The sequence below is a fragment of the Schistocerca nitens genome, chromosome 3 (assembly GCF_023898315.1).
Source record: "Schistocerca nitens isolate TAMUIC-IGC-003100 chromosome 3, iqSchNite1.1, whole genome shotgun sequence".
In the NCBI taxonomy this organism is placed as follows: Eukaryota; Metazoa; Arthropoda; class Insecta; order Orthoptera; family Acrididae; genus Schistocerca; species Schistocerca nitens.
This window is the reverse complement of record NC_064616.1, coordinates 701,357,257-701,429,345: the sequence shown is the minus strand read 5'-3', so window position 1 is coordinate 701,429,345 and position 72,089 is coordinate 701,357,257.

The window sequence follows — 72,089 nt, the reverse complement described above, 5'->3', positions numbered from 1 at the left end:
AGTCCGCAACATAGCACCACACTACATTCAATTGTGGAATATCGCAGATGTCCATCACTAATAGGACCAGAGAGAAAAATCCTGCTAGCCACAGGATCACTATTACTGTCGCTACTGGTGATACACTGCGACCATTCTGTCGGCGAAGTTGGCTGCAAGGTGGGGTGAGGAGGTATACAGCATGGTGCACTACACTTGCGAGGATGTCGGCAGTGAGGTGGAGCCTCCTGACCCAATAAGCTAGCCCAGAACGACCATCGAACCTGTGGAGATGGCTGTCATACGGAGCGTATGGGGGGATGAGAATGTCATTAACTCCCAGTCATGATCCAGTTGACAGCAGTGTCCTAATGGCTCGAGGGATGGAAGCCCATGGCTGCCAGAACCCAGAACAATGGTGCGTGAGAGGCAGTGGCGATTGTAGTGACTGCCTGTGTAGCAACGAGCCTCGGTCCTAGGGGTGAAGCGCACCTAACAAGGACACACTGCGATGTTGCCTTCGTTGGTCGCAGCACCCGCACCACTGTGTACTGCAGCAATGGTGGTGGGGATGGGGGTGGTGGAGTAGCTCCAACTAGACGCAGTTGACTCAAGGACTGCAGAGTAAGAATAACGAAAAAGTAAGTACATCGCTCAGACATTGACTAAACTCGCCTGCTGCAGAGGAAGAACGCTGATTATATACACCACAAAAAAAAAAAAAAAAACAATCAGGTTGAGTATATAAAATACTGATATTGCTTTGCCTCCACAATGAAGCTATATCCCTGATGTCATCAGGAATTGCCTCCACCCACTCCAGCATCTCCAACTCTAAATTCTCGGATTCACTGAGCTGCAGCTCCTACCCCGTCCCCTCCAGACACTCCACCACTCTGTGTTAGAGTCAGTATGGAGCCATTCGTCCACCTCTCAGCAGTCACCTACTGATGCCGTATCAACATATTGATTTGCAATTTGACGGGAGTACATACTTATACGACAGCTGCGATGGTAAATCAGTGCCACACACAGACTCGTTGGCTTGCTGCCTTTCCGCCTCCAGCTGCTGGTCCAACTCCTCCAGCATTTGAGGTATTTATGCAGCAACAACAGTAACAACAAAAGTATCAACAACAATCAGAATTGTTGAATGCTACTAACACACATTCAGTACTATGAAACTGACAAAAACATATATTACAATAATTTTTAATATGTATTTACACGCAAATTCCTCCAAGCAGCCAGAGTCGTGGGGATGCTTGACACTTACACTGGCGCTGCTGCTGTTCGCTGCTGCTGCTGCTGAGTGCTTCATCTTTATTGAACTAGAGATGAGGCTGGTGCACTTACAACAGATGTGGCCTCAGACTAGAATAGGATGGGAGAGAGTGTGTAAGGGCTTGGGTTTAAAATGTTCAAATGTGTGTGAATTCATAAGGGACCAAACTGTTAAGGTCATCAGTCCCTAGTCTTACACACTACTTAAACTAACTTATGCTAAGAACAACACACACGCCCATGCCCGAGAGAGGACACGAACCTCCGACCAGAGGGGCCATGCAGTCTGTGACATGGCGCCTCAAACTGCGCGGCCACTCTGTATGGCGCTTGGGTTTATATATACTCAAGATCTACCCACTAATTTGGCAGGAACGAATAGGGACGCTGTAGCCTGGGGAAAACCCAGGCATACAGGCTCAGACATGTTTCAACATGTCATTCGACCTTTCTGGAAACACATCTTCAGGAGTTCTTCCAGGAGCCCCTTCATGCTTTGTTGGCATCTTTCAAGTGTGCCGTTGTTCCAGAAATCACTGTTCTTTGTCAGTGTCTTTCAAGTGTGCATATGGTTATCTTCCTTCCAGGAATCCCTTTACTCTTTGTCAGTGTCTTTCAAGTGTGCAGGTGTTCCAGGAATTACTTTGTTCTTTGTTGGCATCTTTAATTGTGTGTGGATGTTGCAGGAATCACGTCGCTCTTTTTTGGTGTCTATCATGTGTGCAGGTATTAAATGAATCACAAGCCCTATAGGGGCTGCACAAAGCAAGCTGTTAATGACTTGCAGATGCTCAAACAGGAAGTGCCACAGTGTTTCGCATCAGTTCTGGATGTCGATGGCATTTTAGTGTGCATGTGTTTCAGGAATTCCTTTGCTCCTTGTTGGTGTCTTTCAAGTGCGCCGGTATTCCAGGAATCCCTTCACTCTTTGTTGGTGCTTGAGCTGGCACTTAAGAGGGAATTATGAGCAGCCAGTCAACAAAGCTAGCTGCAGACAAAGTCAGGCCTGGGGAAAACCCAGCTCTGCAGGCTCTGATGCATTTAGTATATGGGCAGGTCTGCATGCAGGTATTTTGCTATTGTTCACATCTTTAGCACCACATACACAGAATGCTTAAAGATTTGACAGGAAGTGCTTCGGTGTTACCCACCAGTTTTGGAGATCGTCGCTGGTTACAAAGCCAGTTGCCACCAGCGCATGTCTCCTATGGTTTATACAGCCCATACCAGGCAATAGACCACTTGCCTCAGCAGGTAGACAGCCCAAGTCCCCAGGGACTATTTTATGGTACTTATAAAGCTGGCAGGGTATGTCTCCTGAGAGAGGGGCTCTCAGCACAAAGGCACCAGTTGACTTGGCAGCCTCTAGATGGCTCAGGCATTCAGTCTCAGCTGGACCACTGTGGTGAGAGATGGCCGCATGATACACTATCAGCACACCCGTGCCCCACACAGCGCTGCGGCCTCATTCAGCCACTGGCTGAGGCAGTGAGTGGATGGGAGGGCTGTGTACTCTGCTCTGTTGTCTCCCACAGAAGGTGCAATTATTACTATGATGCGCGATCTTTATACTCCATTTGCAGTAGGTAGGAGTGTCTAGACGAGAGCTGCGTTGTGACTCCGTTTTTTTTTTTTTTTCAATATGTTTAATACCCTGTATCGCATCTGCATCTGTAGCTGTGTGTATACAAGATGGGGCAAATAAAAGTTGTCCGGACAAGTGGATATGGCTGGATGTGAATTTATGCATATAACCACATCCTATGATGTGCAAATCACTTGTATGTCCACCATCTGATCCACACCGGTTCAGAATGTAGTGTGGGCTGCATCAGTGTGAATGGAGCAGCAGGTGTTCATTGTGGAAAGTTACATGACAACAGGGTCGTGAAAACAGTGTGGTCAATTGTTTGCTAAGAAGTTAAATGGTGTCAAAGTGCCAACAAAGAGTGCCACGCAATGCTTAGTCCGAAAATGTTATCAGACAGGTTCTGTTTTGAACAAGTCAAAAAACATTCCAAAATGTGCCAGCACACCAGAAAATGTGGCTGCAGTTCGCCAGAAAATGCTTAAGAGTCCTACCAAATGAACATGATACATCTACATCTACGTTTATACTCCGCAAGCCACCCAACGGTGTGTGGCGGAGGGCACTTTATGTGCCACTGTCATTACCTCCATTTCCTGTTCCAGTCGCCTATGGTTCACGGGAAGAACGACTGCCGGAAAGCCTCCATGCGCTGTTGCAGGAGACCAACATATCACATCGATCATGCAGACAAATACTCCCCCTGGACCTGGACATGCATCGCTACCAAGTGTGTTAAATTCAGCAGATCCTCCCCAGCGCCTGCAGTTTTGTGAGTGGCTGTTCAATGAGATAATAATGAATGGCTTGGACAAGGATCTGTTCTTTATGTCTGATGAAGCCTGGTTTCACCTGAATGGTTATGTCAACTGACAGAATCAAATGTTCTGGGCAGTAGAGAATCTGCATAACTTCCATGAAACATCATTGCATGATCAGATGGTTGGGGCTTAGTGCGCAGTGTCTGCACCCCGCATTATTGGTCCCATGTTATTTCATTAGATACTGACTTGGGCACATTACATTGCGAACGTTTCGAAGCCATTTGTGGCAGCATTAACGGGGGAGAAAAAGACCATTTACTTCCAGCAGGATTGAGCAACTGCCCATACAGCGAGCTGTACCTTGGAGCACATTTACACAACTTTCGTGCCTGATAGAGTTGTTAGCAGAGGTCAGTCTGTTTGTGGCCCTAGCTGGCCACGCAGGTCACCTGGTCTGGCAGTGTGTGATTACATTTTGTAAGGAGCCCTCAGGTCTAAGATGTATCACAACAACCCTCATTGTTTTCAAGAAATGTAAGAGAACACTTCAGATGAGATTGCAGCAATTACAGCAGTCCAGCTTCGATCCATCTTCAGCAACTTGCTGACCAGGGCCCAAAAGTATGAAGAGATGAATGGTGGCCACTTTAACATCTACTATAGTCATGTTAGTACTGTATTTCCTTTGCTGTGCGGTGTTTCTTTGTATTTTAGAAGTCTGTTATTTGCCTCATCCCATAGATGTTTATGATTTTTTAAATGGGTTCCTATTGATAATCTGCATAGTGTAATTACGTAATTAGAGCATGTAGTTGTTGATTCTCCATAAGGGTAATACTTTCACCTTCCAAAAATGATGAAATGAAGAGAGTGTCCTATATCCTTCCCCATCAACATATATGCAAATTGAAGTTTTAGAAATAAGGACTATGTTTTCATTATTGTTACAGCCTCCACAATGTAACTGACAGTTGAATTTACTATAAAAATTTGAATTTGTCACGAAAATTTGAATTTCCCGCCAAAATCTGAATTTTCTTCCAATTGGGGAAGGGTAAGGGTGAGGAGAGTGGTGTGGAGAGGGTGGGGTGGAGAGAGGGAGGGGTGATTTCCCAGGAGGGAGAGGAGATTTCATAGGAGTGGGAGGGTGGATTTATTGATCAATTTAATTAATTAGTCAATTATTTTGATATCAGTTTGATATCAAAATGGCACCAACATCTGCTTTACCCTACTACTGTTTACCTGGTCATGGTTGGTAAATGTAGCTTTATCACTAAAAGAGATAGATGGTGCATCTGGAGTGTGCTGTATTAATATCTGTATTCAGAAGTGAACACGATTCTCATAATGGTTCCCATGCAACTCTTAATCGAGAGAGATGAGATAGAGATGGAACCTAAGTCGATGGAGGACGTGTAGAACACTTGTGTGACTCATGCCACTTCCTTGTGAATTACAAGAGAACTATTGTGTGGGTCCACTGCAACAGCAGCAGGAACATTAATTTCCTTCTTTTCTATTGTCACTTGTTTCCTTCCGTTACCCTGTCTAGGTGTTGCACTGTCATGTAACTAGTGAAGAGGTTGATAAATAGCTGTCGAGATGGTTGGCCTCTATTAGGATATCTTGCCATATATACCGTACAAGAACGAACTGTATTTTTGCTACACTCTTCATACACCATAAGCATGTCAGCTTTTTTTGCGTTGGTAAACCCCATTGTCCACTCACAACCTGCTGCTTGAACCATCACACAGCAACTGACTAGTAAGTTGCAGTGCACTCAAGTGACACACAAGCTTACTATAAGCAAAATTAACATGATACCTAGCAACTACGCAGGTTGAACGGCACAAACAAGTGTCAGTGTGGAAACTTTTCAAAATGTGAGAACTCGTAGCCGACTCGCACCAGAATCCTGCAACAAACACCACAGACACTCTAATTAACCCTACTTATAGTTTGTTAATTCCAATAGGCATTATTGCATTTAAAAAACCGTATGTCTGCACAAAAAATACACTTTCTAAGTATTACTATACTCTGTTTATTGGCTAACAATACGAGCCCCTAACTGCCGGTCAGTTCATTTACTACCGCACATGAATAGCACTTTCTATTTCCGCAATATTTGCGATGCAAGTTTTAGCTGATCCATCCTGTATACCCAGCTATATGTAAGAGTTTACAAAGTTTAAGCGCCACATGTGTGTCAATTAGTTCTCTATATCACTTCCTGCATCCTGTTGTAAACGAATAGTTACCATCATGACTGAATAGTTGTAATGACCTCACTACAAGGTTCTTGTAGTAAGCAACTGGTCCTGCAATGATGATGCTGGAAACTGGAAGAAGAAGAAGAATGGATCACTACTTCCAGATAACATACATACTTTGATTATTGGCCCTTCATGTTGTGGGAAGACTAATCTTGTTCTATCACTGTTAACACATTCTGAGATAATCTACTTCATGCATGCATATATTTTTTCGACAACCCTGTTTCAGCCAAACTATGAGCTATTGCAGGAGATTTGGCATGGCACTGAGGGAGTAACATACAAGATGTTCAGCGAAAGCAGCAATATTCCATTACCAGTGAAGTAAAGGCAAACAGCGTATTCATATTTGCGACGTCACAGTGGAGAATCAGGATGACATCTAGAGATATTTCCGCTTTGGCCACCACATGCAATTCAGTACATTCTATTTAAGCCAAACATACTTGAGGATCCTGAAACAGATGGTACAGGATGATGTGAATCTTATTATCGCTTTCAAACAGGACAGTATAAACATAAAGTGTGTTTACCTATTAAATGTGGGAACCGAGATGTTATTCAATGAATTCGTTACCGTATGTGAGGTTTTCTAAAATAACTCACAGTATGGCTTTCTTTTTAAAGGTAGAACTAGGAAAACTAATGAGGGCCGATATACATAAAACTTCGATGAGATTCCGCATAAAAGGCAGTGTACTGAAACGTAACTGTATCAGTATACTGTAGACTATGGACAAATTTGCACATGTGTAGCACATGTACTTGGAGGGCGCAAAGCACATGCATCTATACATTAAAAAAAATTGAGGCAATCAACACTAAATTAATGAAGCTGGGAAGTCTTATCGAGGCTGAGGCTAGAAATGATGTGGTGTCGAATGCTAGACTATAGCAATGCGAACAATATGTCAATGGAAAAAGTCAGCTCAAAACTAAGGGTATGCAGTGATTTATTTATTTAATCGTATGGCTAGAGACCCCCGTCGGGCAGATTGTTCGCCAGGTGCCGGTCTTTCAATTTGACGCCACTTCGGCGATCTGTAGTCGCTGAGAATGATGGGATGATGATGTGGACAGCACAACACCCAGTCCCTGGGAGGAGAAAATTCCCCGATCCCAGCCGGGAATCGAACCAGGGCCCAGAGGATTGACAATCCGTCACGCTGACCATTCAACTACCTCGGGCCAAATATGCAGGGAAACATCAAGGCGATAGGTAAGGCACTTCAATCCCATCATCACCAGAAGTCTCAGAATATATACATAAGTTGCATGTTGTCTCAAAAACAGCTTAGTATACAGCAGCATGTTGTCGACAAAGTGAGTCATAGAAGGCTGTCGACTGAAATTACGAGTGTTAAAGATAGGGCAGTTAGAACGAGATCAGTCTCAGAATTTTTGAGCCAGTAATTGATAGTTTGGAAGCACCCAATACTTTTAACTGAGAATCCAGTTCGAGTTTGGGTATAGCATTTGAAAGAGCACTCGTTTTATTACAGCGAATATTCTTAAATCCTCCGAATATCAAAAAGTATATCCCAAAAGAGATAAAATATTCTTAAAACCGTCGAAAATCAAAAAGCATATTCCAAAAGAGTTAAAAGTGTATGGTGAACTGTTACACATGACTAATGTGCATAGGAAGTGAAACACCTAAAAAGGGTGAAAAAAGCCTCAAATAATGACAAATGCAAGAATATAATTAAACTAGCGTTTGCAGTTAACCATAGCGCAGGAAAGGGGATTGAAGTTCAGCATAAAAGACTGAACAATCTACCTCTGTAGTGCATATATTATGATGACCCAAATGAAATCATAGACTGTTTACAACTATTTACAGCATCAGCTGCCACAGGGAATACAGGTCACATGAACAAAATCGTACCAGTCACATGAGACCTTCGAGAAATACGCATCACTGGGTAATTGTGGAGTGCTTGTTCATGAGCTTCACTGGCCAGCACACTGAACATTCCTGTACAGACATGTGACAATGTGGACTGGATGATTTACTGCAGACTGCTATTGTAGATACACTGATGAACCAAAACATTATAGCCACCTTGTTTAATAGCTTGTTTGTCTAGCTTTGCAACGAAATACATCATTGATTATGCGTATCAGGAATACGACAGTTTTCTAGTAGGTTTGTGGAGGTACGTGACATTAGATTTCTGTGCACAGGCCATGTAATTCGCGCAAATAACGGGCTGCTGATTTGTGTATGCTGTGACGACACCTGATAACGACCCAGATGAGTTCCATAGGATTTAAATCAGGTGAATTTGCTCGCCGAGACATCAACGTAAGTTCAATATAATGCTCCTCAATCCACTGTAACGCGCTTCTGGCTCCGAGATATGGACAGTTATAGTACTGAAAGATGACATCGCTGTTGGGGAAGACATCAAGCATGAAGGGATCCAGGTGGTCTGCAGCTGCCAGCTCGTCATCGATTACTATCACAGGTCCAATGCAAGCACATGAGAACATTTCCCACAGCATAACACTGCTCCCACCAGCCTGCATCCATGGCGTGCTGCACGTTTCAAGCCACCATTCACCTCAATAACTGCTATTATGGAGACGATCATCGACCTAGTGTAGCAAAAATGTGATTCACCTGAAGAGCTAACACGTTTCCATTGATCTATGGTGGAATTCTGATGGTCCCAAGCCCATTTAAATCATGATTGACGATGTCATTGGGTCAACATGTGAACTTGTAAAGGTGGTCTGGCCCAGAGCCCCATGTTCGAGAATGTACAATGAACGGTGTGCTCCAAAACATTTGTGTGTACATCAGCATTCTGCTCTTTCAGCAGAGATGCCACAGATCACCGTCTATCCTACTTCATAGACAAGCCTCCAAACCCCACGTTATGTGAAGACTCGTGGACGCCCAACCATTTAACGCCTAGTGGTAGTTTCACTGTCCTTATACCTCTTTCTGTAGATGCTCACGACAGTAGCACGTGAACATTCGACAAGTTTCGCTGTTTTCGAGATACTCACACAGCCTCTGTGGAATAATAACCTCCCCTTTGTCAAAGCCACTTATCTCAATGGATTTGCCCATTTGCAGCCAAAATTTTCGCTAGGGTGAGCTCCCTTTCATGTTTGCTATGTTTACATACTTTTGTTATAGTATTACGTGCCCACAACGCCACCACGCGGCATCTAACGACACGGTGGGCAGTGGTCATAATGTTTTGTCTTATCAGTGTATATAAGAATATTCAATAATATTACAAATTCTCTTGGGCACTACCTGTAAGTGTAAAGACAGAGAAGGAGGTAACAGAGGTTTTTGAACAACTGCTGCAGACTGGAATGTACTACTGTTGTGAGAATCTTCAAACCGACCATGGAGGAGAATTTCACAATAGGCATTCAAAGTGGTAATGGAACGATATGGGATAAACTACTACTCAATATTCTCCCATTTGAAAACTAGATGATCAGAAACATGGTGTGGAAGCAATTAAATCTTCAAGGGTTGTACAGAAGGCTAAACTTTCTACCGCAAATAATTGATGAGTGTAGTCTCACTATTCATCAAACAGTTTAAGAAGAGATCTGTAGATGTATGTGATAATGGGCTTCTAAATCCAGTATACAGTCGTATTAATATGGTGCATCCACACAAGGAGAAGTTCAACGTAGAGGGTTTGATATATATTTTGGAACACAAAACTACAATTGAAAAGTATTACCTACTGATCTGGTCCATGGAGATATTTACAGCTTCCAAACTGCAGCATACAAACCTGTAAACTTGCATCTTAAAGAAAGTGATGATAAAGAAATTGCAGGGAGTCTTTATGCAGAGGAATTACAGAAAAGCTCTGAACAAGACGTGTTCCTCATAGATCAGCTCGTAAGACATCAAGGGAGCATGGCGTTAGTGAAATGGCTCAGCTTCTCTTCAAAGCTCAACAGCTGGGCGAACGCTCGCAATTCACTACATAACAGGACATACAAGCCTCAAATTGCGCAGTAACATGACATGAGTGATAGCAATCGAATTAACAGAGGTGGGTTGGTATCTTTCAGAACCTACCAGTCGAACTCCATATCCCTGAATACAATTTTTGTGGATCTTGAACAAAGTTGAAAAAGCGCCTCGTTCACGGTGATAAGGGAACTGAAATCCTGGGTAAAGCATGCAAGGAGCATGATACCGCTTAGTCTACAAATAGAGTTGCACTGCAGACCAAATATTAACTAGTAAAGCTAGACAAATAGGATAAAGAAACGACATTGCTACAGGACAATGCATTGCCATATTTGTGGTTAATAAGTCAATGCCTGCCAAGCTGAAATTGGATGCTGGAATAACTTTCAAGCAAATTATGAATACAGCTCGTCACACACTACAGAAGAAGAAAAAAGCTATAGAATGTTTAAAAATAGCCTCCAATCAATAGTGACAGCGGCGAAAGTTGCTTTGACGCAGGAAGGAGGAAGAAAAAAACGCGTTTAAATGTCCAGAGGTCTGCCACTACCTAAGACAAGCGGTGCAATAATTCCGTTTCTGATCCCTGCATTTGCTGGGCATTGGTTTGTTAGCCAGGGGAGCCGCTGTCATAACTCAAGCTGTAAAGAATGGATAGAGAAACAACTACAGGAGGCTAAAAGACATAATATAGCAATTGAAGTTATCGTCATCAGTGAAGGACTGTATTAAAAACTATACAATAAAGGGCTTAGGCTATTCATAAGGGAAAAGACTCATAGTGATACTACCAGACAAACCACTTACAAAACAACTCTTCTTAAATTCGTCAGAAGTCTCAAAATCCCAGGATTTTGTGGTGTGTTTTTGTGGGGCACATTGCCACAGATGATTTGGAAATCCAAAGACTGTGGGACTGTCAGTTTAGACGTTGTGGGGAGACATGCAACTCACTGGGTTGAACATGTTAAAAAAAAAAGAAAAAAAAACAGAAGATCATCTACTACTTTGATTTATACATTTGTATTGTGATGGGTCTTGATCATCTTCTGTAGACCATTTTACATTCTCAAGGATGCACCTGCTGGGTAAACCACGATTTTGAAAATTTCAGTCAACCATTAATAAGATTTTAAAACCTCTGACATGAAGTAAAAGATGCCTTGAGTGCCAAGGAAACGTTCCTGGTTTTATTTGTCGATTTTAGAGGAGCCTATGATAATACGCTCTAAGACAAAAAACCACGAACCATGAAAGAATTATCGAAATTGAATGGAAATAGATAGATGAGATGGACATGTACAGATAAACAAATGATTACAGTTTCAGAAAAATTGGATGATTTATTCAAGGCAAAGAGCTTCACAACTTGAGCAAGTTAATAACGCATTGGTCTACGCCTCGTCCTTATCCAAACAGTTATTTGGTTTGTCACTGATTGACAGAGTTCTTGAACGTCCTCCTGAGGGATATTGTGCCACATTTTGTCCGATTGGTACGTTATATCGCCAGAATCCCTAAATGGTTGGAGGACATTGCTCATAACGCACCAGAAATTCTCAACTGTGGAGAGATCTGGCGATCTTGCTGGCCACGATAGGGTTTGGTAGGCATGAAGACAAGCAGTAGAAATTCTCGCCACGTGAGAGGGGCATTATCTTGCTGTTATGTAAGCCTAGGATGGCTTGCCATGAACGGCATCAAAACGGGGCGTAGAATGCCGTCGGCATGCTGTTGTGCTGCAAGACTGCCGCTGATGACAACCAAAGGATTCCTGCTATGAAAAGAAATGGCAACCTGATCATCACTACTGGTTGTCAGGCCGTATGGCAAGTGACAGCCTGGATGGTATACCAGGGGCTTCTCCAGACACGCCATCACCCTGGAATCTCACTGACTGGACTAAAATTGTCCCACTACGAACTGAGCCCCGATGACCAGCGAAGACGTATCTGGAGACACCCTGGACAGCAGTGGGATACTAACCTGGCTGTCTCCTGCTATACATCCCAACCACCAGGAGTGGTGGTCTGTTTATTCATGCTTGTCATTCGCTGCACCCTTATAGCACAGCGGTATGTCGACTATATTATATGCCCCATTATGTTGCCCCTCATGGTAAGCCACCATGGGCTAACATTTCAGCAAAATAATGACCGCCTGCACACGGCAAGAGTTTCGAAAATGCCAACTAGACATAATTTGGTACGGTATCCCTCAAGAGGGCATCCATCAACCTTGTCAGTCAATTACAAGCCGAATATAGCTGCTTGCACAAGGACCAGAGGTGGGCCAGTGACTTGCTCAATTTATGAAGCTCTTTCTCTTGAATAAATCACACTATTTTTCTGAAATTGTAATCAATTGTTTGGCTGCCGATTTCTGTCGCATTCGCATAATTCCTTCGTGGTGCGTCTTTTTTTTTTAATCTTAAACTGTACTCAGAATAAAATTGCTATAAAAACTAAGAAACTTAAGCATTACTGAGAACATTCATTACAGAGTCATAGTAGATTCATGTAACAATAATAGTTGTCAGCTGAAAACACAAACTGGCTTCCACCAAAAAGCAGAAGACAGAACATCACAATATCAACTTCCGAAAGTTGAAGCTGAAAAATTTATTTTCCCCCTTTTTCCAATTCTGCTTCTGCAGCTGCAATACCAGCTAGGCATAATGGATAATTATGAAAAAGTTGAATGGATAAATTTTTTAAGAGAGCTACAGCATTCGAAGCAATAAGTCTGAGAGTCCCTTAAAATTAGTCGCTCCACATCTACACAGACCGTTCATTAATGAAAAACAAAGGAAACTCTGGCATAGGAATTTACAGAAAAATTTTCACTTTCTATCAGACTTTAGGACCACATACTCAAATTCTGAAGGTGAAACTGAAGCCATCAGAACTGAAACAAGTCAGCTAAGCAACTATTTGCACACATTCGACAAAGCTGTTATATTTTGTGATTCCAGGGCATCAATATCGGCAGTTATTAACGCGGAAGATACGAATATCGTCCAAGTTTTAGAAGCACAAGAAATTATTAAATTTCTACAATAAGACAACTGCAGTCCAGTGGATATCATCTCGCTGTGGCTTATATAGTAATGAAAAAGCAGATTTTCTGGCCAAAAAGGCACAAAAATTGAACAGACTGGAAAAACTCATACGTCGTATTTTGCAGTGAAACACGTTTTTAACAACATATTTGAAGAAGAATTAAAACAAGGTGATAAAATTTCATGTGAGGAAAAGATCTCCTGGTATTGCCTGATGGACCAAGAACATAAGCAGTTACCATATTGTGCTTGACCACAGCTGGTGACTGGCTGCCCATCTGCATAAGATCTCCATCCTGCCATTTCCGGAATGTGTTCTGTGTCACAAGATTGGTTCAGTCATGGACAAAGAACATTTAAAAGAGTGTATAAAATTGACTGCAATTCAGATTTAACAACATTGTGCTGACAAGCAAGAAAGTTAATGACAGTAAGTCCAGTGTCAGAAAAATAAAACAATCATAACTGTATTTTGATGCATATGGCGATCTGAGACCGCCTGAAGAATTGTATCATTGCTTTGACCAGGTTTTCTGCAATATTCGAAGCTACCAAGACTTTAGTTCTTATCTCTGTGGATATTTCGGTCTAATGTTCTTCCTCAAAATTGCATAAAAACTGCGTCATTTGAGGTCTACATGAAATGTCGTATACTATGACGTTAAAAGAGGTTTCGTCTGCATTGAAAGCTAACTACTTTCAAGTTGGATGATCGTATCATTTCAGTTGTAAGAAATTTCATCATATGTCAAAGATAATCCTGCAAGATGGTTGATCTCTGAGCTCGAAACACTTGTTTGGAATGTTGATGGATTTATAGCAAAACCATGGTACCTTATACAAGCAGGCAGTTAAATGTTATATTTGTGGGCTGACGTCGGATAGAAAAGTGGAAACTCCACATAGACGCCACTGTCATTTAACGCTCACAACACACGCTACTTGGAAGTACAAACTGCCATGACACGTACACGTCTTCTTCGATGATGTTCGCCTTCTCGTTGAGCCCTTGCAGGATTTCTGGTCGGAGAATGGTAATGTCAATATCATACCTGACACTGTGGAAAAATTCATTTCATTTTCCAAGCAAATCACGCAAAGAATAGCGCTCCACTTCCTGGATTCGCTACGATTAATGTAGGCACCTCTTCAGAAGCTCGCTGTGACAATGCATCTACATCTACATATATGGCAGCAAGAGAGGGGAAGAAAACCAATGTGCACTCCGTGTGCATACCGGGGGGAGTCATTCCAGATGTGGAAAGGGTCCTTCCGGATGCCATGAAGGGTACAGGGTGCACCCATCTGCAGGTGGTCGCTCATGTCGGCACCAATGATGTGTGTCGCTATGGATCGGAGGAAATCCTCTCTGGCTTCCGGCGGCTATCTGATTTGGTGAAGACTGCCAGTCTCGCTAGCGGGATGAAAGCAGAGCTCACCATCTGCAGCATCGTCGGCAGGACTGACTGCGGACCTTCGGTACAGAGCCGAGTGGAGGGTCTGAATCAGAGGCTGAGACGGTTCTGTGACCGTGTGGGCTGCAGATTCCTCGACTTGCGCCATAGGGTGGTCGGGTTTCGGGTTCCGCTGGATAGGCCAGGAGTCCACTACACGCAGCAAGCGGCTACACGGGTAGCAGGGGTTGTGTGGCGTGGACTGGGCGGTTTTTTAGGTTAGATGGCCTCGGGCAAGTACAGAAAGGGCAACAGCCTCAAAGGGTGCGGGGCAAAGTCAGGACATGCGGGGACCAAGCAGCAATCGGTATTGTAACTGTTAACTGTCGAAGCTGCATTGGTAAAGTACCGGAACTTCAAGCGCTGATAGAAAGCACCGAAGCTGAAATCGTTATAGGTACAGAAAGCTGGCTGAAGCCAGAGATAAATTCAGCCGAAATTTTTACAAAGGCACAGACGGTGTTTAGAAAGGGTAGATTGCATGCAACCGGTGGTGGCGTGTTTGTCGCTGTTAGTAGTAGTTTATCCTGTAGTGTAGTAGAAGTGGATAGTTCCTGTGAAATATTATGGGTGAAGGTTACACTCAACAACCGATCTAGGTTAATAATTGGCTCCTTTTACCGACCTACCGACTCAGCAGCATTAGTTGCAGAACAACTGAGAGAAAATTTGGAATACATTGCACATAAATTTTCTCAGCATATTATAGTCTTAGGTGGAGATTTCAATTTACCAGATGTAGACTGGGGCACTCAGATGTTTAGGACGGGTGGTAGGGACAGAGCATCGAGTGACATTATACTGAGTGCATTATCCGAAAATTACCTCGAGCAATTAAACAGAGAACCGACTCGTGGAGATAACATCTTGGACCTACTGATAACAAACAGACCTGAACTTTTCGACTCTGTAAGCGCAGAACAGGGAATCAGTGATCATAAGGCCGTTGCAGCATCCCTGAATATGGAAGTTAATAGGAATATAAAAAAAGGGAGGAAGGTTTATCTGTTTAGCAAGAGTAATATTAGGCAGATTTCAGACCACCTAACAGATCAAAACGAAAATTTCTGTTCCGACACTGGCAATGTTGAGTGTTTATGGAAAAAGTTTAAGGCAATTGTAAAATGCGTTTTATACAGGTACGTGCCGAGTAAAACTGTGAGGGACGGGAAAAAGCCACCGTGGTCCAACAACAAAGTTAGGAAGCTACTGCGAAAGCAAAGAGAGCTTCACTCCAAGTTTAAACGCAGCCAGAACCTCTCAGACAAACAGAACCTAAACGATGTCAAAGTTAGCGTAAGGAGGGCTATGCGTGAAGCGTTCAGTGAATTCGAAAGTAAAATTCTATGTACCGACTTAACAGAAAATCCTAGGAAGTTCTGGTCTTACGTTAAATCAGTAAGTGGCTCGAAACAGCATATCCAGACACTCCGGGATGATGATGGCATTGAAACAGAGGATGACTCGCGTAAAGCTGAAATACTAAACACCTTTTTCCAAAGCTGTTTCACAGAGGAAGACCGCACTGCAGTTCCTTCTCTAAATCCTCGCACAAACGAAAAAATGGCTGGCATCGAAGTAAGTGTCCAAGGAATAGAAAAGCAACTGGAATCACTCAACAGAGGAAAGTCCACTGGACCTAACGGGATACCAATTCGTTTCTACACAGAGTACGCGAAAGAACTTGCCCCCCTTCTGACAGCCGTGTACCGCAAGTCTCTAGAGGAACGGAAGGTTCCAAATGATTGGAAAAGAGCACGGGTAGTCCCAGTCTTCAAGGAGGGTCGTCGAGCAGATGCGCAAAACTATAGACCTATATCTCTGACGTCGATCTGTTGTAGAATTTTAGAACATGTTTTTTGCTCGAGTATCATGTCGTTTTTGGAAACCCAGAATCTACTCTGTAGGAATCAACATGGATTCCGTAAACAGCGATCGTGTGAGACCCAACTCGCTTTATTTGTTCATGAGACCCAGAAAATATTAGATACAGGCTCCCAGGTAGATGCTATTTTCCTTGACTTCCGCCGGCCGAAGTGGCCGCGCGGTTCTGGCGCTGCAGTCTGGAACCGCGAGACCGCTACGGTCGCAGGTTCGAATCCTGCCTCGGGCATGGATGTGTGTGATGTCCTTAGGTTAGTTAGGTTTAACTAGTTCTAAGTTCTAGGGGACTAATGACCTCAGCAGTTGAGTCCCATAGTGCTCAGAGCCATTTGAACCATTTGAACCTTGACTTCCGGAAGGCGTTCGATACAGTTCCGCACTGTCGCCTGATAAACAAAGTAAGAGCCTACGGAATATCAGACCAGCTGTGTGGCTGGATTGAAGAGTTTTTAGCAAACAGAACACAGCATGTTGTTATCAATGGAGAGACGTCTACAGACGTTAAAGTAACCTCTGGCGTGCCACAGGGGAGTGTTATGGGACCATTGCTTTTCACAATATATATAAATGACCTAGTAGATAGTGTCGGAAGTTCCATGCGGCTTTTCGCGGATGATGCTGTAGTATACAGAGAAGTTGCAGCATTAGAAAATTGTAGCGAAATGCAGGAAGATTTGCAGCGGATAGGTACTTGGTGCAGGGAGTGGCAACTGACCCTTAACATAGACAAATGTAGTGTATTGCGAATACATAGAAAGAAGGATCCTTTATTGTATGATTATATGATAGCGGAACAAACACTGGTAGCAGTTACTTCTGTAAAATAACTGGGAGTATGCGTGCGGAACGATTTGAAGTGGAATGATCATATAAAATTAATTCTTGGTAAGGCGGGTACCAGGTTGAGATTCATTGGGAGAGTCCTTAGAAAATGTAGTCCATCAACAAACGAGATGGCTTACAAAACACTCGTTCGACCTATACTTGAGTATTGCTCAACAGTGTGGGATCCGTACCAGATCGGGTTGACGGAGGAGATAGAGAAGTCCAAAGAAGAGCGGCGCGTTTCGTCACAGGGTTATTTGGTAACCGTGATAGCGTTACGGAGATGTTTAGCAAACTCAAGTGGCAGACTCTGCAAGAGAGGCGGTCTGCATCGCGGTGTAGGTTGCTGTCCAGGTTTCGAGAGGGTGCGTTTCTGGATGAGGTATCGAATATATTGCTTCCCCCTACTTATACCTCCTGAGGAGATCACGAATGTAAAATTAGAGAGATTCGAGTGCGCACGGAGGCTTTCAGACAGTCGTTCTTCCCACGAACCATACGCGACTGGAACAGAAAAGGGAGGTATTGACAGTGGCACGTAAAGTGCCCTCCGCCACACACCGTTGGGTGGCTTGCGGAGTATAAATGTAGATGTAGATGTAGATGTACATATGTACTCCGAGCCACCAAGCGGTGTGTGGCGGAGGGCACAATTCGCGTCAAAGTCATATCCCCCCCCACTGTTCCACTCGCAGATCGCGCGAGGGAAAAACGACTGTCTGAACGCCTCAGTACGAACTGTAATTTCCCTTAACTTTGAATGGTGATCATTTCGCGATTTGAAAGTTAGTGGCAATAATATATGCTCCACATCCTCTGCGAAGATCAGATTTCGGAATTTAGTGAGTAGCCCCTTCCGTTTAGCGCGTCGTCTGTCTGCAAGTGTATCCCACTTCAAACTTCATATATATATATATATATATATATATATATATATATATATATATATATATATATATATAGTGTAGAGTTTTGTTGTTTGGGAAAGCAAATAAAAGTGTAATTAATGAATATCTTCATAGTCTGCTCCAAGCATTCACCGCGGGACACAAAGGTATTGAGCATCTTTGGTTGGAATTTAAAGGTATTGTTCACCACGTGCTAGAGATGTGTGTGCGTAGCAAAAATATAGGGGAGGGAAAGGGTCCACCTTTGGACAACAAACATATTAGGAAGCTGCTGAGAAAGCAGATAATTTTGCACAGTCGTTTTAAACGTAGTCACTGCCCCGCTGACAAATTGAAATTATGCGAAATAAAAGCAGCTGTCAAAATGTCAATGAGAGCTTCTTTTAACGAATTTGAAAGCAATATTTTATCTGCAGATTCTAAAAAAAAATTTTTTTGGTCGTACGTAAAATCTATGAACGCTACAAATGATTCAAAATATCTTCTCTTGCTGACAGTACAGGTAATGTAAAGGATGGTGATAAACAGAAGGCCGAAACAGTTTTCATTCTGCATGTGTGAAAGTTTTACAGTGTGTAGATACAGCCTACCCGCTTGTTTTCAAACTTAGTTCAACCTGTCCCATGAGTGGCGCCGTCACAGCATGTCTTCAAAATGGCTGCTGCACTTGACGTTCGTCAGAAGCAACGTGCTGTCATAGAATTCCTGTGCTGCAAATACGAGACAGTGGGAAACATTCACAAGAGTCTGAAAAAGGTGTATGGAGGTGCTGCTGTCGATCGCAGTATAGTTACTCGGTGGGCAAGCAGGTTACGTGATGAAAGTGGGCACGGCAATATTGACGATTGTACTCGCAGCGGCAGGCCTCGTACTGCACACACTCCAGACAATGTGCAGAGAGTTAACGTATTGGTGACTGCTGACAGACGCATTACAGTGAACGAATTGTCACGCTACGTTGGGATAGGGGAAGGAAGTGTTTGCAGAATACTGAAAGTGTTGGCTTAAAAAAGGTTTGTGCCAGGTGGGTTCCCAGGATGTTGACAGTGGCTCACAAAGAAACAAGAAAAACGGTATTCAGCCAACTTTTGGAACAGTACGAGAATGGTGGAAATGAATTTCTTGGAAGAATTGTGACAGGTGATGAAACATGGCTCCATCATTTTTCACCAGAGATGAAGAGGCAATCAATGGAGTGGCATCATGCAAATTCACCCAAGAAAAAAAAATTCAAAACCACACTTTCTGCTGGAAAAGCTATTGCTACGGTGTTTTTCGATTCTGATGGACTCTTGCTTGGGGACATCATGTCCAGTGGAACCACCATAAATTCTTATGCATATGTGACGACACTGAAGGGACTTCAACCTCGACTGAGTCGTGTTCGACCACATCGGCAAAAGCAGGATGTTTTGCTGTTGCACGACAATGCACGGCCACATGTCAGTCAAAAAACCATGGAAACGATCACAAAACTCGGATGGACAACACTGAAACACCCGCCTTACAGTCCTGACCTGGCTCCATGTGACTATCATCTCTTTGGGAAACTGAAAGACTCTCTTCGTGGAACAAGGTTTGAAGATGATGACTACCTTGTGCACGCTGCCAATCAATGGCTCCAACAGGTTGGTCCAGAATTTTACCGTGCGGGTATGCAGGCGCTGGTTCCAAGATGGGGTAAGGCAGTTGAGAGGGATGGAAATTATGTGGAGAAATGAAAATATTATTCCTAAAGGATGTATCTAGACACTGTAAAACTTTCAAACAAGTAGAATAAAAGATGGATTAGAAAAACAGCGTGCATTTCTTTTGGAGTGACCCTCGTAATATGTTCTCATCTCGAGTCGGTTTTCTAATCAATTGCTCAAGGTTGTATGATGAGAGCGCTCCTAGAATAACTTCACACGAGTCTTTGCTTCTGCTCCCTGTGATAAACGTGTAATTTTCCCAGTCAATGGATACCAGATTAAAGTCTCCACCTATAACTGATGGACAATTTGGATATTTATTTCCTATGTACTCAAGACTTTCTCTGAAACGTTCTGCGACGTTTGTTGCGGGTGTTGGTAGTCTTATAGACATCCTAGTACAATGGTCACTCCTTGTCTGATTGACAGCTTTACCCAGACTATTTCACAGTCCGAACCAGTATCGATCTCAACTGCGTTTAAACAGCTTTTAACTGCAATGAACGCACCACCTCCCATAGAATCAGTCCTATCCTTCCTAAACATTTTCCAATCCGAGTTCAAAATTTCACTGCTATTTATGTCTGGTTTCAACCAGCTTTCGGTATCTAATACAATATTGGCATTGCTACTGTTTACTTCGGAGGGTAACTCGGGGATCTTGCTACAGACACTTCAACAATTTACTAACATGAGATTTAGCATATTTAAATCCTTTGGAATGACCTGTTTAGGCGAACTAACAATTTTTACACTTGGCACACACACATCAGTGTCATGAACTGGTAATTTTTCAGGCCAACGGTTTGTTTTCCGTGGGGAGGAACCTAATCTAAAAACCCCCATGTGCACGCCACAAGTACTGTGCTACCCATGTAACTGCTTCCTGTGTGTAGTGCACCCCTGATCTATTGAGGGACGTCCTACAACCTTCCACCCCACAGCGTATGTCGAGGAATCTACAACCATTTTCGTCACAGAGTCGATGTAGCCTCTGGTTTAGACTCTCCACTCGATTCCAAACCAGAGGACCCCAGTCCACCCTGGGTATGATGTTGCAGATGGTCAGCTTGGCTTCCACTCCTTGAGAGATGGAGGCTGCCTTCGCCAATTTAGTCAGCCGTTGAAAGGACCAAAGGATTTCCTCGGAACTCCGACGACAGCCCATCGCTGTTGCCGACATGTGCAACAATCTGCAGCTGGCAACAATCTGTAGCTGCCGGAAGAGCCTCTTTCACATCCCGGACAAGGCCCCCGGGAAGGACACCGAGTCAGTGTTGAACTTCTTCCCCACCCTAGCTTCTATGTTCTTGAGGGGCTCCATGACCCACCTAACATTGGAGCTCCCAATAACTAACAAACCCCTACCCCCACGTGCCTGTCCAGAACTTGTTGAAGGAGCAGCCACACTATCCTGACAGACGGTGCATTCTGATCCGGCAGCAGCAGATAGCACACTGAATCTATTAGCAAAGTACATGGGATTTGGCAGGACCCTGCGTCCCCCATGCAGCCTTCGCCTTGAGACTCAAGACCTTTGTACAGTCTGCCACCCACACTCAGGTGAGAGTGGGCCGGCCAGCTCCATATTACCTGAAGTCGGCTCAGTGTCAGAGAGCTGTGACATACCCCTGCACATCTAGTACAGCAGAGGCTGTGCCAGGGACCCCGTCCCCACCGCACCTCATGGTGGCACTCTCTAGCTTGTTGACAGTGCCCAACAAAGTTTCCAGCTGCGTTTGGACTGTAGCCAAATCCTCCTGCATCCGCACACAACAGACACAGTCCCTATCCACCTACCTAATAACTGATTTACTATAAAAAAAAACTTAAGGAAACCTACTGCCACACAAGGTTAACAGCTACACTCTAGTTGGCAAAGGACACTCAACAATAAAAATATATGGTGGAAGCTAGATCTGGTGCTTATTTTCCTGCAAGGGGCTATCAAGTGAATACTAAAGAATAAGACAGTGACACAGTAAATTACTATGGGCTATCTAGTGACTATTAATTAACGAATTAAACAGTAACTATGGTACGCTACACCTACTGATTATCCCTCGTATTTATAATGTAAACAAGCGTTTACGTACACGCGAAAATGACCTAATAAACTATAAAAACTGCTACCTTAAATGGACTGAGTCTAAATGACACAGCCGGCCGGAGTGGCCGTGCGGTTCTAGGAGATACAGTCTGGAACCAAGCGACCGGTACGGTCGCAGGTTCGAATCCTGCCTTGGGCATGGATGTGTGTGATGTCCTTAGGTTAGTTAGGTTTAATTAGTTCTACGTTCTAGGCCACTTATGACCTCAGAAGTTAAGTCGCATAGTGCTCAGAGCCATTTGAAGCATTTTGACACTAATAAACGTAAATACTGAGTGTTGTACACTGGCAGATGCAGATACAAAATAAAACCCTTAGCTAACAATAAGAGTTCAGAATGTAAAGCACAAAAACGAACTCTACTTTACAGGAACCGATGGGCTTAAAATACACGATCACTAAAGCCTACAACAAGCTAAGGAATTTAAGCAGACAGAGAGGTGAGTTTTAGCTTTCTGGTAACTAAACTGTATGTAAGTAGGGCTCAGAAGTTGTATTGTAACACTGATTTACTCAGATATTGTAATGTAACAATAATTTACGACGTATTTTACGTTTGCTTAACTGTTAATGGCCGCAGATTGCGCTAGTCAGACGTATAGAACTGAGGTGAGAATTCGCTGTCAGTATCACTTTACCTAATAAAACGTATAAAAACTGCTACCTTCAATGTATCGAGTCTAAATGACACCAGTAAACGTGAATACTTAGTATTGTACACTAACTTAAACTGTTTAACCCTCGTATTTATAATGTAAACAAACGTTTACGTACACGGGAAAAATGACCTAATAAAACGTGTAAAAACTGCTACCTTCAATGTATCGAGTCTAAATGGCACTAATAAATGCAAATACTGAGTATTGTGCACTAACTTAATACATAATCCTGCGTATTTAACGTCAGTTAAGAACGTAAACAAACGTTTGCGTACACGCGAAACTGTCCTAAGCAGAAACTTCGCTTATTTTATTCAGACGCAAATAAAAACTGAAACCTTCAATTTATCACATCTATCTGACACTAATGCACGTAAATGCTATAGAATATACAGCAAAAACGATTAATTACTAGTTAAATTATTTATCTCGTAACACGGCAAGCGAAAAGCTCTCGTAGCTGGCGTCAGGGCTGACAATTAATTCAGGAGGATATGCATTTCACTCTAGCTACATTTCCCAGTGATGCGAAGTTTCAGCTTATAACGATGAAGGAGTGGCAGGGTCTTCTCATATGAATACCTGAATTTGATGAAGAGACTCCACAAAACCAAATTGTCCGACATCACTGCATTGACCATCAAACTCTCAGGCAATTTGATAATTAAAGAATATAATACAGGTTTCATAATAAAATTTGTTACAAGATCCAAGAGGAACAAATCGTTAACCTTTAAATTTTTATAATTAGTATGATGCTTTTCTCTAGCATAATCTCTAATTGCCTTACATGTGTTTGTAAATTCTGAAAGATTAGCAACAGCTTTTCTTTAAACCATTGATTATCATTTTCATCAATAATTATTAAAACGTTTTTATTATTTTATTACACTCCTGGAAATTGAAATAAGAACACCGTGAATTCATTGTCCCAGGAAGGGGAAACTTTATTGACACATTCCTGGGGTCAGATACATCACATGATCACACTGACAGAACCACAGGCACATAGACACAGGCAACAGAGCATGCACAATGTCGGCACTAGTACAGTGTATATCCACCTTTCGCAGCAATGCAGGCTGCTATTCTCCCATGGAGACGATCGTAGAGATGCTGGATGTAGTCCTGTGGAACGGCTTGCCATGCCATTTCCACCTGGCGCCTCAGTTGGACCAGCGTTCGTGCCGGACGTGCAGACCGCGTGAGACGACGCTTCATCCAGTTCCAAACATGCTCAATGGGGGACAGATCCGGAGATCTTGCTGGCCAGGGTAGTTGACTTACACCTTCTAGAGCACGTTGGGTGGCACGGGATACATGCGGACGTGCATTGTCCTGTTGGAACAGCAAGTTCCCTTGCCGGTCTAGGAATGGTAGAACGATGGGTTCGATGACGGTTTGGATGTACCGTGCACTATTCAGTGTCCCCTCGACGATCACCAGTGGTGTACGACCAGTGTAGGAGATCGCTCCCCACACCATGATGCCGGGTGTTGGCCCTGTGTGCCTCGGTCGTATGCAGTTCTGATTGTGGCGCTCACCTGCACGGCGCCAAACACGCATACGACCATCATTGGCACCAAGGCAGAAGCGACTCTCATCGCTGAAGACGACACGTCTCCATTCGTCCCTCCATTCACGCCTGTCGTGACACCACTGGAGGCGGGCTGCACGATGTTGGGGCGTGAGCGGAAGACGGCCTAACGGTGTGCGGGACCGTAGCCCAGCTTCATGGAGACGGTTGCGAATGGTCCTCGCCGATACCCCAGGAGCAACAGTGTCCCTAATTTGCTGGGAAGTGGTGGTGTGGTCCCCTACGGCACTGCGTAGGATCCTACGGTCTTGGCGTGCATCCGTGCGTCGCTGCGGTCCGGTCCCAGGTCGACGGGCACGTGCACCTTCCGCCGACCACTGGCGACAACATCGATGTACTGTGGAGACCTCACGCCCCACGTGTTGAGCAATTCGGCGGTACGTCCACCCGGCCTCCCGCATGCCCACTATACGCCCTCGCTCAAAGTCCGTCAACTGCACATACGGTTCACGTCCACGCTGTCGCGGCATGCTACCAGTGTTAAAGACTGCGATGGAGCTCCGTATGCCACGGCAAACTGGCTGACACTGGAGGCGGCGGTGCACAAATGCTGCGCAGCTAGCGCCATTCGACGGCCAACACCGCGGTTCCTGGTGTGTCCGCTGTGCCGTTCGTGTGATCATTGCTTGTACAGCCCTCTCGCAGTGTCCGGAGCAAGTATGATGGGTCTGACACACTGGTGTCAATGTGTTCTTTTTTCCATTTCCAGGAGTGTATTTACTGATATGTTTTAGCTCTACAAGAGACTCCATGTATGTATGATAAAATTTAATATATTTTCATTTTTTAATTCCAATAAATTTTATTATTTATAACTGAAAGGCAAAAAGAAATAATTTGTCCATTGTGCAATCAATAAAAGGAAATTCATAAATAAATAAAAATTGCACAACAGAATATGCCTTCAAATATAGATAGTGTTGATTGTATAAAAAAGAAACAAAAAGAATAAAGGGAAAATAAATATGAACATTTAAAAGAATTTGTAAACAACTGGAAAAAAAACATTTCTTTCTGAAAAATGTAAAAACGAAATTAAAATTCTTATAATAATTATCATAACTGCGCCCATAACCTATTTAAAAAAGATTAGAAAGTTTGAAACTGTCAAAAACATAAAGAAAGGCATCATCAAAAAGTCAAATGTTTTTGCAGAAAATTTGTTTGTGAAATTTATCTGAAAACACGCCAAAAATAAGCCATATCATGAAAAAATATTATAAACTGTTTAATTTTTTATTTCAGTTAATCTTCTGTGCAAGTGTTAAATTGTTGTAAAAATCATTACCATCATCCATTGTTTTGTTTGCCTTTTATTTATAAAGATTGTATAGTAATAAATTAATTTCATCTCGTAATATAAGCTGTTTACCATCATCAGCACTTAAAACAATTTTATTACATTCAACTGTACACAGTTTCTGCTTAAATGAGCTAATTAAAATCATCTTTCTGTGTTTTTTTATTTTCTTATCAAGACGATTTTATTAATCAGCAAAACTAATGTCACTTTTTACAACAGATTTTTTAACTCCATTAGATTTTTTCTCTTCTTTATCACTCACTTTATAAGCATGCATTTTCGATCTTAAACTAACTTCCACTACCATAATTTTTCCGCAATTTTCATCTATTTTACCAAGAATTTTCTTATTTACTTGTGAAAACCCATAAATATTATCTTTTGAATAATTACTTGTCATATAAGTTTATCATTGATTTCATAACATCATAAAAATCTTCAGTTCTTATATCATAAACAAAAGAATAAGTATCCATATAATATAAATCAATATTTTCACCATCTTCATAACATTATAATGAAATTAGTACTTTTTAATTTACGAAATATCTAGAATAATCATTCCAATATATATTGGTTTGTTGAATATTATTTCGTTTTTTTTTTCACATGTACTGCTACTACAGTTTCTGAAAATACAGTAGTACATTCATAATTTTGTTTTGAAGTATAATTCATATATTTTCTAATATTTTCCATTGCTTTCCAAACACTGAACTATCCATTAACTTGGAGAAACCTTTTTCAAATTCGATACTAGTATTTTTTCTCATTTACATATTAAAATCAATGCATTTCTTCAACCAATCTGGTTGTTCAAATGAAAAAATTCTATTAATTTTCGTTAAGTTAAATCCAACATTTTAAAAAGATTTCTATAATCTAAATAATGTTTTTCTTTATTATTAAGTACTTTTAATAATTTTTTTCCTCCTTCTGAGACTAATGGCAAATCTTTAGGTAAATCATGAATTTTTTTGGATATTCTAAATCGACTTTTAAAATGAAGTCAAATGTATTATGATCTGCTATGTTATTTAATTTTTCTGAATTAAAATTGAACTGAATGGTAAAGACTGAGGCATTGACCAACCATATAAACTATTTGCATCCAAATATACAATATAATTTGATTGTTCTTATGGCTCAACTTTTTTCATATTTTATTATTTGATTTACCATTTCTTTTAATTCTTTGAGAAATTTCACCTCGATTTCCTTTTTTCAAGAAATAACATGATGTCATAATCGTTTAGTAAATCTAATTCAACTTTTGTCATTTTTAACACAGAATCCCAAGATAATCCTGGAACCGTAAAGTAATAATATGGATCCAGTTTATAAGATTTAACATATCTATCTCTTAAATGTTCAAAAATATCTGCTAGAATTAATACATCACATTTATTATATAACTTTGTGTAATTATCTATATTTTTAATATTTAATTTTTCACAAACTTTTTCTGTTTTATTATAATCTTAATCAGAAGTATTACCTTTATTATGTATCGAAAAAAAACATTATTTTTATGTACTTAACTGTTTGTAATTTTTCTTCAGAATGGATATACATTCATAAGAATAAAGCGGTGTTTCAGTTGTTAAATCTAATTGTTCAGCATGAAAATATTTTGCTGTTTTTCTATACCGTTCTATTGTAAGATTAGAAGATAATTTATCAATACTTGAGGCCATAAATTTAAATGTATCCAAAAAGCTTAATTTTAATTCATTTTCAGCATATTTTATTTAAGAAATATATTTTTGTTCCTTATTTGGAATAGCATCACTACCTTTATTGTCTGTTTGTAATACTTTGATAAACAAATGAACATTGTAATTGGTTAAATTATGAACATACACTGGAATAAATTAGGGATTTTCGTAATTAAGATTGTGATCTTCATGTGCAGCTCCTCGATAGTTTCCTGTCAAATGACAATGATCTCTTACTCATTTTTGTCCTTTAGTAAATTCTCATTTGCAAACAAAACAAATTTTTTAATTTATAAATTTTATTGAATCTTCTTTAGTCATCATCATTGGAATATTTCGTCCATATAACTTAGCAATTTCTCTAGAAACTTGTTTTAACATTTAAACAATTTTTTTTGCTGCATCTTCACCAGTATACATAACAGGATTTTTATGATCACCACTATAATATTTAACATAATAAATGAATGAAATTAGTAAATGTTTTTGTTATTTGTTAATATAAGTTGTTTCAGAATGAGGCTGACAAGTTTTAACATCTTTCAGAAGGCATTAGAAATCTGCATAAATTACAGAAGGTAACCATAATGAATGATTGTAATTGTCCAGTTCAATTTTTTCACCTTTATTTTTACTGCTTTATATTCTTTGTAATCGTTTTCGTAATTCTTTAATTGTTCTTGTGAATGAAAATATATTAAACATCATCACAAAGATAAAATTGTTTGTGAAGTAATTAATCTAGATACATGTGAATAATTTAGCTTTAATCGCTCTTCTTTCTATTAAAACATTTTTTAATTTGTTGATTATTTCTTCTTTAATTTGATTAAAAAATTGTTGTCATTCAACAATATCATCATTATTGTTAATGCCATAAGTTATTACTCCTGATTTAATAGCAGAGGCTTTTCTATAAATTCGTTTAGGTGATTTAAAAAAATCGTTATCATCCAGAAAACTGAAAAATGTTAAATTTTTGTGATATTTTCTTAAAACGTCTTGTTATTTATCTACTAGAAGGTTTTGAAAATAATTCTCATCATCATTATTATTAATATTGTTCTCAGATATATTGATAAGATCGTTCAATTATTGTTTATTAAGATTAGGATAATTCTTTAAATTTTTGGTTTTACAGGTTTTACGAAGACCATGTAAAATTTTTTTACTCTAATTGTTGTCATTATTATTAATTTTATCTTTTCATTTCACAGATTTTATGAAGATATTGTACACATTTTATCTTTTCATTTCACAGATTTTATGAAGATATTGTACACATTTTTTTATTCAGTTCATTTTTGGTATCGTACTGACAACAGGATTTGCAACAAAATCGACTAATTTTTCTTTATTGCGTTTGGAATAATTTTTTAAATTTTTTGTTTTACAAATTGATCGAAGTTCTTTTATATTTTTAAATGTTAGTTCTCTCTTCATCATTTGTTTCTTCATTTTCTTCTTATTAAAATAATCAATAAACTCCAACATATCTTGTATAGTTACATTTGAATAACCATTTTCCTTACAATAATGTTGTAAGTAATTATAATTTTAACTATATTTTCGTTTACAATAATTTTCTAAGTTTTGAAACAGCTCAGCTTTGGAGTACATTTTTGTTTTGCTTTTATGTGCGAGGGTATTTTGGAAAGTAAAGATACACTGTACTCCAGAGGAACAGAAGAGTTTTGGCGAGCAAGTTGGCCACACTGGTGTTAACCTTGAACCGTTAGCTTTCTCCTTGCGGTCGATCAGCAGTTGAACGTTGCTTTTCGTTGGAGTAGGTGGTGTTTAAAATGGCTGCGCCGATTCAGAATCCCGCCAAATGGAAGTGCGCTCCATGATATGTTTTCTTCATGCAAAAGGTCAGCGACCAATGGATATTCACAAAGAAATTGTTCCTGTTTATGGGAACATAATGAATCGACAAAATGTAACGAAATGGTGTCATCATTTCTCTGAAGGTAGGACCGATGTTCATGACGAACAAAGAACAGGTTGGCCGTCTGTCATCTCTGATGCCCTTCTTCGGATAACCGAGGAAGCAATTGGTGCGAATAGACGTCTCACATTGAAAGAGTTGCTTCAGATCATACCGGACGTGTCAATCACAACTCTTTATGACGTTGTGACTGTCAAGTTAGGGTACAGTAAATTGTGTGCGCGCTGGGTTCCAAAACTGTTAATGGAAGAACACGAAAAGGATGGGCTTTGCACGTGATTTCCTCACATGCTATGCTGAAGCAGGTGATGAGTTGCTCGATCACATTGTGACAGGTGACGAGGCGTGGGTTTATCACCATACACCTGAATCCAAGCAACAATCAATGCAATGGCGCCATTCGAATTCATCAAAAGCCAAGAAATGCAAAATGTCGATTTCAGCGAAGAAAATCATGGCTTCTGTTCTTTGGGACAGACAAGGCATTCTTCTGTCGGAATTTATGCCTCCTGGAACGACAATTTATGCTGCTGCATTTTGCCAGACTTTGAAACGTCTTCGAAGGGCAATTCAAAACAAACGCAGGGGAATGCTAACAAGTGGAGCCCGCTTGCCTCATGACAACGCTCGGCCTCACACAGCTCTCGTAGCCAAAGCACTACCCAAATAATTCAAATGGGACGTATTGGACCGTCCTCCATACGGCCCGGACATTGCGCCCACCGACTTCCATGTCTTCCGTTACCTGAAACCACATCTTCGTGGAAAATCATTCCACGACGCTGAAGAGGATAAAGATGAAGTTGAAATGTGGTTCCAACAACAGGAGGCAACCTTCTATGACTGTGGGATACAAAAGCTTGTGCACCGACTTAACAAATGTTTGGATAATGGGGGTTATTATGTCGAAAAATAACAAATATTCCAGTTAATAAGATGTAACTGACGTTTTCTAAATAGATGTTCTGTTTAAGGACTGCAAACCATTGTATCTTTTACTTTTCGAAATGCCCTCATACATAGAAAAAAATTTAGATTTTGAAAATTAAAATGTTTACTTTTGAAATGTACGCTACTGGCCATTAAAATTGCTACACCAAGAAGAAATGCAGAGGATAAACGGGTATTCATTGGACAGATATATTATACTAGAACTGACATGTGATTACATTTTCACGCAATTTGGGTGCATAGATCCTGAGAAATCAGTACCCAGAACAACCACCTCTGACTGTAATAACGGCCTTGATGCGCCTGGGCAATCATTCAAACAGAGCTTGGATGGCGTGTACAGGTACAGCTGCCCATGCAGCTTCAACGCGATACCACAGTTCATCAAGAGTAGTGACTGGCGTATTGTGACAAGCCAGTTGCTCGGCCACCATTGACCAGACGTTTTCAATTGGTGAGAGATCTGGAGAATGTGCTGGTCGGGGCAGCAGTCGTGCATTATCCTGCTGAAATGTAGGGTTTCGCAGGAATCGAATGAAGGCTAGAGCCACGGGTCGTAACACATCTGAAATGTAACGTCCACTGTTCAAAGTGCCGTCAATGTGAACAAGAGGTGACAGAGACGTGTAACCTATGGCACCCCATACCATCACGCCGGGTGATACGCCAGATGGCAATGACGAATACACGCTTCCAATGTGCGTTCTCCACAATGTCGCCAAACACGGATGCGACCATCATGATGCTGTAAACACAACCTGGATTCATCCGAAAAAAAGGCGTTTTACCATTCGTGCACCCAGGTTCGTCGTTGAGAACACCATCGCAGGCGCTCCTGTCTGTGATGCAGCATCAAGGGTAACCGCAGCCATGGTCTCCGAGCTGATAGTCCATGCTGCTGCAAACGTCGACGACCTGTTCGTGCAGATGGTTGTTGTCTTGCAAACGTCCGCATCTGTTGATTCAGGGATCGAGACGTGGCTGCACGATCCGTTACAGCCATGTCGATAAGATGCCTGTCATCTCGACTACTAGTGATACGAGGCCGTTGGGATCCAGCACGGCGTTCCGTATTACCCTCGTGAACCCACCGATTCCATATTATGCTAACAGTCATTGGATCCCGACCAACGCTAGCAGCAAAGTCGCGATACGATAAACCGCAATCGCGATAGGTTACAACCCGACCTTTATGAAAGTCGGAAACGTAATGGTACGCATTTCTCCTCCTTACACGAGACATCACAACAACCTTTCACCAGGCAGTGCCAGTGAACTGCTGTTTGTGTATGAGAAATCGGTTGGAAACTTTCCTCATGTCAGCACGTTGTAGGTGTCGCCACCGGTGCCAACCTTGTGTGAATACTCTGAAAAGCTAATCATTTGCGTATCACAGCATCTTCTTCCTGTCGGTTAAATTACGCGTCTGTAGCACGTCATCTTCGTGGTGTAGCAATTTTAAAGGCCAGTAGTTTACATTTACGATTTTTAATTGAAATTTCATGCAATGATATCGATAAGCAAGGTTTGACAGAGCCTATTTATAATTAGGAAAATTCATTATATTTTTATTTTGTAAATAAAAGGGAATTTCTTTTGTAGATATACACTCCTGGAAATTGAAATAAGAACACCGTGAATTCATTGTCCCAGGAAGGGGAAACTTTATTGACACATTCCTGGGGTCAGATACATCACATGATCACACTGACAGAACCACAGGCACATAGACACAGGCAACAGAGCATGCACAATGTCGGCACTAGTACAGTGTATATCCACCTTTCGCAGCAATGCAGGCTGCTATTCTCCCATGGAGACGATCGTAGAGATGCTGGATGTAGTCCTGTGGAACGGCTTGCCATGCCATTTCCACCTGGCGCCTCAGTTGGACCAGCGTTCGTGCCGGACGTGCAGACCGCGTGAGACGACGCTTCATCCAGTCCCAAACATGCTCAATGGGCGACAGATCCGGAGATCTTGCTGGCCAGGGTAGTTGACTTAAACCTTCTAGAGCACGTTGGGTGGCACGGGATACATGCGGACGTGCATTGTCCTGTTGGAACAGCAAGTTCCCTTGCCGGTCTAGGAATGGTAGAACGATGGGTTCGATGACGGTTTGGATGTACCGTGCACTATTCAGTGTCCCCTCGACGATCACCAGTGGTGTACGGTCAGTGTATGAGATCGCTCCCCACACCATGATGCCGGGTGTTGGCCCTGTGTGCCTCGGTCGTATGCAGTCCTGATTGTGGCGCTCACCTGCACGGCGCCAAACACGCATACGACCATCATTGGCACCAAGGCAGAAGCGACTCTCATCGCTGAAGACGACACGTCTCCATTCGTCCCTCCATTCACGCCTGTCGCGACACCACTGGAGGCGGGCTGCACGATGTTGGGGCGTGAGCGGAAGACGGCCTAACGGTGTGCGGGACCGTAGCCCAGCTTCATGGAGACGGTTGCGAATGGTCCTCGCCGATACCCCAGGAGCAACAGTGTCCCTAATTTGCTGGGAAGTGGCGGTGCGGTCCCCTACGGCACTGCGTAGGATCCTACGGTCTTGGCGTGCATCCGTGCGTCGCTGCGGTCCGGTCCCAGGTCGACGGGCACGTGCACCTTCCGCCGACCACTGGCGACAACATCGATGTACTGTGGAGACCTCACGCCCCACGTTTTGAGCAATTCGGCGGTACGTCCACCCGGCCTCCCGCATGCCCACTATACGCCCTCGCTCAAAGTCCGTCAACTGCACATACGGTTCACGTCCACGCTGTCGCGGCATGCTACCAGTGTTAAAGACTGCGATGGAGCTCCGTATGCCACGGCAAACTGGCTGACACTGACGGCGGCGGTGCACAAATGCTGCGCAGCTAGCGCCATTCGACGGCCAACACCGCGGTTCCTGGTGTGTCCGCTGTGCCGTGCGTGTGATCATTGCTTGTACAGCCCTCTCGCAATGTCCGGAGCAAGTATGGTGGGTCTGACACACCGGCGTCAATGTGTTCTTTTTTCCATTTCCAGGAGTGTAAATGCTAGCCCATGCCACGAAGTGCCTCCATCGCCAGTTTTTGTGTTGAGACTCGGCCTTCCACGACAGATGTTCTGTATGTTTTCTGGTTTCACATCTGCTCCAAACGGTTTCTGTATAAGCCAGCTTCAGCTTCATGGTCATATCACCAGAAGGCTCATCAAGACCTCAGGGCTGCTACTCCAGGAACAGGGAAGCAGCTGCTAAGGAAAATCATACCTCTGGCCATCATCTACAGCAACCTTGAGGTTCCTCATCCATCCGGACGCCACCTAGATCCACTTCATCAATATGGCGCCTCCATCTCTCCCCTATGGGTAAAGAGGAGGAGTGGTGAAGGATCTCCATTACAACATAGGGACGGCTCTGTCCCCAATAGGGGAATGGATGCTGTATCCACTAGTTATTGCCTGCGACTACAGCTGCTCATTAACTCACTCAAGACCATTGGGTTTCCATGCTACAGATCCACATGTAGTGGCAGGCATAGCTTGTCAATCAGAACACAAACTCGCTTGTGCTAAAGGTAAATAAATACAATCGGTGTACATACACTGACGAGCCAAAGTTTTTCCAAGCAAGCCTACAGTTATCTCTGTAGAAACGAGCAGCACCAGCATTGTCAGCCATGGTGCTTCAGTCGTAGCCATCTGTACAGCATTCATGGAACTATCTTACCTACACCATTCACCTGCCCATAGAGATCAAAGCGGGCATCTGTCCTTTAGGCGAATACTTCATATGCTGTCCGGGCACTAACAGGGCAGTTCTGTTCCTGGACCCAAAATGGGTTTTACTCCTCGCAGTATCCAGTGTTCCGACCACAGCAATGCTGCAATGACCAGCTCATGTGTTTTTAATACAAACATGCTGATGTGTATGTGTGAATGTTTCTCTGTTCTAAAAACGTGGATAAACATTAGCGATGTGGTCTCTGTATACCTGCGCCATCGCCGTTCCAAAGTGATAGACTTAAAAATTTATTTTTGTTGTCTCTTCAGAATCCTTCACTTTCACGAAAGCTTCGTGGGAGAAAAAGATTTCGGAGTTCTATGCAACTAAAAACTACGTCCGCAATCGCTTTGCAAGCTAGACACACACATATGTGAAGATATCTGTGGCTTCAAACCTGCAAACGCCTCCTCCTGTAACGAGACGTGGACTTTAGACAAGTGGCTGGTTAGTACATGTACGCTCCACCTTCACGAAACAACCTCCGTATTTAATGATGACACCCTTTTGATGGTTGCATCGTAGTTGTGACTGATTATTATTCTATTACTCTGAGAGCATGGCAACAAACATCGACCACTGGCACTCTTCATAATCTTGCCTGACGTGAGCTGACCATTTATAGTCGAACATGGGATGGATAACAATTGACACAACGAAAAACTGGACATTTAACTAGGTGGCCTCATCCATGAGTCTTTTGCCTGTCTACAATCTGCCACGCAGTTCTTCGTCATGACCATCCGCCACATGTTGTATAGCATCTACATTTTCTCGCTCTCATGCCACAAACTGCCATCTTCATAATAAACGTAGAGTTACTATGATGGGCAGATGGCATAAGCGTATTCCAGATCAACTGGTTTACATTCAATAGTAAAGTGTTCTACTTTTGTTGTTACATGTTCTACGTTTATCACACTTGCATTATACTTGCCGAGTTATTGACTTTTGTGATTGTACCCTAATTTGTGTAAATCAGTGTTTATTTAGATCAAAACAGAAACTTAGAGTTTCCTCTCCAGTTTTGGATGAGAGAGGAAAAGAATCGACTGCAGTTAACTAAAGAAAACTGCAAAATTTCGCCTGTCATTGTAGAGATTCGGGAAAGTAGAATCATATGGCTGAACGACGATTTGAATTTAGTTGACTGGTAGCGAAATGTCAAGTAGTTTCATTTTCCGAGCAGTTGTCCTTGTCCCCTTGGCCTCCGCAGATACTGCTGCTGACACTATAATCTACGGCACATCAAACAGCCTCGTTGTTTCCTGCATTTCTATTCAGTATCGTCATTCCATGGTGACCTTGACTGACTACCTTTTCGCAGAGTGAGCAGTCTTCTATTGCACGCTCAGCTGTAGAAATACTGGCACATTGGCTGCAGAAAATATTCTCTCTGTGGAAAACAGTGAATGTATTTTTAATTACTTTTACTTCTCCTTATCTCCATGGTCGTGGAAAGAGTCAGTTCCGAAATATTAAAAGAAAAGTTAATAACAAATGACATAAATTTATATGAATCCTATGCAGACAATAAGCTGCAGAATGTATATTAGCGTAAGTACCAATACAACACAGGAATTTGCTTAAAGTTTTTCCAAGAAATCCTCGAGAGAATACAAGCAGTTAGTCATGAGGAAACTCAGTGTAGACCTGAAATGACGAGGATTACAGATATTCTTTTTTTAGGTTTTGTGGTAGCTTATTGAAAATGGATGCAGCAGAATACTGTGTGCCTTTTTGCCAAAGTCAAGACTGGGTTTCTGCTAGTATTGAGTGAAAGCTCCTAATTATTGGGAATAATCTCATATTATTAATGACAAACAACATTAAGGAAAATATGCATTGATGGGCCAATTTCAGAATTCCCAGAAGTCAGAAAAGGGGTCAACAAGAGGTTCGCAAACTTACACTGCATCTACACAACTACTTGCATCTGAGTCAAAAATGCCATGTGTGAATGGGAAGAATTACTCCACAGTATAAATCCGATAACATAAGTAATGAAAATAAGCAAAGTAAATTAATTTCGTCTTGAACTGTGGCTTATTGCAGATAGTCCAATATGATAGAATTCACTTTTTAAAAAGATCCTGAACACTGGCTTTCTATGACAACTTAACTTATATCAGAACACCTAGGAATTTTGACTGTTTAGACTCACAAATCATATACTCACTCTGTGTAATTAAAATAACAGTTTTACCTGAATTGTGTCTTAGAAACTGTAAAAAGTTAGTGAAACTGTCATGTAGCATTCATTTATTTTCTACAAGTCATGAAGTTATGTCATGAACTGCACTATTTGATATATTACATATGTTGTACTCAACATCCTTCCCTACCAATCTAGTGTCATTAGCAAAAAGAATGTCATATTAGAAGGCACATTGTATACTAGCTGCGTACTCATTGTTGCCTGGGTATATATTTTTTTTTCAGTCTTCTATTATTCTGTCCACCTTCTCCAACGCCTCTCTCTGTCCACCTCCTCCACTCTCTGTACATCTTCTCCTTTCCCTTCCTCTGCCCATCTGCTCTCACCCCTCTGTCGGTCCATTTCATCCTTTCTACTCTTGCTGTTCATCTCCTCCCCCTCTCTCTGCCCATCGTCCTTTCTTTTCCTCTATCTGTCCATCTTCTTGTCTTCCCTCTCTATGTCTGTCTCCTCCTCTTCCCAATCCCTATCTATTTCCTCCTCCCTTCGTTCTGTTCGTCTCCTCTCCTGTCCTTTCTCTCTCTCTCTCTCTCTCTTCATTTCTTCCGCCCCCTTCTCACAGCCAATGTCCTCCTCTAACCTTTCTCTGTCCATCTGCTTCTTCCCATTTGTTCATCTGTCCCTTTCCCCTCTGTCTACCTCTACATCTCTCCTCGAAATCCATTTCCTCCTCCTCCTCCCTCTATCTCCTTCTCCCCGCTCAGTCCATCTTCTACATCATCCTCTCTCTGTTCTTTTCCACCTCCCTCTTCCCTCTTTCCATCTACTCCTCCCCCTCTCTCTGTCTGTCTTCTCCTGTTCCATTTCTCAGATCCGCTCCTCCTCTCCTTCTCTCTGTCAATCTCCTCCTCTCATCTCTTTCTATCCTTCTCTTCCTCGTCCTTCTCTGTTGATCTCCTACTCCCTTCTCTGTCCATCTGCCCCTCTCCCCACTCTCTGTTCATCTCATCTTCCCTCTATCTGTGTTCATCCCCTCCTTCCCCTCCTCTATCTCTTCATCCATTTTTCACCCCTTACGACTCCACTTTGTCACTCCTACCTCAATAGTAAGTTGCTTTTTCCAACTGTATTTCTCCTTTTCAGATAGTGATTACTATGTGTACTAAATTTGGTTTAGGGGTTTGGCACGAGATTTTTCTCGTGTCTTCGCCCATGTGCGGACATGTCACATATATTTCACATTTATTTAACACATTTCACACGTATTTGTAGGCATAGTTCATCTGTATCTCTCGAGTATTTCGCCCTCCTGTTTCGTTTTCACGCTCCTCAGTGATCATGATGTCACTTCTCGTGAACTATATGTCGTAAAACGATATAAATTTGTAGGTACATTCAGCGGAATATGTGAATACTGTACTCGAAATGTGTTGCGAATTCCCTTAATAGTAAAGAAGTTATAAATTGAAATCGTGTACGATGGCGCAGTTTTTCAAGCATTTCAGTGTTTCTGACGTCATATCTCTTGAACTATGAGTCGTAAAATGATAAATTTTGCAGGTACATTCAATGGTGTATGTGAATACTACCTGCAAAATGAATCACTAATAAAATTAGTAGTAAGGGAGCAATAAATTAAAATGTTATATACCTGACGTGGAAAAGTTATCGCACGAACGGCGATAAACGTTTTCTCCTTTCATCATTTTTTGGGGGCTGCCAGCGAGAAAAAGTTTCGTAAAGGTTAGAAATTATGCGTAAAGTTCTCTACAAGTCACTATGTGCCCTCGTTCTCAAATAATGGATAAATAAATTCTGGTTATTTGCGCATCGTTGCATACGCTTCCTTTTCGCCCCCTGCCCAATCCATTTCATAGGTAGGTGGTTTTTACCCCACAGCCATTCTCTCCAGACAGTAAGTGCTATTTGTGCCTAGTTTGAAATCGGTCCAGTGGTTCTGGAGGAGCTGTGAAACATATACATACATACACACATATACATACATATATACTTACATGCATGCATAAATGCACACATATATACATACATTTTTATAACATATGTGGGTTGACTCTATATTAACATTTAGTTTCCCAACTTAAGTGATCCTTAGACAACAATAGCCAGTCACCATTTAAGACTATTATGAAATACACTTCAAACACAATTATTATTAAAGTAGTTATTACAGTCAACACTTTATGCGGCTTGTCAGGAAGGCAGATCCCGGAATGGGGTCATCGAGTTAAAAGTTTCTGAAGAGTATTTTCGTTATTTGTTAGCTATGTTTGTATGTATTTATGTGTCTAATATTGTTCTGCGTATTTATGTAGTTTTGTAGCTACATTTGTGTTGTGTGTTACCTTCCCTTAGTGGGTGTCTGGTTTATCTTCTGTTTCTGTATCGCTATTTGACATTACTTCCGTCATTTGGTGTAATGATTATGTCTGGTCTGGATACTGGACTATATAGCCACTCTTTTACGTATATCTCTTGACTCTTGGAATAGTGTCTACCTGCTCCACCCCTCTCTCTCTCTTTCCATCTGGTCGTCCCTCTTCTGTCCATCTGCTCCTTCCCCCTTTGCCCATCTCCTCCTTCCTCCTTCCCCATCTAATTCCATCTCTTCCTCCCCCTCTCTTTGTCCATCTTATCCTCCCCCCCCCCCTCTGTCCATATCCTCCACCCCCTCTCCCTGTTCAACTCGTCCTCCTCCCTCTCACTGTTCATCTCCTCCTCTCTCCTCTCTCTCTCCATCTTCTCCAGTTTCCTTTCTCTGTCCATCTCCTCCTCTCCCCTCTTTCTGTCTATCTTCCCCTCTTCCCTTTCTCTTTCGATTTACTCCTCCCCCTCCCCCTTTTCTATCTCCTCCTCCCCCTCCAAGTGCTTCTCTGTTCCTCGCCACTGTCTCTGTCCATCTCCTCTTCTTTCCTTCATCTGTCCACCTCCATGCGCTCGCTACGGTCTCATGTTCGCATCCTGCCTCGGGCATGAATTTGTGTGATGTCCTTAGGTTAGTTAGGTTTAAGTATTTCTAATTCTAAGCGACTAATGACCTCAGATGTTAAGTCCCATAGTGCTCAGAGCCATTTGCACCATTTTGTCGACCTCCTTCTCTCCCCTGTCTCTGTCCATTTCCTCCTCCTCCTCTCTCTGTCCGTATTCCCTTCCCTTGTATCTGTGATCATCCCCTCCTTCCCCTTCTTTGTCCCTCCATCTCCTCCTTCCTCCTTCCTCCTTCTCCCCCTATGTTATCACCCCCACCACGTTAGGCGTTTGGTGGTCCTCACAGCCACAGTACTTCTTTCCAGTTCATAATTAATTCTGTTCTATCTATCGCATGAGCCTTGTCCCACAGTTATGTAGGGTCAGCCATTGTTAATCGGAGTTGGCATGTTAATGTTTAAGGGGTGGACGGATGCCCTTCCTGCCGCCACCCCGTACCACCCAGGACGGAATTAGCGTACCCCAACTGTCTGCGTCGAGTGTAATCCATGGCATAGTGCGAATGTGTTCAGATGTCTGCGAGCCATGTAACTGAGGCGGAACATGGGGACCAGCCTGGTATTCACCTAGTGGGATGTGGAAAACCGCCTAAAAACCACATCCTGGCTGGCCGGCACATCGGCCCTCGTTGTGAATCCGCCGGGCGGATTCGATCCAGGACCGGCGTGCCTACTCGAGTCAAGGAAGCAGCACATTAGCACTCTCGGCTACCCTGGCGGGTCCCAGTTCGTAATTAATATGTGTACCAAATTTGGTTGAAGTCATTCCAGGTGTTTAGGACGAGACTTATACACGTGGCTTTGCTCACTTACACACATGTCAAATTATTTTACATTCATTTAACATGTTTTAGAAGTATTTTCACACATATTTCACCAGTATCTCTAGCAAATTTCGCCTTTAAGATTTATTTTCACGCATCCCATTGTTTATGATTTCGTATCTCCTCAAATATGTGCCATAGAATATTTGTAGGTACATTCAGCGACATATGTGGGTACTGTCTGCGAAATGTGTTGCGAATAGAGCCAGTAATAAAAAAGTAATAAATTAGAACATCATACACGATGTGGGAGTTTTTCACGTATCTCAGTATTTGACGTCATCTCTCAAGAACTACGTATCATACAGTGACATGTTTTTGTAGGTACATTCACCGGAGTATGTGGATACCGTCTACGAAATGTGTTGCGAATAGATTTAGTGGGAAAGAAGTAATAAAACTACGTATGAAGCAGCAGTTTTTCACACATGTGTTTATGACGTAATATCTCTTGAAATATATGTCGTACAATGATATGATTTTGCTGATGCATTCACTAGTATATTTGAATATTGTCTGAAAAATGTGTCTTGAAGACAGTTAATAATAAAGTAATAACAAATTAAAACGCGATGCTCACGCGACAGTTTTACTATGTGAACAGCGAAAATGTAGTAAGGGATAAACTTCTTTCGTTTCATAATTTTGTGTGGTTATGAGGCAGAAATAGTTTTCTTAAGTTTTGAAATTATGCATGATGTTTGTTGGAAGTCACTAACTGCTATCATTTTCAAATACCAGATGAATAAAGCACGGATATTTGCCGGTCGTCCGCTACACTATTTCACCGTCACTCCCATCCATTTGATAGGTTAATGGTTCTTACCATTAGAACGATTATTTGTGTACAAAGTTTGGTTCAAATTGGTCCAATGGTATAGAAGGATATGTGGAACATACGTACATACATATGCAAATAATATATACATACATACAATGAGGTGACAAAAGTCATGGGATAGCGATATGCCCATATACAGATGGCGGTATTATCGCGTACAAAAATTATAAAAGGGCAGTACAATGGTGGAGCTATCATTTGCACACAAGTGATTTACATGAAAAGGTTTCTTGCTTGATTAGGTTCACAGGACGGTAAGTAACAGACATTTAACAAGGAATGGTAGTTGGAACTAGATGCCTGGGAAATTCCATTTCAGAAATCATTTGGGAAATCAGTATTGCGAGATCCACAGAGACAAGAATGAACACGAAATTTCAGACATTACCTATCACCACGAACATTGGAGTGGCTGACGACCTTCACTTAACGACCGAGAGGAGCTACGTTTGCGAAGAGTTTTCAGTGCTAACAAACAAGCAACACTGCGTGAAATAGCCGCAGAAATCAATGTGGAACGTAAGTACAGTGCGGCGAAATTTGGCGTTAATAGGCTATGGCATCAGACGACAGACGCGAATGCCTTTGCTAACTGCACGATATCGCCTGCAGCACCTCTCCTGGGCTCGTAACCACATCGGTTGGACCCCAGACGACTGGAAGAGCGTGGGCTGGTGAGCCGAGTCCGATTTCAGTGTAGGATTTCAGTGTGGTGCGGACCCCACGAAGCCATGGACCCAAGCTCTCAACAAGGTACTGTGCAAACTGGTGGTTGCTCCACAATGGTATGGGCTGTGTCGAAATGGAATGGACAGGTTCCTCTGCTCCAACTAAATTGTCCAGAATGTTTTTCTAACCAGTCAGGAACAGTTGTGGACCAGTGACCATTTCACAGTTCTTTGGGAACATGACGTCCATCAATGGTTGCAGGACGTCTCCCAGTAGCCGAACACAACAATTTCCAGTCAATGATGGATTCAGTTGGATCAAAGAACCCAGTCCATTCCAATAAACACAGCTTACACCATTATGGAGCCACCACCAGTGTCTTGTTGACAACTTGTGTCCATGGCTTCACGGGGTCTGCGCATCATTCGAACCATAACATCAGCTTTTATCTACTGAAATCGGGGTACATATGACCAGACCACGGTTTTCCAGTCGTCTAAGGCCCATCCAATAAGGTCAAGAGCCCATGAGAGGTGCTCCCATATCTCAATAACGACGATTTCGCCGCATTGTCCTAACGGGTACGTTCGTCGTACGTCCCACACTGAACTCTGCCGTTAGTTCGCGCAGAGTTGCTTGTATGTTAGCGTTAACAATTCTACACAAACGCCGCTGCACTCGGTCCTTAATTGAAGGTTGTCGGCCACTGCGTTGTCCGTGGTGAGAGGTAAAGCCTAAAACTTGATATTCTGGGCACACACTTGACACTGGGAATTTCGGAATATTGAATTCCCTAACGATTTCTGAAATTAAAAGTCCCAGACTTCTAGCTCCAACTACCATTCCGCATTCAGTGTCTGCTGATTCTCGTCGTGCGGCCATAATCACGTCGGAAACGGTTTCAGATGTATCACTTCAGTACAAATGACAGCTCCGCCAATGCTCTACTCTTTTATACCTTGTGTAGGCGATGCTACCTCGATCTGTATGAATTCCTGTGGCTATCCCATGACTTTTATCACTTCAGTGTAATATATGTGGATAAGAAACAATAGTGGTCCCAGCATTTACCTCTGATGCACTGCCCCTTAATTGAGCCCCAGTCAGACCTCACCTCACATCCGTGCTGATTACTGTGGCAAATGACCTTTTAATGTCTGTTTTTTAAGTATTGCGGGAACAAATTGTGAGCACTACTCTTATTCCATAACGATTCAACTTCAGGGGTAGCATTTTGTGAGCAACACTATCAAATGCCTTAGTTAAATCAAAGAAGTCGCCTAATGTTCGAAACTTTTTAATCCATCCAGTACCTCACAGAGAAAAGGTAATATGGCATTGTAAATTGTTAAACTAGTTCTAAAACAAAACTCTACGTTTGACAGAAAATTACGTAAACCGAAATGAACAATTACCCTTATATATAGACTTTTCACTAACTTTTTCAAACATCGATGGCATAGAAATAGGTTTAAAAGTGTCTATGTCATCCCTTTCTCTTTTTTCATGAGACTGTTTCACTACTGAGTGTTTTAATCATTCAGGAAACTGATCATTCCTAAGGAACCCTTAATGATTAATCACTAGCGATTTAATTATTGATCGCCTTGCCCCCTCCCCTCCCCCCCTCCCAGTAAGTTTCACGGAGGTGTATTTCAAATAGCAGTCTTTTATACATACACACAAAAAGTGCTTATAATCGTGGCCAGGTTCAATCATACATTTGCCATCTTCAGGAAGATGAAAGTATCTACTTATGTCCGATAGCGGTCACGATTAAAAGAGTGTTCTGTGGTTGTGTTTGTAATATATAAAAACAATTATATAACAGTCACAGTATTTGGTTATTAGTTACCAGCTTGGCGTCACCCCAGGCAGTGGACAGGCGCATGCCCAACAGATATTGCAGGTATCGAGGAGATAAAATTCCCAGGGCGGACCAAAGCTAGCAAAAAAAACCAAGACGCGTCTGGATCGGAAACCACCGATGTCTTGGTCCGCATATCTTCACCCAGTGGGTGTGATTGCCTCTCGGCTCCATGAACTGACAATCCCTGGTTGTAGGTAACCAATGGAAGTCTTTGCCAAACAATCGAAGCTATCCTGATTCATAAGAGCAAAGACAGCATTACCCCAGATGGTAACAAATGCAACCGCCGACAGACGGCAACCGTGCACTCGGATTCTAGGGACTGGGACAGTCACGAATACAGAGAAGGTGGTAGTCGTCTGGCAAACTTCCATCTAGAATTCCCACATACATTAGCAATTTCAACATAAGTGTACTAATTCAACCCTAGTGCCAGTGATAGATCAACAAAAATCCTGATACTATCCTTCCAAGAAACACGATTCGCCGATGAAAACACAATACACTACAGTAATTACCGGATCTTCAACAGTAAAACAGAGAATGGCGCTCCACTTCTGAACATGGCCTTCGTGATACACAAAAATATAGTTAACTCAATCAGAGAAGTGTTTCATATAAACAACCGCCACATGACCATCACATACAAGACGCCAACAAGAAGTGCACTTTTATCAATGTCCATCGTCCACTAACATAGATAATAGAAAAGACCCACAGAACACCGAAAAGTTCTGGGACAAACTCGAGAAAACGGTATCAAAAATCGCTAAAGAAGATATGAAGATTCTGCTGGGTGACTTCAATGTGCAAATTGGGAAGAAAACGGAATACCAGAAAACCGTAGACCACTAAGCAGCTTACAGATTTACGAACAAAAACGGTAAGAGATTCATCGAAATATGCTGACGAAACAACTCAAAAAACATGTTAACATCTTTGAGAAAAGTTCCATGAAAATAAAAGACTTGGAGATCCCCCATAAAAGAAGCTGGTGGATATCAGATCGATCATGTAGCCGTTTCCTACCACCTATAGAAAGAAATCAACGACGTTCAAGTCCACAGAGGGACGAACATCGACAAAGGACCACTATTTAAGGAGAATTAACACCGAAGAAAATACCCTAAAAAAATATAGCTACAAAAATTCGACGCAAGCCGAATCAAAGAAACTAACTCTAATGAAGAATAGGAAAGAGAACATGCAAACATCTGGGGAAAATCCCACGCCAAAGTCACACAAAAGGTGAATGAATTAATAACACTGAAAAAGAATCCAGACGCCACTGGCGGGATTCAAAATGTCAAAAAACTCTGGAAGAACTCAAACAAGCTTTCCTTTAAGTGTAACGGTAAGAGAACACAAGAAAATGAAGAACACTTCTAAGAAGTCAGGAAACTAGTGACGGAAAACTTTAGGTAAAGCGAGAGGAAATACATGAAAGAACAACCCGACTCCATCGAATAAAATTTTCGCAATTACAACACGCGAAATTTCAATAGAACTTTAGCAGTAATAATCCTAGGCTATACCCCTTAAAATATGTTTCAGAAGATCAGACGAAAGGCTCACCTTCAGGAAAACTGTTGTAAAGGGGCATGATATTTTTGTGAACTCCTCAACTGCACCAAACCCCCATCGTGATTCCCTAAGAAAATATCTGCTTACACCCACACCGAATCCTTACCAGCCTTGCAAGAAGAGAATGACGAGCACGACTACAGACTCAAAAATAACAGAGCTTCGGGAGAAGGTGGTACCACCGTAGAACAGCTGAAAAATCTTGGACCAAATTCCGTCAGTGAAAACACTCAAATCGAGACAGAGATTTTGCAAACAGAAAATCATCTCTAACACTGGAAATGCACCCTAATTTACCGACTGCACAGAAAAGGTGACAAAACAGATTTAAATGACTACCGAGGAGTCTCCTGTCACCAAGTTATATAAAAAATTCTATCCCATGCCTCACCAAAGAGTTCAGGAGCATCTCGATCACAAAATGCGTGAATACCAAACCGGCTTCCACACTGGTCGAAATTATGTAGAACAAATATACAATTTAAAAAAAGAAAAAAGTATTAAATTACTAAGCGCTGAGGAACAGCCCGATCGAATACTGATTTGCGGACTTGGAGGCTTAAGATTCACCCAATCGGCAATGCCTTTCTATCATCCGCGAAGAACAAGGACTTGACCCGAAAACCTTGAATCTCATCACTCACTCACCATCACAACCTCTAAAGTAAAATTAACGTGTGCGGTGTCACAATTATTTCTGATCAAAACAGATGTTCGGCAGGGCGACGGTCTGTCCCCTATCCTCTTTAATCTCGTTTTGGACAAAGTCATCAGAGAGTGGGAAAAAGAATAGAACAAAAAAATTTTTGGAAGCCCATACAGCTTGGTGAACCTAAATATGACACCCAAATTTCTTGCCTAGGCTTCACAAATGATCTGACAATACTAGCAGGCATGGAGACGACTGTAATTAAATAGAAACTCTCAAGGAATACGCTAAAAGAGTTGGCCTCCAAATATCTTTCGAAAACAAAGTACATTTGCTCAATACATTCTACGAAAAAGTGACGATAAAATACGGACAAATCGAGGGAGTTCCCTATTTCAAGTTCACTCTAAGGCCAAAAACAAAAAAAAAAAAAAAAAAAAAAAAAAAGACGCACAATAAAGGAATCATCCGAATGACACGGAAACCAGTAGATGTGATACATACAGACAAACAAATATTCAAAATTTCAGAAAAATTGGGTGATTTATTCAAGAGAAAGAGCTTCACAAATTGACCAAGCCCGTAACATGTTAGTCCACCTCTTGCCCTTGAGGAAGTAGTTATTCGGCTTGGCATTGATTGATAGAGTTGTTGTATGTCCTCCTGAGGGATCTCATGCCAAAATCTATCCAACTGGTGCGTTAGATCATCAAAATCACGAGATCGTTGAAGGGTCCTGCACATAGTGCAATAAACGTTCTCAATTGAGGAGAGATCCGAAGACCTTGCTGGCCAAGGTATGGTTCGGCAAGCACAAGGACAAACAGTACAAACACTCGCCGCGTGCGGACGAGTATTACGTTGCTGAAATATAAGCCCAGGGTGGCTTACTATGAAGCGCAACAAAACGGCGTAGAATGTCGTCGACATACCACTGTGCTATAGGGTTGCAGCAGATAACAAACATAGGGGCTCTGCTATGAAATAAAATAGCATACCGGATGTCGGGCCATATGGCAAGTTACAATCAGGTTGGTAACCCTCAGGTACATAGGATGCATTACATCAACAAAAAACCCACTGCTTCATTTTTCACTTTATTTCCCCAATGATCATTTCTTGCATGCACTAAATTCTGCACATATTTCTCTTAAACTGACCCGAGCATCACAAAACTCAGGTATTCCATCTGTAAATTTAGTATGGATACTCTCCATAGCTATCGGAGTGGACTTTGGCACTGCATTCATACATGAACCAAAGCACTGTTCTAAACCATTCAAATGTATACTGTGTAAATGAAGATAGTCCATAACATTGCTGTATACAGCTTGAATCCATGGTAGCCATCACTCCAGTATCTCTGACACAAAAGATATCACCATCCTTAATCCAAAGAAATTCACTCCAAATAAATTTGATCTCCAGGTCTCACCCTGAGTGCTACGTCACTGTACCTTGATGTGACAGATACCATCAGGCCAGTGTCCAGGGTAGACATAGATAGGGTATACTCTTTAGTCATCTGAGAACAGATGTAAGGTATTGTACAACATAGCTCTTCCAATTTGAACTGAGTAAACTGCACTTTAACACTCTTCGTTGCATTTTCGATCCCCATAGCTCTATGCCAGATACTGTCTGCTGCTTCTCTGCCTGTATTCAGATGTTTCGATCCACTAGCAGTTAAATTATACGTGGAAGTGAATAGTAGTAGTAGTGCGCAGTTGGTATCTTCTCACCAACTATATCCACACTCTGTCCTTGAAGTATCACTGGATTATTCCACAGTTCAACGGATGGTCCGTATGTTGGACTCCAGTACAGACATGTACAGTCAAGCTCAAAAGTATCCGAACGACTTGAATTGCATTTCGCCTGATTCGCATGCATCCCACATAACGCAGCTGTCTAGCAGGTCCTCTAATCGCTCCTTGGTACAGTCGTTTGACTATTGAAAATGGTTCCAACAAGTCACCACTAGAAAACACTGCTCTGTATCGCAATAACTCAAGATGTAAAGTAATACTACGATAATACAAATATCAGGGAACACCTTATCACAGGTAAGACTGTCCTTAAGGCTTGTAAGCTCACATTTATTACAATAAATGACATACCTGAAACCTTACCACTCTCATTATTACGTCAGATAGGTAATGCACGTAGTAAGTTCGTCGTATTCATGATTTCCTCTTCAAAGTAACATACCGTACTTATTATTTAACACAAAATGACATTAAAAATTTAAGTTATTCACGAGCAGCTAGTTGAGAATATGTATGAACTTCAAATGACACGACGAACCGTCCTGTTCTGCATATGGATTCCAACTCAGGTCATGCAAAGCATTCGTGACTGACGGAAACTAACAGTCATTCCTGATTAGGCATACAGAGAGTGATATACCTCGATTTTAGACAGTATCAGTTAGCAAATACCAACTTTAAATTACATACCCGCGCCCGGGTTCGATTCCCGGCGGGGTCAGGGATTTTCTCTGCCTCGTGATGACTGGGTGTTGTGTGATGTCCTTAGGTTAGTTAGGTTTAAGTAGTTCTAAGTTCTAGGGGACTGATGACCATCGATGTTAAGTCCCATAGTGCTCGGAGCCATTTTTTAAATTACATAACGCAAACATTTTTAACGGACGCGAATTCCTATCCAGCAGCTATTGTCCCTGTTAACGAACTACGAGAGATGTTAAATATTGCTTCTTAACAAGTAACTTATTTGAAATGCCGTGAGGTAAAGCTTTGTGTTGGACAGGGTTCGAACACAGAACCTAATAAGATAGATATCGGAGCACAATCAACTGTGACATATCGCATTCTCTTGGCAGTAGCTGGATGTTTTAACTGAAATGACGAGACGAAATATTAAATTTTTCCTTCCCAGGACTCCAACCCAGTACCTATCGCTGTTTTATTCTAGAGAAAACGAACGTTAAATATGGGTTTGTTGCACCAGCAGCGACATGTGAGCATGTTTGGACTGGAAATAATATGACGAAGAGTTCAGTGCTGGCTGGGAATAGAGCCCCACACATATCGTTGCTGACTACACACAAAGAGACGTCAGCTACCGAATTTTTCTCCACCAGCAGCTCGGAATAACATCTTGAACTTACAGTGATCTCGCAAATAGTTCTGTGTCTCACTGGGAGTCAAAAACGTCAAATATCGTTAGTGTTGACAACGAATGAAAATACATTAAACATCGAAATTATTATCCACCAGTAGATAGGTGTTCTCAAGCTAGAGCTTGATAATACTTCATGAAATCTTTAGTGCCGGGCCAGGATTCGAACCCATTCAAGCGCAATATGTGGAGATGTTGAGGAATCTGCAGTTTTGAACAAACAACAAATTGTAGCCGAGCTGTATTGTCACGAAGGGGACAAATTCCGCGTTAAGGGCGGTCCAGGTTGCATTCCCAGTTCAGAAACAATTTTATCGACAAAAGGTGGAATAAGTGTCCTGTGAACCTACATAGCGTTTGTTTCGTCACTAGAAATAAATAACTAGTATAAGAAAGGTTACTGGTGATAGAGTTTCTACATGTCGCCACTCCAGACTTTACTGTGGCTCAACCTAACGTCTGCTTGGTAGAGAAGAAATATCATATTCATATCGTATTCATGATCTATGAAACAAGAATTAATGTAATGTAATCTAATCTAATCATATCATATTGATGACTAGCCATGAAGAGTCATGAATTACCGAAGTTTTTGCCAATACCAGTAACCAAATCTAAACTTGCAAATAAAAGACGACAGTTTTTGTAATAAACCGGGACTTCTATGAAGACCCTTTCGTCCCTGTTAACTAACCACAAAAGATGTCTGATACACCTCTATTCTGAAGTAACGAAGTGTGCATGCATTTAAAGATGAAGTGCATGATGTGAAGTTCTGTGACGGAGATACGAACCCAACACGTAATCGGATTGTTAACTAAGTAAAATCAAATGTTACGTATCGGTTTTTCTTACCAGCTGCTAGGTGCTTGACTCTAAAATAAGAATACAAACATTTGTGCCCAAGCGACAATCGAACTGCTCACCTACCGTGCATAGACGAATATAGCGTAAGTATCAGTTGCTTACTCACCAATAGTAAGATGTGTGCGTGTTTGACCAGAAATAACGACAACTATTGCGATTGTTGGCAACACATGAACAGACATTAAAAATGCACGTTAATTTTCACTAACAGGCCGGTGTGCACGTGATAGGGCTTGAAATGAAATTATGAATAATTTCGTACTGGATCAGGATTCGGACCCATATACTTACCTTTGGAGGAGACCTAGAGAAGACTGCAGTCTTGAGAAAAGGACCAAAATGATTGAACTATACTGTTCCGAGAGATTCAAATCCTCGAAAGAGGAGATACGAATTCGAATCACAGTCCAGCACCAAATTTTTCAACGTCTCTAGTTCAATAAAGTACAAGTAAAGTAAGAGCCCTGTTACTTTAAATGGCTATCAGTTCATCAAATAAAATAAAATTTTCTAATGTAAGTAAGTTTACTGGCGACTGTATTTCTGTTTACCATGACTTCCGCTATGTCATTTCCGAACGTAAACCGGCTCTGCCCAGTTGGTAATGAAGGAACGTGATGTTTAATGCGGATTCTCGATCATAACGTCTTTCTCTTGATGTTACCGGGGGTAAAGTAAATCTTATTGTGCCTCTTAAAAGTAAATGCCTGAACCCATGCATTGCACCTGTGGTAGTTCGTTCCGCCAGACCATTGTGGTCGCATTAAATGGTTAAGTAGAAGCAAGCTTCTGAAGCGGAAATTATGCTATTCTCATGTCAGCAGGATGTAAAGACTCTTCTAGGCATCTTAGGCTCGATGTGAAGCCATTTTGAAATTTTCACAAATTCAGCAAATTTCTTAGTTCGAGAAAATCCACTGGGAAGTGTGAAGTTACCGGATAATTCGATTAATACCGTCATTATTACTATCATTTTCCTCATACCGCTGCTGGAACACTGTACGTGAAAATCATTTGATGCCTTTTGGTCATTATAGATGTAGTTTCCCAAGAACAGGTTCTTTCCCTGTCTATGGAATCCTTTTCATGTTAATATCAAACATCAGAAATAACTCGTAGATTACATTAAAACTTATGTAATTGATGAAGACGTTACTTGATAACAAAAACGTGTTGCCTTTCTTCATTTACTTGCGCCTAGAAATGGCTATCGAGTACTGCCAAACCAAAAAACAAGAGATCTTACTGCCTTCCGATATACGTCGCTGTCAGTTTTTCCATATGATTTGGTCGACATGACCTGTTTCAAGTTGTGTATGACAGACAATGTTTTAGAAAATCAATTGTTTTCCTTTGCAATAGACAGAAAGATTTTCATTCTAAGCTACCAAAGTACAAAATTTTCGCAATATTGGTTCAAATTTAATATTCGCTTCTATAATGTATGAAAGTATTTCGTGCGGTTAAAGGCGCTGCAGTCTGGAACCGCAAGACCGCTACGGTCGCAGGTTCGAATCCTGCCTCGGGCATGGATGTTTGTGATGTCCTTAGGTTAGTTAGGTTTAACTAGTTCTAAGTTCTAGGGGACTAATGACCTCAGCAGTTGAGTCCCATAGTGCTCAGAGCCATTTGAACCATTTTTTGAAAGTATTTCACAGTTGCAAAACATGCAGCCGACTCATTGGCCTGACCATAAATTCTAGCTCAGAGTGACACCAGATTAAGTAACCTAATGTATCGAAGACTGTTTGGCAGTGCTCTTTCTCACCGGAAAATACGCAATTCACTCATTGGGCTCCATAAGTACACTGTAACTGTAATTTCTGTGTGCATGCAATGCACACGGATTAGAATTTAGTGGTGTTCTATCTTCCAATTCTGTATACAATATTCCTGACCTAAACGGGCCTTTTATCATTACAGGCACTGGGCAGTGCAACGTCATACTGACAACAGTAATGTGCTTATGCTGACAACCTGACTGTTCGTTTTACCTGATTTTGTAATAATTTAAATAAAACATGACATTCCAATGGGAGACATTTCGTCCCCCTTTTCCTTCTGTGAAATTCGTCAGTAAGCTTTTTGCCTTCCAAATGCAGTAGAGTACGGCCGGCAAACGATTCACAAACCACGATTTAGTGCCGTTAAGACGATTTATTTAAACGTCACAAGACTGCACATAGGTGCAATCGATTTCAAGGTGCAAAGTGTTTGTTACCTTATTTTTGTGACAGGTGGGAATAAGTGATTTCGAAAGACTTTTTATTGTACTGAAATAATCTTTTGTCACAAAGTAACAAGGTAAGTGTTTTATTCGTATCTATTTTGTAGGAAACTGTAATTGTGATGGAAGATTATACACTTGAATGTTTGACACAACTTGTAAGAGAAAACGCTGCATATTAACCAAACCCCGCGCCTCCTCACCCTGTCCTCCTATGACACGAGCACGGGATTCTCCTCGCATACCGCTACAGAGCTGTTCCTAGCACAGCTGAGAATTGGCAACGTCGTCACTAACATTAAGCAACACTGTGACAGGGCAATCACTTCCGCGTATGGTACTGAATTGACTCGCTAAATTCACTTGATATTCCCTTCCCATTTGAATGACTCGTGCTACATAATCCTCATGTAAACTACGACACTGAGACAGAAAGCTCAGTTTTTTGCCTAAAGCAATGCTATTCTTCACATAAGTGACAACTTTTATTATCTTTCTCGATGCGTTATGAGCCTGAGCGACCAATACCATGATGAGAGCGTCGTACAGGCAGCAGTGTGTCCGTAGCCCGGTGGTACCGCCCTCGTCTCGGGCCAGAAGGGCTCAATCAGTCGTTAGTTGTAACTGTGGTAGGGGCCACCGTGTGCGAGCTTTTTTTTCCCGATATATATATCTGCGAATTTCCAGAAAAAATTCTGTATCGAAATCGGAAGAAAACCTTTACACATCAAATCCTCTTGGTAGTTCGACTCAGTAAGTTGTGTCAATGGTCATAGATTTTGGCTTTCTGACTGCCAAGCTGCTTCGCAATACCAGCGTCTCTGAAGAAATGCGAATCGACCATCAGAGATACGAATTTCAATATCGTTCTTCACTTAAGACTCACATGCCAGGGTGATAAGTATGAAGGAAATGAATCTCTTGATTACTATAGGGCCTCTATGCTAAATCTCCACAGTAGTAATTAGGAACTCCCTGCAGACATTTGCTAACAGCGGCTCTAGCAACTTACTTTTTCTCTGGGTAGCTTAAAATATGGGCAATTTTGTCGCCTTAAATCCAATTGAATATTTTAAATATCATTTATGAACAGCGTTCACTTCTCCATTAGTTAAGGTATAGATCTCAAAACAAGCAATTTGCCTAAGTAGCTATAGAGAAGGTTCTGATAGGTATTGACACAATCTTTTGCATCCATTTAACATAGAGAATCAAAGAAAGAAACCAAACACATTACATTGCATTTACTCTCTGTGCCTTGACTAACACACATGAATCCTTGACAATAATAAATTATTTGAGGAACCTCCCGTGAAAGGAAAAAGAACAGAATGTGACGCTTTAATTGTAGTGCACTGGATCAGAAACAATGAAATTAATTCTTTGCCACATTGATGTATTGCATTCTAGTATAATAAAATAATCATCAAATAAAAACGGTTTTTTGCCTCCTTTGCTATCAAGAGTGAAACACAAATCGTAGGCAGATTTTATGGGTCACCACTCAACAACAGTAAAGCATTTTACATGGTCGAGAGTGCGGAGTGGAACAGACGTCAGCAAAAGGCGAGACAATGCAGTGCCTCAGCCCCCGCCGGGAGGCAGTAAATGTGTCCCAGAGAACTCAGACACATGCGGTGTTAACAGGCAGATGGTCGGCAAAGAAGTCTTTCGCTAAAACATTGTTGGACCAAACTATTATTACCAGTGTGACAGAAATCGAAATCTATTGTAGATTCTCTTGAATTACACTCATAGCTTCAGCACCGAGAGGAAAGGGGCGATAAAAACTTTGTCGACGTGTGCTTTTAGTTACCAGACGTCGTATTAGCTAGCCTCGCGTTTTACTTCAAGACTACGGTCGTAGTCAAGAATAAAGTACTAAGACTGAAGTCAAGATTTCCCCTGGGAAGTGCCGCAGTCTACAATGTTGCCAGATCGAGCATATTGCCGGACATAGGATTCTGAGAGGAGCACAACTGTATTGCCCACCTTACGTGAACGACTCGGCGGTCAATTTTTTGCTCTAAGACTGTATCTACAACACATATTGCACGCTGAAGACCCAGAAGAATTAAAAAACAAAAGTAGTTTATGAGAGCAACGTTAACTATAGCGTTCGAAGTATTCATAGTATTGTATTCCAATGCCCACTCAAGGAAGACAAGGATACACAGTCTAGCTTCAATACTATAAATTCGCCTCAGTTTGCGGATGAACTCAGAATTAGGTTGATAATCATTTTCAATATTTAGCAGTACTGTACCCATTGGTGTTAAACTCGTTTTCAACCAATGATTCCCACAGCTTCAGGAACACTACTTGTGATACCTCATAGACAAAATACTTACGCAGTGCTATCACATGAAAAGATCAACCTGACACAAACTGTGGGAAGTTTGTTTTACAACTTTCGTACCTGGATAATGAGCTTTTTCCTATTTGAGATGTCTGTGAACGTTGCTTCTTGAGATGAATTAGGACGAAACTAAATTCCTTCAGCTACATCAGTGTTTAAAGAAATCGTCTTAACGGCACTAAATCGTGGTTTGTGAATCGTTTACCGTGCGTACTCTGCAGCATTTCGCTGGCTGAAAGGCAAAAAGCTTACTGACAAATTTCACAGAAGGAAAAGAGGGACGAAATGTCCCCTACTGAAAGGTCATGTTGCTTTTTTTAAATGATTACAAAATCAGGTAAAACGAACAGTCAGGTTGTCAGTATAAGCACATTACTGTTAGTATGATTTTGCACTGCCCAGGGCCTGTAATGACAAAGGGCCCGTTTAGGTCAGGCATATTGTATACAGAAGTGGAAGAGAGAGCACCACTAAATTCTAATCCATATGCATTGCATGCACACAGAAATTACAGTTACAGTGTACTTATGGAGCCCAATGAGTGAATTGCGTATTTTTCGACGAGAAAGAGCACTGGCAAACAGTCTTCGCTACATTAGGTTACTTAAACTGGGGTCACTCTGAGCTAGAATTTATGGTCAGCGACTAAGTGTAAGGTCAATCAGTCGGATACGAGTTTTGCAACTGTGAAATACTTTCCTACATTATAGAAGCGAATATTAAATTTGAACTAATATTGCGAAAATTTTGTACTTGGACAGCTTAGAATGAAAATCTTTCTGTTTACTGCAAAGGAAAAAAATTTATTTTCTAAAACATTGTCTGTCATACACAACTTGAAACAGGTCATGTCGACCAAATCATATGGAAGAACTGACAGCGACGTATATCGGAAGGCAGTAAGATCTCATTGCCTTTTGGCAACACACACACACACACACACACACACACACACATTCTTTTATATTTTTATTTGTTTGTTGTGCTCGACTATCGGCGAGGCACAAAAACGTCTGTGAATGAATTTCTTAGTTTTGAGTACACTTACGAAAGAAATATAAAAACAACTATGAGAGTTACTGATTTATGATGCTTAGTTTGCAGTCAGTTCTGAGTATTATTAGTAACTACGCTCCAGTCCCTAAACCTAGTTACAGAAATGCGAATAAGACGCATTACGTATTCCAGGCCGTAGCAGCCGCGACTTGGAGACACCAGCTATGGTCACTTCCCAGCCCGCTGTAAGCTCACATCGGTTCGTCTTCTTCCTGCTGTTATTGTAACTGAGATTTGGCAACAAGGCAATGTATGTTTGGCAACTCTGTGATCGACGAGTTACTTCCTGGTGTGCACGGAATTAAGCCTCAAAGTTCACTTGATTTTTCCTGTCATTTCCATTGAATAATCTGAGCTATTATCGCTTGAGGTGTAACAAAATATTGTAAATTTACGGTTTTCAGCCCAGGAAAGTCGTTGCACGTGGAAATCGCAACTAATCTCGTCCTTCAAATAGCAGTTTACGAGTTCTAGCCACTATTGATCTCGTAAGAGGAAGCTAAGACACACACTTCTTCGCCAGCTCTGTGGCAACGTGCTGACTTGTGAAACAGCGTCTGTTATGCCTCGCAGTTCCAGTCTCACTGAGTGTAATGTTTTTATCCCTTCTGTGAAAGGGCTACAAGCAGTCAGATCAAACATTGATAAGGAAATCGCAAGAAAATACTTTCGGCTCATAGTGCAATGGTGAAAAACTTACAATGCTGCACAACAGGTAACGCCTCATTTCGCTGCTGACAAGCAAATTTTGGGTTTCTAGGAATACATAACTTTATTTATGAAATGCCACATTTGCATACCTCTTGAGTATGACACAGCATACCAATTAAACACAGACCCAATCAAAATCTAAGTGAGTAGTATTTTACCAATTCGTGACGATAGAGGCACGCTTGTGTACAGAGACTCAGTTTTATTAAAACAGACTTTTGTCGTAAGCTTATCGTGGGTAGTTTTATTTCATTTTTTATAATACAGTTCACAATTTTCGTAAGGTTTCCTTTAATGTTGTTAAAACAATAGTAAACATGAGAGAGAAATTAATCATCGACCATATATGCGAATTCTCTGATGTCATCTATAACAGTCTGAAAATGCACATGCAGTTTATTGATTACATGCATGTAGAAAACTTATTCTGAGTTAAAGCTGTCAAACAAGGTTTGAAGAAAAATAAAATGCCACTACCAGACGACAGCTAATGTAGAAAATACTTTTCCGACGTTTTTTGGCACCATGCGCTCTACCCATACATAATACAAAAGTTTCGAGATACATCTACTGTCTGGCACTCTATTAAACCTGAAATGAACAAAATGTCGCAGAAGTTAGTCCTTTTTCCACATACGACTATTTTGGGTTGAGAAGTGATGGAAATTATGTTACAAGTTCCATTTGATTGATAATTTTAGCAGACAGCAGAATTGCGTTTTAAAAAATATAGCAGGTGAGTAGTTGAGTGAGCCAGCAACAAAGTCATGTAAACCTGACTGTTCTCCTGTGTGCTGGTCGACCACACACAGCTGTGACTAGTTCAGTGTTGTAACGTGCGGACACTCTCATTCGAGGTGTTGGACGGATCACAATCGAACACCTCGCTGCACAGCTGGACCTTTCTATTGGTAGTGCTGACACACTCGTCCAACAGTCGGGGTACTCACAGGCATGTGCCGGCTGGTTTCTTCGCTGACTAACCAGAGATCATGATAAGCAACGAAGGACCACCTGCGCGGAATTGCTTACTCCTTACGAGGCTGTTCGAGACAATTTTTGTCGAACATCGTCACAGGTGATGAAACACGGGTTCATCACTTCGAACCGGAAACAAAACGGCAAACCATAGAGTGGCGCCACACCACCTCTCCTCCTAAGAAAACGTTCAAAGCTGCACCCTCGGACGGTGAAGTAATGGCGACGGTCTTCTGGGACTCTGAAGCGGTTATTCTGTTTGATGTCCTACCTCATAGGGTAACGATCAGCTCTGAAGTCTACTGTGCCACCCTCAGGAAACCGGTGAAACAACTTCAGCGTGTTCGTCGTCACAAAAATGCAAATGAACTTCTTCTTGTCCATGACTATGCAAGGCCTCACACAAGTATGCGTACCCGAGAGGAGCTCACAAAACGTCACTGGACTCTTCTGCCTCATCCACCCTACAGTGCGAATCTCGTTCCATCTGTTTGGAAAAATGAAGGATGGACTCTGCGGGAATCAGTACGTGGAGAATGGGGAGATTATTGATGCAGAAAGGCGTAGGCTCCGATGTCTACCAGTAGAGCGGTACTATGCGGGCATAGAGGCCCTCCCGGTAAGGTGGCATAAGGCCGTCGCTTTGAACTGAAATTATGTTGAAAAACAGTGTTCTGTAGCCTAAAGAGTGGGGAATAGTATGGTGTACTGGAATCCTGAGTGAAACCGACCTGCTTGTTATATTACTCATCTCGTACTAGGGCTGCAGCTTGCCTGTATCATGTGGTTCTGTATCAGCTGCACGGGAGAAAGTATCATGTAAGTACTTCATTTCTAATGACCTCGATATTGACGAGAGGAAAATTAATTGCTCTTCCTTTTCCTAACTCTAGCTAACTGACTACTGCCACATCAAAGCACTTCACACACTTAATGTTCAGAAGTATATGACATACTGTAATTAATTTACAATATTATATTGGGGCCCATGATGACACAGCATTCCTCGGCCTTTGAATGATGTTTTATATAATTTCAAGTGCACAAACTATGAGTGCACAGAATATCAGCTCAACTTCGTGACTGAATTGCAAAAAGTTGCTATCAAATAGAGCACAGCTCGTAATTGTTAACAGAGAGAAATCTTCAGGCGTATTTTCGACAAAAATATTGTCTCTATTGAGATCGAATTTGAGTGAGACGGTGGAGCAATCTGCATGCATATCAAAAGCCTACGCGAAATCAAACTAATTGTTGAATGTTTTTACTGGGCACCTGACTCCGCCGTGATAGTTTTAGGGTCACTCAAAGAAAGCCTACGCTCAACAGCGCGGAAATACCCATATCACGCAATATTGGTCTGAGGCGACTTCATCCTGTCGTGTATAGAATGGGACGTCTATGGATTCATCGCTGGGGGCTACGGCCTGGATGTCTTGTGAAGTACTTATGAAGATAATTCCCGAAAACTGTCTTGATCAGATAATTAGACAACACACACACAATGGAAATATTTTAGCTACAAACAGGCCTGACCATATAAACGGTGTCAGTATAGAGACAGGGTTTAGTAGTCATAATGTCATCACAGTGACGATGGTTACCGGAGTTAATAAATCAATCCGGAAGGCTAGATCAGTATGTTTGCTAGAAAGAGCAGACAAGCAGCTGTTCGTGTGGTATCCTGTCCACTCGTCTCTTATAAGGTGCCTAGGAAGCTGTTCTCTCGGATAGCTAGACACATACAAGCAAATCACATTAACTGTTTTTTATTTCAATAAAGTAGATTGACAGTACGTAACTTCCGTTTCTACATGACGGATCGCAATCAACTGGCGACATGTAAATAATCAATGTCCTTTGATAGATAAAACTTCCATGCAAACTAATCACACAAGTTCGTAAGTCACTGCTATCGTTAATATCACTGCGACTCTTCTAGTGCTCTCTTCTAGTCCGGGTGTACCAGTGTGGCCGACGCTTTAAAAGCGTCACTTTTATTCCCTTCGTGTAGATGCCGCTTCCGTCGTGGTGACGTCTTAATAGTCAGCGTGCTATTCGCTGACGTCGTCTCACAGCCCTATCTGTTGTATCGTTCTTGATTTTCGTGTCAACGCTTGTCGTTACGTGTAACAGTTAGCATCCAACTTAGACAATGAATGGACGTCATTTAGTTCCAGTCTGATGGACGTAGAAGAAATATGGGTAAAGTTTAAACGGACTGTAAATTGCGCTCTGGAGAAGTGTGAGACGAGTGGGTTGATTAATGATAGAAAATAACGCCCCTGCCCCCCGTTGTTTAATAACAAAATTCGTAAAATGCTAAAGAACCAAAGGCTGTTGTACTCGCCATACAAAAAGAGAGCACGCAAATGACAGCAGGCAAATGTTAGAGATTCGCGCGTCTGTAAAAAGTTCGATGTGCGAAACGTACAACTGCCACCGTCATGCCTTAACAAAAGATCTTGCCAAGAGCCCAGAAAATTCTGGTCCTGTGTAATGAAGGCTTCCATCCAGTCAGCCGCGCGGAGTGGCCGTGCGGTTTGAGGCGCCATGTCACGCATTGCGCGGCCCCTCCCGCCGGAGGTTCGAGTCCTCCTTCTGGCATTGGTGTGTGTGTTGTTCTTAGAATAAGTTAGTTTAAGTAGTCTGTAAGTCTAGGGACCAATGACCTTAGCAGTTTGGTCCCTTAGGAACTCACACACATTTGAACATTTGAACATCCAGTCAATTGCTGACCAGTCTGATATGGCAGCAGAAGATAGCAAAAGGAAATCAGAAATTTGAAATTTCACGCAGGAGGACCATACAGACATACTGTTGTTCGACCATTGCACAGACACCCGTTTGGAGAAAACATTAATGTGTTCCCTCATGTAGAGGAGCAACCGAAAAAGTTGAAAACAAATAAGTCGCCAAGTCCGGATGGAATCCCAATTCGATTTTATAAAGGATACTCTATGGTATTTGCCCCTTATCATGCATTCATTGCGAATTTCTCTCCCAGCGCATAATTCCAAGCGACTGGGAAAAAGCGCCGATGAAGCCTGTACATAAGAAGGGTAAAAGAATGAACCCGCAAAATTGCAGTTCAATATGCTTAACATCGGTTTGCTGCAGGATTCTTGAACATATTCTCAGTTCAAGCACAATAAATTTCCTTGAGACAGAAACTCCCTTGCCCAAAATTTAGCACGAATGTAGAAGGTATCACGCGTGTGAAGTTCAACTTATCCTCTTCTCACTTGATGTTCTGCAAACGGTGGATGGAAGGCAATTGGCAGATTCCGTATTCCTAGATTTGCGAAAACCGTTTGACACGGTGCCCCATTGCAGATTATTAAAGAAGGTACGAGCATATTGGAGTCTTCCCAGATATGTGAATGGCTCGAAGACTTCCTTAGTAATCAAACGTTACCCTCGACGGAGAGTGTTTATCAGTGACAAGGATATCATAAGGAGGGCCCCAGGGAAGAGTGATATGACCGCTATTGTTTTCTATATGCATAAATGATGTGACGAACCAGGTAAAAATGTAAATGTCGTGTGACTAGGGCCTCCCGTCGGGTAGACAGTTCGCCAGGTGCACGTCTTTCGAGTTGACGGCACTTCGGCGACTTGCGCGTCGATAGGGATGAAATGATGATGATTAGGACAACACAACACCTAGTCCCTGAGCAGAGAAAATCTCCGACCCAGCTGGGAATCGAACCCAGGCCCTTAGGAATGACATCATGTCGCACTGACCACTCAGCTACTGGGGCCGGACACGTACCAGGTGAGCAGTAGCCTGTGGCTGTTTGCTTACAATGCTGTGGTCTACGGGAAGGTATCGTCGTTTGGTGACTGCAGGAGGATACAAGACGACTTAGACATAATTTCTAGATGTTGTGATGAATAGTATTAGCAATGCGTTGCTTGACACATTCATGTTGATTAAGTGCATAATGTTGCAAAGCGATATTAAATGGAACGAGCATGTAAGGACTGTAGTAGGGAAGGAGATTGATCCACTTCGGTTTATTGGGAGAATTTTAGAAAAGTGTAGGTTATCTGTATAGGGGACCACCTATAGAACACTAGTGCGACCCATTCTTCAGTCTGCTCAAGTCTTTTGGATCTCCACCATGTTGTATTAAAGGAAGACATCGAAGAAATTCAGAGGCGGGCTGCTATATTTGTTAGCGGTAGATTCGATTAAACGCAAGTACCCGTATTATAGAGATGTTCTGGGAACTCAAATGTGTGATTATATGATAGCGGAACAAACACTGGTAGCAGTTACTTCTGTAAAATATCTGGGAGTATGCGTGCGGAACGATTTGAAGTGGAATGATCATATAAAATTAATTGTTGGTAAGGTGGGTGCCAGGTTGAGATTCATTGGGAGAGTCCTTAGAAAATGTAGTCAATCAACAAACGAGGTGGCTTACACAACACTCGTTCGACCACTTGAGTATTGCTCATCAGTGTGGTATCCGTACCAGGTCGGGTTGACAGAGAAGATCCAAAGAAGAGCGGCGCGTTTCGTCACAGGGTTATTTGGTAAGCGTGATAGCGTTACGGAGATGTTTAGCAAACTCAAGTGGCAGACTCTGCAAGAGAGGCGCTCTGCATCGCGGTGTAGCTTGCTGTCGAGGTTTCGAGAGGGTGCATTGCTGGATGAGGTATCGAATATATTTCTTCCCCCTACTTATACCTCCCGACAAGATCACGAATGTAAAATTAGAGAGATTCGAGTGCGCACGGAGGCTTTCAGACAGTCGTTCTTCCCGCGAACCATACGCGACTGGAACAGAAAAGGGAGGTAATGACAGTGGCACGTAAAGTGCCCTCCGCCACACACCGTTGGGTGGCTTGCGGAGTATAAATGTAGATGTAGATGTAGAATCCTTAGACGGAAGGCGACATTCTTTTCGAGGAACACTGTTGAGGAAATTTAGACAACCAGCATTTGCAGGTGACTGCAGAACGACTCTGTTACCGCCAATGTACATTTCGCGTAAGGATCACAAAAAAGAGATAAGAGTTATTATTGCTCGAACGGAGGCAGGTAGACAGTCGTGTTTCCCTCTATCTATCTGCAAGTGGAATATAAAAGGAAATAACTAGTAGGGGTACAAGGTACCCTCCACCACGCACAATACTGTGGCTCACAGACTATGGATGTAGATGAAACTCGGATGGTACCCCAAAGGAGTGAAAATATCGGCCTGCCTTTTTCTCACTTGACATCCAGCGAACCATGGATGAAGGAAAATAGGCAGATTGCATATTTCTAGATTTCCACAAATCGTTTGACACTGTGCTCCACTGCACACAGTTAACGAAGGTCTGGGTTTATGAAATAACTTCTTAGAAACGAGAGTGGCTTGAAGACTTTTTAAGTAATAGGAGATAATGTGTTTCCCTGGGTGACAAGCGTGTATTAGAGAAATGGTTCAAATGGCTCTGAGCATTATGGGACTTAACATCTGTGGTCATCAGTCCCCTAGAACTTATAACTACTTAAACCTAACTAACCTAAGGACATCACACAAATCCATGCCCGAGGCAGGATTCGAACCTGCGACCGTAGCGGTCACGCGGTTCCAGACTGAAGCGCCTAGAACCGCACGGCCACACCGGCCGGCGTGTATTAGAGACGTAGTCCTGGGAAGTGTTTATACACTGCTGAAAAAAAAAATTTGCACACCTGAAAAGACGACGTCGATTTTGATCCGCGGCATATGTCACCTGGGAGACAACAGCTGTATTAATAATGGTTTCATCGTCGTCCGCCAAGAGACGGCGTTGTGGCTAAAAATGGCTCTAAGCACTATGGGACTTAACATCTGAGGTTCAAAAATGGTTCAAATGGCTCTAAGCACTATGGGACTTAACATCTGAGGTCATCAGTCCCCTAGACTTAGAACTACTTAAACCTAACTTAACCTAAGGACATCACACACTTCCATGCCCGAGGCAGGATTCGAACCTGCGACAGTAGCAGCAGCGCGGTTCCGGACTGAGGCGCCTAGAACCGCGCGGCCACAGAGGCTGGCACGGCGTTGTGGCATAGCTACCAGAGCGCCATCTGTGTTTACCCGTTAAAAGGGAATGCTCACAGCCAGAATGCTCACTCTGAAGTAAGCGTGTGAAATATGCAGGCAACCATACCACAGAAACACCCTTTTGCTTCCTACAGCCAACTGAGTCAATTTGAAAGGGGTCAAATTGTGGTCTTCCAAATGGCGCGACGGTCTTTTCGAACATTACCACAGAGTTTCGACTTGCTGCGCCAGTTGAGCAAGGATGTTGATATCAGTAGTCAAGTGATCATTTTCATACCGTAGACGAGGTTCTGGGCGTCCACGCAGTACAGACGCCCACTAGCATCGTCGTATTGTAAGGGCAGCAGTGGCAGGTAGTACAGCTATCACAGCACAGATAAGTGGTTTTGTAAGCCCAGACGTCTCAACACAAATTGTTGCGAACTGGTTATTAGCAGTGGGACTACAGGCACCCACACCTGTAACCCAGTAGCGCATCTTCCACCCACGACACAGCATCGACGTGCACGGCTCGACTGGTATCGTTGCGGATCACTTCGAAGATGGAATGGTGCATCATGGTCTTCAGTAACGAAAACAGATTCTGCCTGAACACAAGTGATGGTCATTTGCAAGTAATACGTTGGTGAATGCTGTGTCATAGAGCGCATTCGTCCATGACACACTGGCCCCAACCCAGGAATTATAGTTTGTCTTGCAGTAAGCTACGACTCTGGTTCACCTTTTGTGTTTCTGGATGGGACACTCACTTGAACGTGGTATGCACAGAATAGAGTTAGACGTGTTCTTTTGCCGTCCTTGCTCCCACATACTGCCCATGAAACTCAATATATTGTACAATATGCAGCAACTTTCCTGGCCAGCCCGATCTCCGGACTTGTCCCCATTCATGTACGTGTGGAATATGATGGGATGAGAAGTGACTCATGCAACTCGCCAACCAACATTTCTTACCAAACTACGTGAATAGGCCGAGCAGGCGTGGCATAACATACCTCAGGATGGTATTCGACGTCTGTACGATCGACGGGATGCCGAAGTCAGCACCTGCACTGCCGCCCATGGAGGTTACACCATATACTATTATGAGTGTTTCAGCATGGCTCGATAACTTGTGTCTAAACCACTTGTGCTATTAATCTGTAAATCTAACCATTTCATGTACTTCATATGCACTGTTGCAACAATAAATACTGAGCGAACTGGAAACCTCTAAAAGTGTGTACTAACTTTTTTTTCCAGTAGTGTATATACATAAACAATCTACAGGGTTATTACAAATGATTGAAGCGATTTCACAGCTCTACAATAACTTTATTATTTGAGATATTTTCACAATGCTTTGCACACACATACAAAAACTCAAAAAGTTTTTTTAGGCATTCACAAACGTTCGATGTGTGCCCCTTTAGTGATTCGGCAGACATCAAGCCGATAATAAAGTTCCTCCCACACTCGGCGCAGCATGTCCCCATCAATGAGTTCGAAAGCATCGTTGATGCGAGCTCGCAGTTCTGGCACGTTTCTTGGTACAGGAGGTTTAAACACTGAATCTTTCACATAACCCCACAGAAAGAAATTGCATGGGGTTAAGTCGGGAGAGCATGGAGGCCATGACATGAATTGCTGATCATGATCTCCACCACGACCGATCCATCGGTTTTCCAATCTCCTGTTTAAGAAATGCCGAACATCATGATGGAAGTGCGGTGGAACACCATCCTGTTGAAAGATGAAGTCGGCGCTGTCGGTCTCCAGTTGGGGCATGAGCCAACTTTCCAGCATGTCCAGATACACGTGTCCTGTAACGTTTTTTTCGCAGAAGAAAAAGGGGCCATAAACTTTAAACCGTGAGATTGCACAAAACACGTTAACTTTTCGTGAATTGCGAATTTGCTGCACGAATGCGTGAGGATTCTCTACCGCCCAGATTCGCACATTGTGTCTGTTCACTTCACCATTAAGAAAAAATGTTGCTTCATCACTGAAAACAAGTTTCGCACTGAACGCATCCTCTTCCATGAGCTGTTGCAACCGCGGCGAAAATTCAAAACGTTTGACTTTGTCATCGGATGTCAGGGCTTGTAGCAATTGTAAACGGTAAGGCTTCTGCTTTAGCCTTTTCCGTAAGATTTTCCAAACCGTCGGCTGTGGTACGTTTAGCTCCCTGCTTGCTTTATTCGTCGACTTCCGCGGGCTACGCGTGAAACTTGCCCGCACGCGTTCAACCGTTTCTTCGCTCACTGCAGGCCGACCCGTTGATTTCCCCTTACAGAGGCATCCAGAAGCTTTAAACTGCGCATACCATCGCCGAATGGAGTTAGCAGTTGGTGTATCTTTGTTGAGCTTCGTCCTGAAGTGTCGTTGCACTGTTATGACTGACTGATGTGAGTGCATTTCAAGCACGACATACGCTTTCTCGGCTCCTGTAGCCATTTTGTCTCACTGCGCTCTCAAGCGCTCTGGCGGCAGAAACCTGAAGTGCGGCTTCAGCCGAACAAAACTTTATGAGTTTTTCTACGTATCTGTAGTGTGTCGTGACCATATGTCAATCAATGGAGCTACAGTGAATTTATGAAATCGCTTCAATCATTTGTAATAGCCCTGTATAAGTGTTTTCTAATGAAGCTATAGTGTTTGGGAGAATGTCAAGTTGAGTGACTGTAGCAGGATACACAATGAAATAAATAGAAGTTCTCTTTGTTGTAGTGAATGGCAGCTTGCTACAGATGTGGAAGAAATGTAAGCTAATGTAAACGAGTAGGTAAAAAGAGTCCTATAATGTAAGAAAACTGCTTGATGCAGTTACATCGATTAAATATGTAGACATAATACTACGAAGTGCAGCTCGTCTTTACAGGACACCATGTACAGAACATTTTCTTGCCATCCATTCTGACAGAGTACTGCTCGAGTGTTACATATTCCGATGGGAGCTAATATCGAGTATGAATAAACTTTTACAATATACGAGGTACAACAATAAAGTAATGAGACTGATGTGAAAAAAAATGTTGCTTACCGTTTCGGTCAAGTTTAGTGTAGTCTTCTTCAAAGAAGTTCCCTTCTGATTGCACACACTTCTTCCAGCGCTTCTGCCATTGATGGTAACATTTCTGGAACTCATCTTCTGTAATATCCTCCAAGACCCTCGTGACAGCTTTTTGGACATCTTGTGCTGTTTGAAAATGGTGCCCCTCGACCACAGTTTGACAAGTCGCACAGAGCGATATCTGGATATCTGGTGAATAAGGTGGCTGTGGTAGTACTGAAATTGGGTTTGAGATTAAAAATTGCTGTACTGACAGAGCAGTATGGGATGGCGCATTATCGTGATGCAGAATCCAATTATCAGCAATGTTGGCATGGACACGAAGAACTCTGTTACAAAAGTCTCCCTAAAATTTCTTTGTAGTAATATTGGTTAACTGTTTGCCCAGTAGGCACCCACTCCTTATGAACAATTCCCTTGGAATCAAAGAAGCACACAATTATGCATTTCACTTTTGACTTTGACACGCGAGCTGTTTTTTGGTCTGGGTGATCCCTATGAGCACCATTGCGAACTTTGGCTTTTTGTCTCTGGATCGTGCTGAAAAAACCGACTCTCATCGCCAGTGATAACACGGCTCAACAATTCTGGATTGATTTCCATTGCTCTAACAGATCGGCTGCCACATTTTTTCGCATTTCTCGCTGTTGTGGTGGTGAGATTTTTGGGGACCATTTTTGCACAAATCTTTCTCATACCAAGATATTCAGTTATTATTAGACGAACCGTTTCTCGATTGATGTTCAAAATGGCTCTGAGCACTATGCGACTTAACTTCTGAGGTCATCAGTCGCCTAGAACTTAGAACTAATTAAACCTAACTAACCTAAGGACATCACACACATCCATGCCCGAGGCAGGATTCGAACCTACGACTGTAGCGGTCACGCGGTTCCAGAGTGAAGCGCCTTTAACTGCACGGCCACACCGGCCGGCGATTGATGTTCAGTTCTTTTCACAGATGATCTTTGATCAGATCGTACGAGCTCATGCACCCTGGCCAAGTTGACATCCATCTGTGAGGTTGATGGTCGTCCACTGCGGTCTTCATCTTCAACATTCGTTCTGCCTTCACTAAACGTTTTATGCCAACGAAAAACTTGAGCTCTTGACATAACCTCCTCTCGAAAAGCCTTCTGAAGCTTACCGTAAGTTGTCGTCACGTTTTCACCCAATTTAATGCAAAAAGAAATGGCATACCGTTGCGCAATATTATGCGGTTCCATTTCCGTGACGAGAGACACAAACACGTGTTAAGTTATTACAGCACAACTCACGACTGAGCAGTTGCATCGATGTGCCGCTTGGACTAGAAGCAGTTTATACACCAAGGTCGAAGATATTGTGCCTATGCAAGCCTGTAGGGTTGCCACATCTTGCAAAGAAAATCAGTCTCATTACTTTACTGTCGCTCCTCGTATAGCAGTTCCTTGCTGTCATGCAGAAGTCATAGGAATCCACCAATTTTGTAGTTTATGGATGAGGTTACTCTTGGATGATTGTCAAATTGGGATGCAACAGTTACAGAAAAAGAGAAGTGCTAATGGCCATAAGCATGCAATCTATCGAATAGAGTAACACAGATCTCTTTTAAAAAAAAGTTACCTCTAGGTTCCTGCGACAGATGGGTGAGTATTTTCTATACTACTCTAAGTCCTGTATCAGAGTCATTCCACTTACAAATAGCATGTGGAAAAAATGAACAATGTGCTAAATCATCACACATCTCACTATTCTGTGTGTAGTATCGTCAAGCGATGCATATGTCGACTTTTTGGCCCATACATACATACCACAAATTACCATACACAGCAGAGGCTGTCTGGGAGTGGTCTTATCTACCCTATACGCATACTGTGCTCCAGAATATCTACATCTACATCTACATGGATACTCTGCAAATCACATTTAAGTTCCTGGCAGAGGGTTCATCGAACCAACTTCACAATTCTCTATTATTCCAATCTCGTATAGCGCGCGGGAAGAATGAACATCTATATCTTTCTGTACGAGCTCTGATTACCCTTATTTTATCTTTGTGATCGTTCCTCCCTATGTAAGTCGGTATCAGCAAAATATTTTCGCATTCAGAGGAGAAAGTTGGTGATTGTAATTTCGTGAGAAGATTCCGTCGCAAACGAAAAACGCCTTTCTTTTAATGATGTCCATGCCAAATCCTGTATCATTTCTGTGACACTCTCTCCCATATTTCGCGATAATACAAAACGTGCTGCCTTTCTTTGAACTTTTTCGATGTACTCAGTCAGTACTATCTGGTAAGGATACCACACCGCACAACAGTATTCTAAAAGAGGACGGACAAGCGTAGTGTAGGCAGTCTCCTTAGTAGGTCTGTTACATTTTCTAAGTGTCCTGCCAATGAAACGCAGTCTTTGGTTAGCCTTCCCCACAACATTTTCTATGTGTTCCTTCCAATTTAAATTGTTCGTAATTGTAATTCCTAGGTGTTTAGTTGAATTTACGGCTTTTAGATTAGACTGATTTATCGTGTAACCGAAGCTTAACGCGTTCTTTTCGGCACTCATGTAGATGACCTCACAATTTTCGTTATTTAAGGTCAACTGCCACTTTTCGCACCATTCCGATATTTCTTCTAAATCGTTTTGCAGTTTGTCTTGATCTTCTGATGACTTTATTAGTCGATAAACGACAGCGTCATCTGCAAACAACCGAAGACGGCTCCTCAGATTGTCTCCCAAATCGTTTATATAGATAAGGAACAGCAAAGGGCCTATAACACTACCTTGGGAAACGACAGAAATCACTTCTGTTTTACTCGATGAATTTCCGTCGATTACAACAAACTGTGACCTCTCTGACAGGAAATCACAGATCCAGTCACATAACTGAGACGATATTCCACAAGCATGCAATTTCACTACGAGCCGCTTGTGTGGTACAGTGTCAAAAGCCTTCTGGAAATCCAGAAATAGGGAATCGATTCGAAATCCCTTGTCAATAGAGCTTGTGTGTAGTGATGTTACTGAAGCAATGTAGAAATGATAGTGCTACATCACGATCATATGTTACACTACAATACCACGAAATGGAACAAATCCTGCAAGCATGTCTAAACCTCACCAGTTGCAATTTTTTTTTTAATTCAGCCAGTAGACAGATCTTATATTAATGTCCGCTAGTATGTGTCCGGATTCTTTTGATCGGATAGAGTGTGGGAAATTCATGCGAATAATAAGTTTCGCAGCTACCATTAAAAGTAATGACAGATCTGTTACTGTCGCTCTCCTACTGCTGAGATTTGACTTATCTGGCAGTGGATGTAAAATATGGCGCGACGTCTCATGACAGCCGAAGTGTCAAGTCTTGTAAGAGATGGTGATGGCCTACAACTGGGATGCACCTTTGGTCACTTCATCTCCAGCAGATCCAAAAGGTGGTAACGTATTGTAGTTGCACGAACTGACAGTGACTGGGCTCTTGTGAAGATCCTCACTGGCATCATAGAGATCGCATGCATTTGTAGTGTGTGTAACACAAGGTGTTTTGATTAAAATAAAGTGTGAATCTCCTCCTCAATTCTGATCCTAACGGTAACAGCACTGTAGTTTAGCCATGTAATGTGTGTATGACATATAGTGTGCGACATGGCTATAGAAGTTCCTAACTCCAGCTGTTATTTACAAGTCCACAGAAATCTTGTGGTGTCACACTCCTCTCAGATGACAACGTAGTGTGTATACGCCATTGTTTTTAACACATCTAAGAGTGATATGTCTATGAGCACTCAGGGACACTTTCTGTACTGTATGATTCTCCCACTCTAGAAAAGTGATGTCATCATCCTTATTAGCGATGTCAAGCGTGAGTCATCGATGACCTTGAACTGATGACGTCATTAGTGATGTCAGCATCCTCATCAACGGGAAAACAGGCCCCCTCCTTATTTACAGCCAGTCATAGTGCAGTACTAAATACGAAAGAGCCAATCAAAAATCCAAGATGAAGGAGGTAGCCCATCTGTGTTAGTGGCAAAATAAAAACCATGTCCCCCCCCCCCCTTTCTTCGAACAAACACAGTGCAATACTCCATGGCTCCACCAGATCATACTGTGGTATTAGTAGCAAAATTATGTTAATGAGAAATTAAAAGTCCCTTCCAGTCATGTCCAGCCAATCATAGCACAATATTAAAAATGAAATAGTGAATCAAACAGTCCACTATGGCAGAAATAGTGTAATTGTGTTAGTTAGAAATTTAAAAATCTTTCCACATTATCTCCAGCCAGTCAAATCACAGTATTAAAAATGAGACAACCAATGAAAAAATGGAAGATGGTGGAAATAATCCAAATATGTTACTTAGGAAATTAAAGAACCTCCTCCATATCTACAACCAATCATAGCCCAGTATTTAAAATTCCAAGCTGGGGGAAATAGACTTATTGGGTGCCTTATACCCCGATCGCCCTCTTTCCAACCAATCAGATTGTAGTATTTAAATGATATGTAAGAATGGTGCCAGGTATGTAGAAAAAATTAAGTAACCTCCGCTTGAAAGTCAATGACATTCACTATTTTCTTGAAAGTTAAAGGTATTCATTACATCTAGCATAAAAATGGTGCGAATTGACATTATTTATGTGCAGACCAGTTGCATACTATACACCTCTTCTCTTTCCAACCAATCATAGTATAATACTGAAATGGCCCAGAGTCCACGACATACTGCCAGAAAAAAAAATTAGTACATCTCTGTAGAGGCTTCCAATTCACTCAGTACTTACTGCTGCAACAGTGCATATACAGTACATGAAACGAATGCATTTACAGATCAATAGCATGAGTGGTTTAGAGGTACCAGTTATCGACCCATGCTAAAACACCCATAGTGGTATGTGGTGCAGCCTCCACGGGCAGCAATGCTGATGCTGACTCTGGCATCCAGTGAATCATACAAATATTGTGCTGGGATACATTGTACCACGCCTGCTCGACCTGTTCACGTAGTTCTGTAAGAACTGTTGGTTGGTGAGTCGCACGAGTCACTTCTCATCCCATCATATCCCACACATGCATGACTGGAGACAGTCCTGAGATCGAGCTGGCCAGGGAAGTTGCTGCACATTGTACAGCATGTTGAGTTTCATGGGCAGTATGTGGGAGCACGGACGGCAAAAGAACAGGTCTAACAACATTCTGTGCATACCACATATGAGTGCCCCATCCAGAAACACAAAAGGTGAACGATAGTCGGAGCAGAACTAGTTCTGAAAGGTTCGCAGGAGAGCTTCTGTAAAGTTTGGAAGGTAGGAGACGAGGTACTGGCAGAAGGAAAGCTGTGAGGACGGAGCGTGAGTCGTGCTTAGGTAGCTCAGTTGGTAGAGCACTTACCCGCGAAGGGCAAAGATCCCGAGTTTGAGTCTCGGTCCTGAACACAGTTTTAATCTGCCAGGGAGTTTCATATCAGCGCACACTCCGCTGTGGAGTGAAAAACTCATTCAGGTATATATATGTATCTAACATTAGTTTTAGCTTAAATACTATTCCATAAACTCTGAAAATGCGAAATAAAATCTTTCACGTCTCAGTTGCTTACATTCACCAACAGATGGCTCCTATAAGCCATAAGGTCCAGCTCTGTACCACGTTTTGTTCTCATTGTCATCAGCATGTTTCTACTCCAGTAAAAACTTTCAAAATTTGATCTGTAGGCCACATTTGGTTTAAGATACAATGGAGCTTTAAGTTAATGAGTTCCACATATTTTTAAATGTCCTCATAATACATATGCAAAGAAACAAGTGCGATATTTATATTATCACAGTGTTATTTTCCCATCAAGTTATTTTTGTCTCTAAAACGTGATTGAGAGCTCTAAATTATGGGTCAGGAGATTGGGAGAGTGTAGATAATGTAAAACTAGAAATATATAACTGATAACAATTATTGTGTATGACTTGGGCTTACTTGATGTTAAGTACAAGAAAAATGTTGTAAGGCAGAAATTAATTACTTTACCTCATTTATGATTCTCGCCCGAATTTTGACTATGTTCTAAAATATATCAGAGAATATAGTGTTTACATCTGAACAGTATCTAAATACATGAAGTGTATTCAGTCTATTGAAAAAATTCGAAGGTAACATCTATTACATTTTTCTAGTTATATACTTGTATTATATTCAGTCTCCCCTCCCGCCTCACACATACTTCAGAGCTCATAATCATGACAAATATGACTGGAAAATAATTTTTATGTAAACACTGTGATAATAAACATAAACACCGCATTTACTGTGCAGATTGCATACAATTTAGATATTTAGGTACTT